At 42.5% G+C, this 72089-nt stretch overlaps 1 long non-coding RNA gene and 1 other non-coding gene across 3 annotated transcripts; one reads left to right on the top strand and one right to left on the bottom strand.

Moving 5' to 3' along the window:
* Positions 1–35214: 35214 nt before the first annotated feature.
* On the bottom strand, positions 35215–62478 carry LOC108592264 (uncharacterized). 2 transcript variants are annotated; one of them, XR_004745085.3, is made up of 4 exons: positions 62349–62478; positions 37261–37322; positions 36190–36298; positions 35215–35561 (listed from the first exon to the last, which is right to left on the bottom strand). It is a non-coding gene; the product is annotated as an uncharacterized LOC108592264 (long non-coding RNA). The 2 variants fall into 2 exon arrangements; XR_013519070.1 differs by having other exon boundaries at positions 37261–37325; positions 62349–62474.
* On the top strand, positions 44275–69485 carry LOC100414767 (G protein-coupled receptor 1). Its single transcript, XR_001912338.4, has 3 exons — positions 44275–44542; positions 49870–49967; positions 69265–69485. It is a non-coding gene; the product is annotated as a G protein-coupled receptor 1 (transcript).
* Positions 69486–72089: the final 2604 nt, after the last annotated feature.

The raw sequence follows: 72089 nt of genomic DNA, 5'->3' as shown, positions 1-72089 counted from the left end.
GCTGTTTATTTTTTATACAACGAGAAAACTGTGGGCTATGAATTATGGAAGGATTTGACTGTTGTGGGTGTCAGCTTAGCAAACCATAGGTGGAGAGGGTAGTTCTATATCCTGTAATACAAAGCTGTCGGGAATTCTTGTAATTTTATGTTGTCTGGCATCCACTTCAAATATAAGTTGGGCTTTCTTGTACCAGCTTCATCACCCTGGACACCATTTGCAGTTCTCAACCCTCCACCTCCTCTCAGTTCCTCCAGGTAGATGATCCAACAACCTACTTTAAACACCGCGTCCTGGTGACCACTTCGCTAGGGCACAGCTAGGCTCAACCTACTAGACTCACCCACTGGCCCCCACACCCTGCATGGACTGCACAGATACGCCACAGCATGCGTGCCCCCACTGAACTGGTCCTGCTTACTCTAAACTCACCAGTTAGAACTCCCCACAGGGGATGGGCGTGGTGTCTTACACCTGTTATCCCAGCATTTTGGGAGGCCAAGGTGGGTGGATCGCCTGAGGTCAAGGAGTTTGAGACCAGCCTGGCCAACATGGTGAAATCCCATATCTACTAAAAATACAAAAAATTAGCCAGGCATGGTGGCGGGCACCTGTAATCCAGAGGCTGAGGCAGGAGAATCGCTTGAACTCGGGAGGCAGAGGTTGCAGTGAGCTGAGATCCTATCTCTGCACTCCAGCCTCGGCAACAAGAACGAAACCCTCAAAAAAAACTCTCCATGGGAAACTTCCTTGGGTGACACTCTGGACCCCTCTAAAGGCTTGAACCACAGTTCCCATGCACGCTCTCACATGCTCCCCACCCGCTGCCTGAGCAGGCATGTCCCAGGCGGCTCCCCACTTCCCGCTGGGTCTGCACTGCGTGCTGTTCTCTTCTCTCTGCGATCTGTCACTGACACACTGCTTTTCTTACTTCAGGATAAAGAATTATTCTGTGAAAAGCGTAATATAAACATCCCCTCCAGGGCAGCCCCTTCAGGACAGGCTAGACTTTATAGCTACTCTCTGTCTCTGGAGCAAATTAGAGGAAAGATCAAATTAGAGGAAAATAAAACCGGTGCAGCAAGCAGAGTGCATGGTCATGTCCACAAGGGACACAACAAATGCCTCTGACCTGCTTGTAGCTTGCTGTGGCTCTCCCCCGTGGCTAGCACCACAGTTCCCCTGCACACTTGCGCGTACTCCTCACCCGCTGCCTGAGCATGCACGTCCCAGATGGCTCCCTGCTTCCCCGGTGGCCCTGCACCATGTGCTGTTTTCTTCTCTCTGGGATCTGTCATTGATAACAGCTTGCTGGAGGGGTGTGGTGCTGCTGTGGGGCTGCATAAAGCCCTCCTCCGCCTGTTGCTCAGATGTCCACCCTAAAGTGTCACCACTGCCATTATCAATCTAAGTCCTCCCAAAGAGAGCCATGCGACCAGGCATCTCTGGTCTAACAAGAATAAACCACATAGAGGCTCCTGATTGACTAAAGTTAAAGACAAGACAGATTAAAGACCAGAGGGTCCTCCCTGCCTCCAGCCAACGGGAGATAATGGGCGTGAAACAATTGCAAGATTACTGTCTCCGCCTGGGTGAGGCTAAATGCTAAAGGGAACTAGGAAACTAACACCCAGAGCAAGGGAAGGAGGACTTCTCCCCTCCGGCCTCTGAGTGAGTGACTCCTACCTGGCCTACCAGTCCTAACCCCAATGGGAGAAATAATCTCACCACAGGAAACCAAAGGCACCACCAAAGGTGAAATACCGCCCAGGCCTGTGGTCACTAGATTGGTCCTTATCTTGTTTCTGTTGCTCTCTGTCAGATGGCTACCACCAGGAGCTTGTCAGGTGAACATCAAAAGACTGGGGCGGGGGCGGGATGGGGGGAATTGTAGTTGCCTATAAATAAAAGCCATTCTAAAGATTTTACTTTCAAAAGGGGTCGGGTGTGTGTGGTGGCTCATGCTTGTAGTCCCAGCCTCTCAGGCAGCTGAGGCAGGAGGATCACTTGAGCCTAGGAGTTCAAAGCTGCAGTGATCTATGATCGCACCAATGTTTTCCAGTCTGGCTGACAAAGCAAGACCTTGTCTCAAAAAAAAAAAGGCAAAAAGAAAGAAAGAGAGAGAGAAAGAAAGAAAGAGAGGGGGAAGGAAGAAAAGAAAAGAAAAGGAAACCACTCCGTTTTTTTGGTTTTGTTTTGTTTTGTTTGAGATGGAGTTTCACTGTTGTTACCCAGACTGGAGTGCAATGGCACGATCTCGGCTCACCGCAACCTCCGCCTCCTGGGTTCAAGCAATTCTCCTGCCTCAGCCTCCCGAGTAGCTGGGACTACAGGCGCGCACCACCATGCCCAGCTAATTATTGTATTTTTAGTAGAGACGCCGTTTCGCCTTGTTGACCAGGATGGTCTCGATCTCTTGACCTCGTGATCCACCCGCCTCAGCCTCCCAAAGTGCTGGGATTATAGGTGTGAGCCACCGCTCCCGGCCAAGGAAACCACTCCTTAATCTTTACTCTCACTGTCAGAATGAGGATCCCTTGAAGTCAGGAGTTCAAGACCAGCCTGACCAACACAGTGAAACCCCGTCTGTACTGAAAATACAAAAACTAACCAGGCATGCTGGTGTGCGCCTGTAATCCCAGCTCCTTGGGAGGCTAAGGCAGGAGAATCACTTGAACCTGGGAGGCAGAGGTTGCAGTCAGCTGAGATCACACCACAGCACTCCAGCCTGGGTGACGGATTGAGATTCTGTCTTGAAAAAAAAAAAAAGCATTGTGTGCACTCTGTAACATCTTTGGTTATGGTAGTCCAGTTTTCCTAATAACTGTTAATATGCTGCAGAAAATTGAAAATTTGAGCATGTAATTTATACATTACATTGTAAATTAACAGCTCTTAAGGAAAAATTGCCTCCAGCTTTTAAGCTGAAAAGTCACTGGAATCATTTTAGAAAAGATCATAAGAACAAGGCTTTTGGGCCGGGCACGGTGGCTCAAGCCTGTAATCCCAGCACTTTGGGAGGCCGAGGCGGGTGGATCACGAGGTCAAGAGATAAAGACCATCCTGGTCAACATGGTGAAACCCTGTCTCTACTAAAAATACAAAAAATTAGCTGGGCATGGTGGCGCGTGTCTGTAATCCCAGCTACTCAGGAGGCTGAGGCAGGAGAATTGCCTGAACCCATGAGGCGGAGGTTGTGGTGAGCCGAGATCGTGCCATTGAACTCCAGCCTGGGTAACAAGAGGGAAATTCCGTCTCAGAAAAAAAAAGAACAAGGCTTTTGAGATTTTCATTCTAATACATTAAGAATTGTATTCAAATGGAAATGTGTGTGTACTGATCCTCAACACAGCCCGATACCCCCCTACTACAAGAAAAAAGAAACCAAAATAACTAGTGCTGGCCAGATAATAGAGAAGTTGGGACCCTTGGGCACTGTTGGTAGGAATGTAAAATAATATAGTCATTATGGAAAACAATATGCAGGGTTCTTAAAAAAATGAGTCAGTCACAAAAGGACTCCTATGAAGGATCTAAAGGAGTCAAAATTGCCAAGTTTTGTGGGGCACACTTGTAATCCCAGCTATTTGAAAGGCTGAGATGGTAGAATTGATTCAGCCCAAGGAGGTGGAGCCTGCAATGAGCTGTGATCCCATCATTCATTCCAGCCTGGGCAACAGAGTGAGACCCAGTCTCTTAAATAAAAATTGGAAAAAAAAAAAAAATATATATATATATATATATATAAAAGCAGGCCAGGTGTGATGGCTCATGCCTGTAATCCCAGCACTTTGGGAGGCTGAGGTGGGAAGATCACGAGGTCAGGCGATCCAGACCATCCTGGGCAACACGGCGAAGCCCTGTCTCTACTAAAAATACAAACATTAGCCGGGTGTGGTAGCACGAGCCTGTAGTCCCAGCTACTCGGGAGGCTGAGGCAGGAGAATTCCTTGAACCCAGGAGGCGGAGGTGGCAGTGAGTTGAGATCACGCCATTGCACTCCAGCCTGGGCGACAGAGCGAGACTCATTCTCAAAAAAAAAAAAAACCACAAAACACAAAAAACAGCCAGGCACAGTGGCTCACGCCAATAATCTGAGCCTTGAGGCCAGGAGTTTGAGACCAGCCAGGACAACAAAGGGAAACTCTGTCTCTACAAAATATTTAAAAATTAATAGGGGGCCGGGTGCAGTGGCTCATGCCTGTAATCCCAGCACTTTGGGAGGTGAAGGCGGGTGGATCACGAGGTCAGGAGATCCAGACTATCCTGGCCAACATGGTGAAACCCCGCCTCTACTAAAAACACAAAAATTAGCCGGGTGTGGTGGTATGAGCACTGTAGTCCCATCTACTCAGGAGGCTGAGGCAGGAAAATCACTCGAACCTGAAAGGCAGAGGTTGCAGTGAGCTAAGATCTCGCCATTGCACTCCAGCCTGGGCAATAGAGCGAGACTCCTTTTCAAACAAACGGCCAGGTACAGTGGCTCATACCAGTAGTTCCAGCCATGAGAGAGGGTCCCTTGAGGCCAGAAGTTTGAGACTAGCCAGGGCAACATAGGGAAACTCTGTCTCTACAAGAGATTTAAAAATTAGCAGGGTGTGCTGGTGAGTGCCTGTAGTCTCAGCTACTTGGGAAGCTGATGTAGGAGGATCGCTTGAGCCCGGGAGTGAGCTGTGATCTCAACATTGCACTCGCACTCCAGCCTGGGTAACAGCATAAGACCCTGTCTGAAAAAAGAAAAGAAAGAGGGAGAGAGAGAGGAAGGGAGGAAGAGAGGGAGGGAGAGAGGAAGGAGGAAGGAATGGAGGAGGGAGGAAGCGAGGGATGGAGGGAAAGAAGGAAGAAGGAAGGAAGGAAGGTAGGTTGGTTTAAGAAGAGAAAGACTAAATAATGTAGTGAAAAATCACAGAGACAGTAGAAAGAGGTTACCAAAGGCCAAGAAAGAGGGAAGGAGAATCAGTGTTTACTGGTTATAGAGTTTTCGATTTGCAAGAAGAAAAAGTTCTGGGGATTTGTTGCACAATAATGTGAATACACTTAACATTACTGAACTGCACGCTTAAAATGGTAAATATGATAAATTTAATATTATGTGTTTCTTGCTACAAGTTTTTTTTTAATTTTTTTTTTTTACTTTTGGATGTGCTTTTACACAAGCTACAAGTTTAAACATTTCTGTTTTCAGGAAAAGAGGAGGGAGAACAAGGGGCAGACTAGTTTCTAGGGCATTCACAGTGGGCTCCAAGCTACAGTTCACTACATTAGAGAAGCAGCAGTTTGCTGAGAGAGCACCAGGCCCTAAAATTCGTGATTTACTAAGAGACACTCAGAATCTCCAAAACCAGTCTTTACACAATTGGGGATGCACCCTATAGTGCAGAATCTGCTAAAACAATGCAAACTATCCAATCCCAAATTTGCGCCATTTGCTTACCTTGCTTTGCCCATTCCTTCCTGGGAAATCCACAATAAAGGGTCTGCCAGTGTTTTCCCTCTCTCTACCCCTTGCTCATTCCGCGTTGTCACTTCCCTGTGTGGCCCTGTGTGGAGTGATCCCCGCTCCCGTGTCTTGGGGACTGTGAGTTTAATTAAAAAATGAATTGTTCGGCTGGGCGCGGTGGCTCAAGCCTGTAATCCCAGCACTTTGGGAGGCCGAGGAGGGTGGATCACAAGGTCAAGAGATCGAGACCATCCTGGTCAACATGGTGAAACCCCGTCTCTACTAAAAATACAAAAAATTAGCTGGGCATGGTGGCGCGTGCCTGTAATCCCAGCTACTCAGGAGGCTGAGGCAGGAGAATTGCCTGAACCCAGGAGGAGGAGGTTGTGGTGAGCCGAGATCGCGCCATTGCACTCCAGCCCGGGTAACAAGAGCGAAACTCCGTCTCAAAAAAAAAAAAATGACTTGTTCATTGGCGATCATTTGCGTGTCTGTGGTTTTACTATACCTGCTCAAAACAAGTCCGGGGCATATTTTTAGGACAACTGGAGAAGCAAGCAGGATATGTGGACAGCAGATAAAGATGATGAGTCCATAGAGTGCTCTGGGCTTAATAGCTGGTGCCGGTACACAGCTGCCACTGCCCGAGAGGGCACCTCCAGTTTTGCCAGCTTGCTGCTTGGTGGCTACTGCTTGTGTTGTTTTTTAAAATAATTTTTTTTTTGTTCTTAAGAGACAGGATCTCGTTATGCTGCTCAGGCTGGAGTGCAGTGGCTATTCAAAGGCGCAGTCCCACTACTGATCAGCACCGGAGTTTTGACCTGCTCTGTTTCCGACCTGGGCCGGTTCACCCCTCCTTAGGCAACCTGGTGGTCCCCGCTCCCCGGAGGTCTCCGCTCCCCGGAGGTCACCGTATCGATGCTGAACTTAGTGCAGACAACCAATCCGCATAGCGCACTACAGCCCAGAACTCCTGGGCTCAAGCGATCCTCCCGCCTCAGCCTCCGGAGTAGCTGGGACTACAGGCACGCACCACCGCGCTCAGCGCTCGTGTTGTTTTGTTGAACAATGCCTTGATTTTTAGCCTAAAGCTGGGAAGCTGGAAAAGCTGAGTCCCCAGGCAGCTCCATGGAAAGTGCGACATATGGCAGCACGGGTGGCTCCTAGCCATGGGGAGTGCTGCCGGCGGTATCGCGTGCACTAGCGTGCCGCAGCGTGCCACGAAGTGTTCCCAGACGAAAAGACGAGGGGGGATGTGTCCCATAAAGAATTCCAAGACAAAAAAAAAAAAAAAAACTGGGACCTGCATTCACTCAAAGATTCCCAAGATGAAAAGACTGGGATATACTGTACCCCCCAAAGAATTGTGAGACGAGAAGACTGGGGTGTATGGCACTGCAGATGAATCCAAGACAAAAAGAGTAGGGCATACAGTACCTCCAAAGAATTCCAAGAAAAAGATTGGGGCAACTGGAAGTAACCAAGATGTCTCTCAATAGGCAAATAATGTTTAAAACTGCAACACATTGAAAAAAAACTGGGGCATATGGTTCCCCAAATAATTCCAAGATGAACTGGGAGTGTGGTACCCCAAAGCATTCTAAAATGAAAAGAATGTGGTGCATGGTACTGCAAAGAATCTAAGACAGTAACACTGAGGTATACAGTTCCCCCAAAGACCCCAAAATGAAAAGATTGGGGCATCCATCTCCGAAAACAATTCCAAGACAGATGACTGGGACTTGTCACTGAAATAATTCCAAGATGAAAAGACTGGGGTGTATGACACCGCAAACGATTATGACACAAAAAGATTAGGGAGCACAGCACTGCAAAGGATCCCAGGATGGAAAGACTGGGGCATGCGATCTCTCAAAAGATTCCAAGATTAAAAGACTGGAGCATATAGCCCTGCAAATGATTCCAAGACGAAAAGACTACAGACTGCAGCCCTGCAAGTGATTCCAAGATGAAAACACTGGGTTACACGGTCCCCCAAAGAATTCCAAGATGAAAGGACTAGGGCATATGACAGCACAAATGATTCCAAGACAAAAACTATGGAATAAATCACTGCAAACGATTCCAAGTTAAAATGACTGGGGTATATGGTTCCCTGAAAAATTTCAAGATGAAGACTGGGAAGTCCCGTCCCCCAAATAATTCCAAGAAAAAAACTAGAAAATACAGCACTGCAAATGATTCCAAAATGAAAAGGCTGGGGTGGATGACTCTGCAAATGATTCTAAGACAAAAAGACTGGGGTATACAGTCTCCAAAAAGATTCCAACACGAAAAGATGGGTGTACAATACCACAAAATTCTAAGACAAAAAGACTGGCGCATACAGAGTCCCAAAGACTCCTAGATTAAAAGACTGGGGTGATATTTCCTGCAAAGAGTTCCAAGATTAAAAGATTGGGGCATATGGCACTGCAAATGATTCCAAGACAAAGAGATTGGGATATACAATCTCGCAAAAGATTCCTAGATTTAAAAAAAATAACAAAAACAAAAACTGATGAATACAGTCCCCCAAAGAATTCCAAAAGAAAAAGACTAGGGCATAAGCTGCCCCCAAAGATTCCATGACAAAAAGTCTCAGGCATAAGGCACCCTCAAAAGATTCCAAGATGAAAAGACTGGAGCATAGTGTCTCACAAAAGATCCACGATGAAAACACTGGGGTGTACTGTCCATCAGAGAATTCCAAGATGAAAAGATGAGCGCATACAACACTGCAAATGACTCCAAGACGAAAGACTGGGGCATATGACACCCCAAAAAAGTCCACGGTGAAATGACTAGGGCGTAGGGCATTACAAGTGATTCCAAGACATAAAAAATGAGACATACAGTCTCCCAAAACATTCCAAGATGTTAAAACTGGTGAATACAGAACCCCCAAAGAATTCCACAACAAAAAGACTGGGACATACAGTCTCCCAAAAGATTCCAAGATGAAAACCTCGTGCATATGGTCCCCCAAAGAATTCTAAGATGAAAAAACCCAGCTTAAAGTATCCCAAAGGTTTCCAAAACGAAAAGATTGGGGTGTACAGCACTGCAAACGGTGCCAAGACAAAAAGCCTAGGGCATACTGTTCCCCTAGAGGATTACAAAATGAAAAGATTGGGTGTACAGTTCCCCAGAAAATGTCAAGACGAAACGATCAGGAAGTACGCACTGCAAACAGTTACAAGATGAAAATACCGGGGCAGACGGTCTCCCAAATGATTCCAAGACAAAAAGACTGGGTCTTATGGCCCCGAAGAATCCCAAGATGAAAAAACTAGGGCATCTGGCAATACTAAAGATTCCAGGACAGGCCGGGCACAGTGGCTCACGCCTGTAATTCCAGCACTTTGGGAGGCCAAGGTGGGCAGATCGCGAGGTCAGGAGGAGATCGAGACAGTCCTGGCCAACATGGTGAAACCCCGGTTCCACTAAAAATACAAAAATTAGCTGGGCATGGTGGCGTGTGTCCCAGATACTCGAGAGGCTGAGGTAGGAGAATCGCTTGAACCAGAATCAGAGGTTGCAGTGAAACGAAATTGCGCTACTGCACTTCAGCCTGGCGACAGAGCGAAAGTTTGTTTAAAAGCAAACAAACAAAAACATTCCAAGACAAAAAGACTGGGGGGTACGGTACAGCAAATGATTCCAAGATGAGGAGTGAGGCATAGGGTATTACAAAGAGTCAAACGCGAGCAGAGCGCAGCACCACGTACCGCAAACAGCAGACTGCCCAATCACCAACACCAACAGTTCCCAGATGCTTACACTGCCGCCTACCGTCTCCCATAGTCATCCGGGCCCAGGCTGTGCTCCGTGGCATTTCAAGGGGCCGCGTGGGAGGATAGCTGTAGCCCGAGTTTGAGACCAGCATGGGCAACAGAGCGAGACCCTGTCTCTACAAAAAAAGAAAAAGAAAGAAAATTAGCAAGGGATATTGGTGCGTGCCTTTAATCCTAGCAACACAAGAGGATGAGGCAGGAGGATCACTTGAGCCCAAGAGTTCCAGGTTACAGTGAGCTATGATCGCACCACTGCACTCAGCCTGGGTGACCCTGTTTCAAAAGAAGAAAAGAAAAGCCCACCAGGGAGGGTGGCCCATGCCTATAATCGCAGCACTTTGGGAGGCTGAGGCAGGAAGATTACTTGAGCTCAGGAGTTTGAGACTCACCTGGGAAACAGGGCAAGAATTCATCTCTACAAAAAGTCAAACTCTACAAAATCTCTACAAAATCAGCTGGGCATGGTGGTGTACGCCTGTAGTCCTAGCTACTGAGGAGGCTAAGGTGCAGGGATTGCTTGAGCCAGGAGGTCGAAACTTCAGTGAGCAGTGATTCCACCAATGCACTCCAGTCTGGGTGACAGAGAGAGACCCTATTTCAAAAAAAAAAAAAAAAAAAAAAACCACCTAGAGACAGCATAGAAGCTCTGTGCACTTTCCCATGTACTTTGTCCTATGCATCACTTCCATCTGGCTATCTCTGACTCCTAGCCTTTGTAATAAACTGGAAATATATGGAGTAAACTATTTTCCTGAGTTCTCCAAGCTGATCTAGCAAATTAACGCATGTGAGAGGCACTCATGGGAACCCCGGACACATATGGAGCTGGCCATAAGAACAGGCTACAACCCGGCCTGGAAAATGGGGGCAATCTTGACTGAGTCCTTGACCTGTGGTGTCTGTACCATCTCCAGATACAGTCAGAATTAAGTTGATTCATAGGACACTACTTGATGTCCATAGAGAATTGGAAAATTGCTTGCTGTGGGAAAACCTCTGAATCTTGTGGCAGAAGTATTGAGAATACCTTGAAAGTATACAAAAAAAACTCTGTGGCCGGGTGCAATGGCTCACACCTGTAATCCCAGTATTTTGTGAGGCTGAGGCAGGCAGATCACTTGAGGCCAGGAGTTTGAGACTAGCCTGGCCCACATGGCAAAACCCCATCTCTACTACAAATACAAACATTAGCCAGGCATGATGGCACACACCTAAAATCACAGCTACTTGGGAGATTGAGGCAGGAGAATCACCTGAAACCGGGAGGCAGAGTTTGCAGTGAGCCAAGATTGCACCACTGCACTCCAGCCCGAGCCACAGAGCAAGGCTCTGCCTCAAAAAAAAAAAAAAAAAAGAAAAGAAAAAAGTTTGTTTGTCCCATCATATACACAGTATGTGGCATATAGTAATCTTTTACTATAATCTCCTTTTCTATCTCTGGTCCCCTCTAATTCCCTATCTTCCCCCTATTTCTAGTGTCCCTCTAGTTTCTATTTTATTACTTGTAGGTAAGGCTTCTCAATTTTTTCTCAGTCTGACATAAATACCAAATAAAATACACTGATCACAGGCACTATATAAATTTTTAGCACAATATATTCTCAGTTCTTTATTTGTAATCTGGGGAAGAAACCTATGAATAAACCATTCTAGGTTTGCTATACAAAGGAAACAAGATAATGCATGTAAATGCCTAGCATAGCATCTGGCTCACAGTAAAAGCTCAGTAAGTGTGCAATATCACTGTTATAACCTTACATGATTAATCCTTTTGTAAGAATGTATGATGAAATATTTCACACAACACGACTTTGTTAAAACTTAATAATTTCTAAGCTTCTAGTAATTTAGTGATCAATGGCTCCAATCAGAGAGTTGATTTGATATTATTTTGGATTTACATTGAGACTACTGTGAGCAACAAAATAATGGCTTCCTGCTGTTACAGTAAAGCTACATTGTGCTCATATTCCATCCTTGACAAGTGGGACGTGCTGATTCTGTGATAATTTTCTACTAAATTACTTTATTTATTTTGCAGCAAATGATTTATGGAGATGAGTTTGTTTCCTGTGATGAATATCAGTACAACATAACCAGGTTACTTGCTATTATCTCACTGACCTGCTATCATCCAATTGACTAAAGAATTGATTAACTGTATATCTCAGCAACAAAGAAACCCAGCTTTTTCAAAGCAATTCTGTTTAAACACTATATTAAGCTTGATGAATACATTATTTACTGATTGCTTGAGAAAAACATAAAAGGAAGATATGTGCACCCTGTAGGAAATTACCGAAGAGCACCCAATCAATATGAGCAGATCCACTTGCAACACCTAGAAGACAGTCCTTTTTAAAAAAATCAAGTTTTATTTATTTAAGGCTGAAACAAATGAGAGTGAATATTCCTGTATACATTTGAATAAAAGGTAAAATGGCTGAACACTTGCTACAATCATGTTTTTCCTCTCTGCATTTTTAATACATTTCTGAGGAAATCTCAAAATGCCGCTTTTACACAATGTTGGGGATATTATAATCCCTCCTACAAGATCAGCTGTTTTCAGTGTATGCTGAAATTCAGCCCTTCCCATCCAACCTCCAAAAGTCCCAGAGGGAGACCCACCAAGAAACACTATATTTATATATGAAGTATCACTCCAGAGCAAGGAGTCCCCCCCAGACAAGAAAGGAAGAACTATTTTGTTTCACTCTCTTCTAAAATCTTCCCAACTTCTTTAGTGCATATAAAGAACTGAAATTCAGTATACATTTATATGTGTGTCAATAGTGATACAATCATTCCAGAGGTAGATGATTTTACTTTGTATAACGTTAATGAAATGAAAGTCCCATTTAGGCAGAATGACAGAAAGACCATGTTTAATGTTATCAATATAATTGAGTGATAGAATAAATAATTTATATCAACATGACATTTTCCATATGGTAACCAAAAATTGATTTGACTAAGCTTTTATATCCTGAACGTGCTGGCGGCTTTGGAATTAAAGAGAAAATCGCCAGCTCTTCTGAATTGTAAGTGGTACTTTTAGATATTAATTCCTTAGATGAACTCTTCCCTGCCTCCACAAACCTATATCCCAGCCTAAATCAGCGCCCCTGCTCTAAGCTCCTCACTTAGAGCAACTGTTATTATGTATGTGGAAGCTTATTTCATGGATGTCTGTCTCCCTCAGCAGCCTGCGGTTTTGCTTACCTTCAGACTCCCAGAGCCTAGCATAGTGCCTGACAAACAGCAGGGCTCAAGAGTATTTATTGAAGGAAAGACTATTCAGTAGGTTTTGATGAAGGATTCATGCACGTGGGCATCTTGGCAATAACTGTTTTGTCTGAGAAGGCAAACATGAACTGGAGAAGAGAATTTAAGTTCTTAATTATCATCAAATCCATTACTTCCTGGTGATTACTGTACCCCAAAGAATTCCACAACAAAAAGACTGGGGCATATACGGTCCCCCAAAGAATTCCAAGATGAAAAGACCCAGTGTACAATATCCCAAAGGTTTCCAAGATGAAAAGATTGGGGTGTACAGCACTGCAAACAGTGCCAAGACAAAAAGCCTAGCGCATACTGTCTCCTAAAGGATTGCAAAATTAAAAGATTGGGTGTACAGTTCCCCAGAAAATGTCAAGACGAAACGATCAGGGAGTACGCACTGCAAACAGTTGCAAGATGAAAATACCAGGGCAGATGGTCTCCCAAATGACTCCAAGACAAAAAGACTAGGTCATATGGCCCCCGAAGAATCCCAAGATGAAAAAACTAGGGCATCTGGCAATACTAAAGATTCCAATACAAAAAGACGGATGCGTACGGTACAGCAAATGATTCCTAGATAGGAGTGAGGCATAGAGTAGTAGAGAGTCAAACGTGAGCAGAGTGCAGAACAAGGAACAGCATACAGTAGAGTGCCGAATCACCAACACCAACAGTTCCGAGATGCTTACACTGCCGCCTACTGTCTCCCATGGTCATCCGGGCCCCAGGCTGTGCTCCCTGGCTCTTGCCTGGAATCCCAGCACTTAAACGGGCCGAGTGGGAGGATCTCTCGGGCCCAAGATTCTGAGACCAGCATGGGCAAAAAAGCAAGACCCTGTCTCTACAAAAAAACAAAAAAAGAAAATTAGCAAGGTATATTGGTGCGTGCCTGTAATCCTAGCCACTCAAGAGGATGAGGCAGGAGGATAACTTGAGCCCAAGAGTTCGAGGTTACAGTGAGGTATGATCACACCACTGCACTCTAGTCTGAGTGACCCTGTTTCAAAAGAAGAAACAAGAAAGGAAGAAAAAGAATAGAAAAGCCCGCCAGGCGTGGTGGCCCATGCCTGTAATCCCAGCACTTTGGGAGGCTGAGGCAGGAAGATCATATGAGCTCAGGAGTTTGAGACTCACCTGGGAAACAGGGCAAAAATTCATCTCTACAAAAAGTCCAAAATCAACTGGGCGTGGTGGTGTGTGCCTGTAGTCCCAGCTACTTAAGATGCTAAGGTAGGGGAAATACTTGAGACAGGGAGGTCAAAACTTCAGTAAGCAGTGATTCCATTAATGCACTCCAGCCTGGGTGACAGAGAGAGACCCTATTAAAAAAAAAAAAAAAATCCACCTAGAGACAGCATAGAAGCTCTGTGCACTTTCCCAGAATTAAGTTGATTCATAGGACACTTCTTGATGTCAATTGCTTGCTGTGGGGAAAACTCTGAATCTTCTGGCAGAAGTATTGAGAATACCTTGAAAGTATACAAAAAAAACTCTGTGGCCGGGTGCAATGGCTCACACCTGTAATCCCAGCACTTTGTGAGGCTGAGGCAGGCAGATCACTTGAGGCCAGGAGTTTGAGACTAGCCTGGCCCACATGGCAAAACCCCATCTCTACTACAAATACAAACATTAGCCAGGCATGATGGCACACACCTAAAATCACAGCTACTTGGGAGGTTGAGGCATGAGAATCACCTGAACCAGGGAGGCAGAGTTTGCAGTGAGCCAAGATTGCACCACTGCACTCCAGCCCGAGCCACAGAGCAAGGCTCTGCCTCAAAAAAAAAGAAAAGAAAAAAGTTTGTTTGTCCCATCATATACACAGTATGTGGCATATAGTAATCTTTTACTATAATCTCCTTTTCTATCTCTGGTCCCCTCTAATTCCCTATCTTCCCCCTATTTCTAGCGTCCCTCTAGTTTCTATTTTCTTACTTGTAGGTAAGGCTTCTCAATTTTTTCTCAGCCTGACATAAATACCAAATAAAATACACTAATCAAAGGCACCACATAAATTTTTAGGACAATCAATTCTCAGTTCTTTACTTGTAATCTGGGGAAGAAACCTATGAATAAACCATTCTAGGTTTGCTATACAAAAGACACAAGATAATGCATGTAAATGCCTAGCATAGCGTCTGGCTCACAGTAAAAGCTCAGTAAGTGTGCAATATCACTGTTATAACCTTACATGATTAATCCTTTTGTAAGAATGTATGATGAAATATTTCACACAACACGACTTTGTTAAAACTTAATAATTTCCAAGCTTCTAGTAATTTAGTGATCAATGGCTCCAATCAGAGAGTTGATTTGATATTATTTTGGATTTACATTGAGACTACTGTGAGCAACAAAATAATGGCTTCCTGCTGTTACAGTAAAGCTACATTGTGCTCATATTCCATCCTTGACAAGTGGGACGTGCTGATTCTGTGATAATTTTCTACTAAATTACTTTATTTATTTTGCAGCAAATGATTTATGGAGATGAGTTTGTTTCCTGTGATGAATATCAGTACAACATAACCAGGTTACTTGCTATTATCTCACTGACCTGCTATCATCCAACTGGCCAAAGAACTGATTAACTGTATATCTCAGCAACAAAGAAACCCAACTTTTTCAAAGCAATTATGTTTGAACACTATCCTAGGTTTGATGAATACATTATTTACTGATTGCTTGAGAAAAACATAAAAAGATGTGCACTCTGTAGGAAATTACTGAAAAGCACCCAATCAATATGAGCAGACCCACTTGCAACACCTAGAAGACAGTCCTTTTTAAAAAACCAAGCTTTATTTATTTAAGGCTGAAACAAATGAGAGTGAATATTCCTGTATACATTTGAATAAAAGGTAAAATGGCTGAACACTTGCTACAATCATGTTTTTCCTCTCTGCATTTTTAATACATTTCTGAGGAAATCTCAAAATGCCGCTTTTACACAATGTTGGGGATATTATAATCCCTCCTACAAGACCAGCTGTTTTCAGTGTATGCTGAAATTCAGCCCTTCCCATCCAACCTCCAAAAGTCCCAGAGGGAGACCCACCAAGAAACACTATATTTATATATGAAGTATCACTCCAGAGCAAGGAGTCCCCCCAAGACAAGAAAGGAAGAACTATTTTGTTTCACTCTCTTCTAAAATCTTCCCAACTTCTTTAGTGCATATAAAGAACTGAAATTCAGTATACATTTATATGTGTGTCAATAGTGATACAATCATTCCAGAGGTAGATGATTTTACTTTGTATAACGTTAATGAAATGAAAGTCCCATTTAGGCAGAATGACAGAAAGACCATGTTTCACGTTATCAATATAATTGGGTGATAAAAAATAATTTATATCAACATGACATTTTCCATATGGTAACCAAAAATTGATTTGACTAAGATTTTATCCCTGAACTTGCTGGTGGTTTTAGAATTACAGAGAAAATCACCAGCTCTTCTGAACGGTAAGTGGTACTTTTAGATATTGCTTCCCTAAATGAACTCTTCCCTGCCTCCACAAACCTATATCCCAGCCTAAATCAGCGCCCCTGCTCTAAGCTCCTCACTTAGAGCAACTGTTATTATGTATGTGGAAGCTTATTTCATGGATGTCTGTCTCCCTCAGCAGCCTGCGGTTTTGCTTACCTTCAGACTCCCAGAGCCTAGCATAGTGCCTGACAAACAGCAGGGCTCAAGAGTATTTATTGAAGGAAAGACTATTCAGTAGGTTTTGATGAAGGATTCATGCACGTGGGCATCTTGGCAATAACTGTTTTGTCTGAGAAGGCAAACATGAACTGGAGAAGAGATTTTAAGTTCTTAATTATCATCAGATCCATTAGTTCTTATTTTAGTTCCTCCTTTTTTATCAAAGGTTTTAAAAGAACACTGAGTACCTAGGAAAGCCACCCCCGCTCATGAGAAGTGTGTTCAATCTGTTCAGCCACTTCATTAGACTTGGACTTTGATAACAGGTCCCATTTCCCAGAAAAGATGATGAGATGTTTCTCTAAATTAGTATGAGGAGCAAACAAGTTCATAAAAACCATTGTTACTATCATGAATTGCTTATTATTAAAACAAGTTGACCTAACTCCACTCAAAGGAAGCAAGTACCAACCACATCTAATTATGTAAGTAGCATTTAACACATACAGTAATACTTAGCATTTCCTGAGTACAATGCTAAGCAACTTCACATGCATTGTCACATTGAACTCTCACAAGAATCCTGGGAGGTACTGTTATTATTTTCACGAGGCTAAGAGAGCTTTGGCACTTAGTAAAAGCGGTGAAGACCAGACTAAACATCTGGGTCTGTCTGACCTTGGGGCCTTCCTTCTTAACCCCTGTACACACGGTCTCTCTGAGTAATGATCTGTTAAGGTGTTCATCTCCCTTACTAAACTAAAACATCAAAGGCAAGAAATATCTTTTACTCATTCTTGTATCTTAGCAAGGAGCAGAGTGCTGGAAACATAATAGGTGCTCAATAAAGAAGGAAGTGCTTTCTCAGTCATCAAATGATGCTATGCTTAGTATGGTTTTAAAGTTATGTACACTTAACTATATTATGTATAGATATAAAATACAAAATAAGACAAATTGTATGTAATAAGTCAAATAATACATATATAAATATATATAGTTGTTTTTGACTTTTTTTTTGAGACGGGTCTCAGTCCATCATCCAGACTGAGTGCTGTAGCACAATCACAGCTCACTGTAGCCTACATCTCCTGGACTCAAGTGATCCTCCCACTTAAGCCTCCCAAGTAGCTAGGATTACAGGCACGAACCACCACATCTGGATAGGTTCTGATTTTTTGGAGAGACAATGTCTTGCTATATTGTCCAGGCTGGTCTCGAACTTCTTGATGCAAGCAATCCTCCTACCTTGGCCTCCCAAAGTGCTAAGCTTACAGGCATGCGCCATTGCACCTGGTGCATTTTTATTAATTTTTTTTTTGAGAGAGAGGAGTCTTGCTCTGCCGCCCAGGCTGGAATGCAATGACGACATCGCGGCTCACTGAAGCCTCTGCCTCTTGTGTTCAAGGGATTCTCCTGCCTCAGCCTCCTGAGTAGCTGGGATTACAAGTACACGCCACCACGCCTGGATAATTTTTGTATTTTCAGTAGAGATGAGGTTTTACCATGTTGGTCCGGCTGGTCTCGAGTTCCTGACCTCATGACATGCTCACTTAGGCCTCCCAAAGTGCTGGGATTATAAGCATGAGCCACTGTGCCCAGCCTTTTATTAAATTATTAATCCATATCTTATGTCAAAGCATAAGACATTGCAGTTTGTTAGGTCAAAAATGGTCAAGATCAAATACCAGCACTTTTACATGGCACAAGCTAATTTTTTTTTTTTTTTTTGAGACAGAGTCTTGCTCTGTTGCCCAAGCTGGAGTGCAGTGGCAAGATCTCGGCTCACTGCAACCTCCACCTCCCAGGTTCAAGCAATTCTCCTGCCTCAGCCTTCTGAGTAGTTGGGACTACAGGTATGCACCACCACGCCCGGTTAATTTTTGTATTTTTAGTAGAGACCAGGTTTCACCATGTTGGTCAGGCTGGTCTCAAACTCCTGACCTCATGATCCACCTGCCTCAGCCTCCCAAAGTGCTGGGATTACAGGTGAGAGTCACCACACCCAGCCAAACCAGCTAATTTTTTTTTAAAAGCTCCATCAACTATCAGTAATATAATTAAGTAAAATTCTCCAGTGCCAGATTTTTCCACTCAATTAGAGTTTGTTTTTTTGTTTTGTTTTGTTTTTTTGAGACAGAGTTTCGCTCTCGTTACCCAGGCTGGAGTGCAATGGCACGATCTCGGCTCACTGCAACCTCCGCCTCCTGGGTTCAAGCAATTCTCCCACCTCAGCCTCCTGAGTAGCTGGGATTACAGGCACGCGCCACCATGCCCAGCTAATTTTTTGTATTTTTAGTAGAGACGGGGTTTCACCATGTTGACCAGGATGGTCTTGATCTCTTGACCTCGTGATCCACCCACCTTGGCCTCCAAAAGTGCTGAGATTACAGGCTTGAGCCACCGCGCCCGGCCCTAGAGTTTTATCATTATAAGCTATTAAAGAGAAAATTTCATAAAACATTAAGGATGTCATACCTATAAGCACTTTCTTCTAGGTTTAATAATCTAAGTTTGATCCAACTTTGTATTTTATTATTTTTCATGCCAGTACGGAAAATTTGGTCCTAATGAAAATTCAAGCAGGCACATATATATTACACATGGCTTGGATTCACCATCTTTTTCAGCTGCCAGATTGCCTATCTCCTTTCAAACTCCTTGTCTATGAAGTCTTCTCTTTTTCAGATTAACTCCACCTTTATCCTATGCCTGATCCACCCCCAGTGTTCCTCAAGCACTTTCGTAATAATCATATTTCACGTTTATAGTGATCACTTTTTGTTGAATATTGGTCTCTATTGTATCTAATTATGTAAAGCATTCAAAATAGAGGAACTATACCCAACTCATTCAGTTATTATGCTAAGGTGATTGGCTGAGTTGGAAGATTAACTTTTTTTCTTTTTTTGTATAAAAAGAAACATACAATTAGCACTTCAGAGAGTGACCTTGGATGACATTTTAAGCACAGGTGAGCTCCGCTTTGCTTCTGCATAATGCTTGAGGGAGGACTACTTTCTCCTTACTGAATTCCTTATGTGCTAAACTTTATAAAACGGATTACATTTTTGGGCCAGGCATAGTGGCTCATACCTGTAATTCCAGTGCTTTGGGAGGCCGAAGCAGGATGATGGCTTTGGGCCAGGTGCTTGAGACCAGCCTGGGCAACATAGTGAGACCCTATCTCTATAAAAACATAGCTGGGCATGGCAGCATGTGCCTGTAATCCAAGCTACTCAAGAGGTTGAGGTTGGAGACTTGCTTGAACCTGGGAGGTGGAGGATACAATGAGCCAAGATGGCGCCACTGTACTCCAGCCTGGGCTGCAGAGTGAGATCCTGTCTCAAAAAAAAAAAAAAAAAAAATGTACTGGGCAGAAATGGTTGTTCTCAGAGAAGATAGCCCAAAGTAAAAGAGGGAGAAAATGGCTAAAGCTATGTTTTAATTAGCCAGTTTGGTAATTAAGGAAATATAAGCCACCTCTAGCGAGTCCATGAAATGGATCTAGTCTTCTGCTCCACTGGGAATAGGAGCCAGAAGCATCCACATGAAATGCATACGTTATCTCATTTAATACTTACTGTAACCTAATAAAGTCTCAGTATTGCCACCTCCACTTTATAGAGTTAATTTTTTAAAAAAAAAACAAGGCTCAAAAAGGATTAACAACTTTCTAGACTCACAAAAAAAAAATAGTTCTGTTAATAAGAGGTTGTTATGTCAGCAACATGGCAGTATAAAAAGTCCTGAATTGGGACAGGCACAGTCACTCACTCCTCTAATCCCTGCACTTTGGAAGGCCAAAGCAGGCAGATCATCTGAGGCTGCAAGTTGAAGACCAGCCTGACCAACATAGAGAAACCCCATCCCTCCAAAAAAACAAAATTAGCCAGGCATGGTGGTACACGCCTGTAATCCCAGCTACTTGGGAGGCTGAAGCAGGAGAATCACTTGAACCTGGGAGGTGGAGGTTGTGGTGAGCCAAGATGGCAGCACTGCACTCCAGCCTGGGCAACAAGAGCAAAACTCCATCTCAAAAAAAAAAAAGCCCAGAATTATCCTTCCCTCCTCCCCTCAACACACTGATTCAGCAAAATTCATTGACAAATTCCCTTTGTGAAAAATCAGAAATTATGTGAAAGTCTCCTGCACACCCAGAGAATGTTACATCAGACTCACCAAACCCAATAAGGAGACAGGACACTCTCTCACTGGAGACCCTGCCCTCAACCCCGTGCCATATGACCATGAAAAGATCCCCTTGCTCCCAAGCTTCCATCAGAGGAGGGGAGAGGTTGGTCTTTGTGTCCAGCACCCCAACCCTTGTGAGTGGACTTCCCAAAGGCCTAGCTTCTATCTTGCCAGTCCTGGAAGTCTCATGATCGGTTGCAGTTTGGATACCCAGGGGAGAGTGCAAGTGGAGTCTCTGACTGATAAGCGCCATTGGTCCTTCCCCTTGTGCAACACAGAGCTTGTGGATGAGAAAGTCCAGTTCTCAGTGTCTCTCAGGGGAGAGAGAATTGGCCCAGCATCCCAGCTTCTCTCAAGTTGCCCAAAAAACCATCACCTGTCTCACCAATCTTGAAGGTTTCATGCATCTGGCACAGTTTAGCCACCCAGGGGAGAATGGAAGGACTGTTGGGCTGATAAACACCATTGATCCTTTCCTCGGCATCCATTTCAACCAACAGCAACACATCACACCTTCGCCTCCAGTTCACATGAAACATTCTCCAGAATAGATCACATCTCAGGTTACAACAAATTTAAGAAATTCAAAGTATCATACCAAGTATCTTTTCTAAACACAAAGGAATGAAACTAGAAATCAATAACAAAGGAAAATGTAAAATGTCACAAATAGGTGGAGATTAAACAACACGCTCCTAAACAACTAATGAATCAAAAATGATATCAGTAAATATCTTGAGGCAAATGAAAATGAGAGGCTGGGTGGAGTGGCTCACTCCTGTAATCCCAACACTTTGGAAGGCTGAGGTGGGAGGATTGCTTGAGCCCAGGAGTTTGAGACCAGCCTGGGCAACATTGTGAGACCTTGTCTCTACAAAAATAAAAATAAAAAATTAGCCAAGCATAGTGCCACACACCTGTAGTCCCAGCTACTTGAGAGGCTTAGGTGGAAGGATTGCTTCAGCCCTGGAGGTTGAGGCTGCAGTGAGCCATGATTGCATCACTGCACTCCAGCCTGGATGACAGAGGGAGAACCTGTCTCCAAAAAAAAAAAAAAAACAAGACAAGGAGGATACAACATACAAAAATATATGGAATGCAGCCAGAGCAGTACGAAGAGGAAAGAGGGAGGTTTATAGTAATAAAGGCAGATACTAAAAAGAAGAAAGATCACAAATAACCTAACTTCACACCTCAAGGAACTAGAAAAAAGAACAAGCTAAGCCCAAAGTTAGTATTACTTTTAAATGGCAAAAACCACAATTACTTTTGTATCAACCTAATAGAAGGAAGAAAACAATACGGATTAAAGCTGAAATAAATGAAATGGAGAATAGAAAAACAATTTTAAAAATCAATAAAACTGGCCGGGCGTGGTGGCTCACGCCAGTAATCCCAGCACTTTGGGAGGCCAAGGCAGGTGGATCATGAGGTCAAGAGATCGAGACCATCCTGGTCAACAAAGTGAAACACCGTCTCTACTAAAAACACAAAAATTAGCTGGGCATGGTGGTGCGTGCCTGTAGTCCCAGCTACTCGGGGGGCTGAGGCAGGAGAATTACTTGAACCCAGGAGGCGGAGGTTGCGGTGAGTCAAGATCGTGCCATTGCACTCCAGTCTGGGTAACAAGAGCGAAACTCCACCTCAAAAAGAAAAAAAAAAAAAAATCAATAAAACTAAGTTGGCTTTTTGAAAAGATAAAAATTAACAAACCCCTAGGTAGACCAAGAGAAAAAGAAGACTCAGATAAATAAAAATCAGAAACAAAAGAGGATACACTAATCTGCTGCCCCAAAAATAAGAGATTATGAGACTACTATGAAGAATCATATGCTAACAAATTGAATAATCTAGGACAAATGAGTAAATTCCTGGAAACATACCCTACTAAGGCTGAATCATGAAGAAACAGAAAACATGAACAGACCAATAACAAACAAGGAGGCTGAATCAGTTATCAAAACCTCCTCAAAAAAGAAAAGCCCACAAGCAGATGACTTCATGGGTCAATTCAAAAAAACATTTAAAACACTTAATGTCATCCGTCTCAAATGCTCCAAAAAAATTGAAGAAAACAGTTTCAAACTTATTATATGAGGCCAACACCAGACAGACACTGTACAGAAAAAAAACAAAAAACAAACAAACAAAAAAAACCCTGCAGGCCAATATCCCTGATGAACATGGTGCAAAAATTCTCAACAAAATATTAGCAAACCAATTTTAACAACACATTAAAAGGATCATATACCATGACTAAGTGACATTTCTCCCTAGGATGCAAGGATGACTCAAGGATAGTACCCAAATCAATTAATATGAACACCACATTACAGAATGAAGGATAAAAATTGCATAATAATCTCAATAGATGTACTAAAGGATTTGACAAAATTCAACATATTTTCATCGTAAAAACTCTCAACAAACTAGGTTTATCAGGAATTTACCTCAACATAATATAGTTATATATGACAAGCCCACAGATAATATCATTCTCAGTGATGAGGAAGGATGCCCACTCTTACCACTTCTATTTAAGATAGTACTGGAAGTCCCAGTGAGAAAGAGACAGAGAAGGGAGGGGAGAAACAGAGAGAGGGGGGAAAGAGAGAGAGAAAAAGAAGGAAGGAAGGAAGGACAGAAAGGGAGAGGAAAGAAAGAAAGCCAACAACTGTTATGGCAGCTTCCCCATTCAGAAAAGAAAAGAAAAGAAGGAAGGAAGGAAGGAGAGAGGAAAGGAAAGGGTGGTTATTCAAATCCAAAAAAATAAGTAATATCTTTTTACAGATGACATAATTTTCTATGTAGAAAAACTCTAAAGAGTCCACTAAAAAACTGTAGGAACTAATAAGTGAACTCAGTAGTTTCAGAATACAAAATCAACCAACATACAAAAGTCAGATGCTTTTCTATACACTAACGACAAACTATCCCAAAAGGAAAATATTCCCATTTACAATAGCATAAAAAGAATGAAATTTTTAGAAACAAACTTAACCAAGTGAAAAGACTTGTTACACTGAAAACTACAAAACATTGGTGAAATAAAGACACAAATAAATAAAAAGACATCATATATTGGTGGATTGGAAGTCTTCATAGTGTTAAATATCTGTACTATTCAAAGTGATCTACAAATTCACTACTATCTCCATCAAAATTCTGGTGGCATTTATATTACAGAAATATATAGAAAAAAAGTCAAAATTTAACATGGAACCATAAAAACCCCTGAATAACCAGAACAATTCTGAGAAAGAAGTATAAAGCTGGAGGCATCACATTTTTTCATTTCAAAATATATGACAAAGCAACAATAATTAAAACTGTAAGAGTACTGGCATTATACCCAGAACATGCTTAGCATGTTCAATGGGTATAAAATTTCAGTAATGTCTCTATGAAAGATTACAGAGTTAGCTAGGCACAGTGGTTCACACCTCTAGTCCCAGCTCCAGTTGGAGCCTGGAGTTCAAGGGTGCAGTGAGCTGTGATTGCTCCATTGAACTCCAGCCTGAGTAAAACAGCAAGACTCTGTCTCAAAACAATAATTTTTAAAAAAATGATCACAGAGGTTTGTGGTTTCTCTGGGGCAGCATTAGCAGCATTCAGGCACTAGCTCCTCTGTCAAGGCACAGGGCAGGCTACAGCAGGTACAGCTCCATTCCGAAGCTGGTCATTGTGGAGACAGGTTTCTACTTATGGTGGCTTCCTGACTAGATCAGTGATGGTATGACTTCAGGGCCAACAACTGTTATGGCAGCTTCCCCATTCAGCAAATGCCTTCCTGATAAGAGAATATGCAGCAGCTTCCTTGGTGTTCTGATTCTGCAGTGTGGCTTTGAGAATCATTTCTGAATACTCAGCTGAGAATCTGTTTCTTTAGCCCTTCATATTTCTACTTTTTGGCTGGGCATGGTGGCTCACGCCTATATTCCCAGCACTCTGGGAGGCTGAGGCAGATGGATCACTTGAGGTCAGGAGTTCAAGACCAGCCTTGTCAACACGGTAAAATCCTGTCTCTACTAAAAATACAAAAATTAGCTGGGCATGGTGGTGGGCACCTATAATCCCAGATATTCCAGAAGCAGAGGCAGGAGAACAGCTTGAACGCAGGAGGCAGAGGTTACAGTGAGCCCTGACCGTGCCACTATACTCCAGGCTGGGTGACAAGAATGAGACTCCATCTCAAAAAAAAAAAATCTACTTTTCTACGGCTTGAGTAGATTCTGTTCTCTAAAAGTGAACCCCAATGAATACAGCAACCTAAGTCCTGTAACAGAGAATTATGAGGGTAAAGAAGGAATTCCAGGGAGGTCACATAAAATTTTTCTAATCCTCACAGCAACATAGGATGTAGGACTCTCATTTTAGAGAAGAGAAAATAAAACACAGGAGATAAAGTTCCTGAGTCAGTGTCATATAATTATAAACTATCAGAATTGGGACTCAAACCCATATCCATCTGAGTATAAAACTCATTTCCATATACACAAAAGCATGTATGTCAGCACGGCAATATGATCCTCAGGCTCATTATGGAGGAGGTGGTGGTGGTTTCTGTTGTCATTAATGTACAAATGCACTCGTGAACAGCAACAGGACAGAGATTAAATGTTGGTAGATTTATGTGACCCAGGATATTTCTCTCTCTCTCTCTTTTTTTTTTTTTTTTTTGAGAGAATTTTGCTCTTGTTGCCTAGGCTGGAGTGCGACGGCACGATCTCGGCTCACTGCAATCTCCACCTCCTGGGTTCAAGTGATTCTCCTGCCTCAGCCTCCTGAGTAGCTGGGATACAGGCATGCACCACCACGCCTGGCTAATTTTGTATTTTTAGTAGAGACACGGTTTCGCCATGTTGGTCAGGCTGGTCTCGAATTTGTGATCTCGGGTGATCTTCCTGCCTCAGCCTCCCAAAGTGCTGGGATTACAGGTATGAGCCGCCGTGCCTGACCAGGTACCGGTTATTTTTCTTTTAAGTATACCAGTGTCTTTTAATCTTTGGTTCTGTGAGGCTCACAAAACCAACTACTGAGAATCTGGTGAAACTACAAATCATTTCTCCAGAAAAAGTTCACCGTCAATTTTAAGGAGTTTATGTACCCAGGTAAATAACACATTTAATAAATGTTACTGAACTCCACTGAGTCCTAGGGTTCTAATAATTTTGTTTCCAGACAGAATCTCACTCTGTTGCCCAGAATGGAGGGCAGTGTCATGATCACGGTTCATTGCAGCCTCGATCTCCTGACTCAAGCAATACTCCCGCCTCAGCCTCCCAAGTAGCTAGGACCAGAGGTGTATGCACCACAACACTGGGCTAATTTTATTATTCTTATTTTTTGTAGAGATGGGGTTTTGCTCTATTGCCCAGGCTGGTCTTGAACTCCTAGGCTCAAATGAGCCACCCACCTTAGCCTCCCAAAGTGCTGGGATTACAGGTTTGAGCCACCATACTGATCATTTGCATGATCTTAAATCAGCTCTCTATGAATTTCATTCTTCCAAACAATTGGTTCACACAATCTTCCTAGTGACTTTTCTTAACAGATTCATCTGCTCAAATCATTCCCAGTTCTGGGCTTTCTTCAAGGTGTCAGAAGCCCTTACCACTGTGTCATTCTCACAGGGTTCCACCCAAGTTCAAATATGACAGAACCTCTAGCCTCACACATTTATCTGCCATCACGTGTTTGCTTTATGGGAAAACATCACTTTGTGCCTGGTTTGTCCATGAACATTACTGTACATTCACTCAGTTAAATTAAACAACTTAAGCCAGGAGCAGTGGCTAATGCCTGTAATCCCAGCACTTTGGGGAGCCAAGGTGGGCAAATCACGAGGTCAGGAGTTCAAGACCAGCCTGACCAACATGGTGAAACCTCGTCTCTACTAAAGATGCAAAAATTACTGGGCGTGGTTGCAGATGCCTATAATCACAGCTACTCGGAGGTTAGGGCAGGAGAATCGCTTAAACATGGGAGGAGGAGGTTGCAGTGAGCTGAGATCGAGCCATTGCACTCCAGCCTGGGCAACAGAGTAAGATTTCGTCTCCAAAAAAAAAAAAAAAAAAATTAAGTAACTTAATGTAATGCATATTTCCAGGCTTGTAGGTTAAAAATAGTCAAAACAGACATCACCTAAAAGCGTAGGCTCGATTTCATTCTCATCTATACTATAGGAAATCCAACCATCCATCAAATTCCTCCTAAATGGTGCCACGTAGCTCTATTGGGTGCCTCTAATGTATCCTCGAAGCCACTTTCCATGTACCTCACTCACTCTGGTGCCAGAGCCTCTAAAGCGACCATAACGTTACAAGACCTGACATCCTCGCTGCTTTTATTCCATAAGCCCCTGTGTCCACCACCTGCTCCAACTGCATCGAAAAAGAAACATATCCTGCCACTGGATGGAAATAAAACTGCATGAAAGCAAGCTTTAATGACTGCAAGAGTGCAGTCATTTCTGTCTTGCAAGAGGCCACAGTCCATACACAATTCATATCAAGGGGCAGAGAAATTTATTTGCTGCCTCCATCTATTACAAACAAACATTGGTGGAGGCAAGAGGAAAAGGAAGACTGATATTTCAAAGACGCAGCTCCTCTGTGTTGTTCAACTGTGTGATACAGAGAGTAGATGGTACATTGTTTTCACAGAGATATTCATGGGAGATGTCAGCTATAAGACCAAAGACCTGAAGAGCTAAGAGAGGGCAGATAATTTAAACCAGTGGCAATTGAAATACAGAGAGTAGGTGTCTTGCTTTAGGTTTTATAAAAAGCCGTGTAGGCAGGTTGCCCGGGAGGCGTTGCCAGGAAACAGAAGTGAGGGGGTGGGTAAAGTGAGAGACAGGAAAAAGAGAGAAGCCATGAAGGATTTTTGTTTTTCTGTTTTTTTAAATTAAATGTCATCTTGTTAATTGACAAATAATAATTGTATACATTCATGGGGTATATAGTGATGTTGCAATACATATGTATAATGATCAGATCAGGGGAATTAGCATACTCACCATCTCAAACATTTATCATTTATTTGTGTTGGGAACATTCAATATCTTCCTTCTCAATATTGAAATAACATAATACATTATTGTTAATTACAGCCACCCTACAGTGGTATATGTTAATGAGAACACTGCTGGTGCTGGGACTCTCTGCAGAGCTCTGTAGAACATGCTACACAGGCCAGGTGCAGTGGCTCAGCCTGTAATCCCAGCACTTTGGGAGGCCAAGGTGGGCAGATCACCTGAGGTCAGGAGTTCGACACCAGCCTGGCCAATATGGTGAAACCCCATCTCTACTAAAAATACAAAAATTAGCCAGGTGTGGTGGTGAGTGCCTGTAATTCCAGCATGACCAATAAGCTGAAACCCTGTCTCTACTAAAAATATAAAATTAGCCGGGCATGGTATTGCATGCCTATAATCCCAGCTACTTGGGAGGCTAAGGCAGGAGAGTCTCTTGAACCTGGGAGACGGAGGTTGCACTGAGCCGAGATCACGCCACTTTACTCCAGCCTGGGTGACAGAGCAAGACTCTGTCTTGGAAAAAAAAAAAGAAAGAAAAAACCAGGAGAAATAATACTGGGAAAGTGCCTGAACTCCAAATCTGGGTAACTGCAGAAGAGAAAAGCCAAGCAGGCTGAGGGGAGATGAAGAGGCCAATGGGAGCAGGAACCAGAGGATGGCCACGGGAAACTCTCAGGGTGAAGATCAGGGTGCTCTCAGATGAGGCTTCACAGTAAGATGTCCTGGTCCCCTTTGTGTCTTAGCAAGGTTACCAGTAGAGCAACTCTTTCCATTCTCATTTGACGTTTATTGCCGCTCCTTCTCCTCCTTCCTCCAGGATGCAGGAGTGCAGCCCGGCAAGCTGGCACAGAGGGCAACGGAAATGGTAGACATCCTCCACAACACACTCACAACGCTTCCCTCTCCTGTCCACAATACTTGGCTTTTTACTGTCTTTGAACCAACCTGTGAACTTTCTTCCCTTTAAGTGGTTCTTTTCCACGAGGCTCTTAATTCAAAAGCCCAACCCCCTGGGACACATCGGCCTTCCAGATCATGCCCAAGCAAGTCCGAGCCCTGAGAGGAACTGGACTTAGGCTATCCAGCAGGGATCCCTGCTGTGAACCTGCTGCAAATGAAGAAGGGATCAACCCCAGGGCAGTTGGCTAATTGCTGCCTCACAGAAATATATCACTGTGTCAGCACTTCCAAAGAGCACTCTTAAGGACAGACCCGCGGTGAACTAGAAAGAGCTGTTTTTCTGTCCACTGGAAAATATTTCTAAGACAAAGCCTGGTCCACCAAAGCATTAGCTAGGATTTTAGGCCATGGGCAAATTAATGACATTCCTGCCCAGTGGGGTTCCACTGAGGGATACCAGGGAGAGCTACTAAGCAGGTAACTGCAGTGCCTGAATAAATGCACCAGGATTCATACAGGCAACAAATCCCAGATCCTGCCTGAAGATGGGGAAGGAGTTCCAAATATCCCATCACGCTTGGTTCTCAGAGTTTCCAGGTCCAGACGGGGTCTAAGTTTCCAACCATTTTACTTTTCTTACTAGTGTTCTTGGAATACTTAGCAAGTCCTCTATAGACTTCCTAAAGTTTGAAGTGTCTCAACCTGCCGCAGCCCCAGCCCAGCCCCCCCGCTTCTTGCTCTGATTTTAGGGCCCATAGACTGGGCCACTCTCTGTCAGTGCAACACATTTTGGCAGGGAAGGAAGGGCCAGGTAGTATAATGCTGCCAAAAGGAAGATCTATTTTTCACTTCCATTCTTGTGAAAAGATCAGGGAAAAAAAAAAAAAAAAAAAAAAACCTCTGAAAACACAGAAACCTTCTCTGTGGTCCTACCTGAGAAAACAGATGTAGGTACCATTACTATGAGACCCAGATGGAGAACACACTCTTGGTGGCATTAAATTCTCCCTTGGCGGATGGGCATGGTGGCTCACGCCAGTAATCCCAGCATGTTGGAAGTCTAAGGCAGGTGGATCACAAGGTCAGGAGTTCAAGACCAGCCTGACCAATGTGGTGAAAACCATCTCTACTGAAAATACAAAAACTAGCCAGGCGTAGAATCGCTTAAACCTGGGAGGCAGAAGTCGTGGTGAGCCAAGACTGTGCAATAGTCTTGCTCTGTGCCTAGGCAATAGAGCAAGACTCCGTTTCAAAAAAAAAAAAAAACAGTAATTTCTCACTGACTGCACTTGTCTATCCCCTTTCCTCTAACTAATCCCCAAATCATTTGGTCCAGCTTGCTCCTTGACCACCCATCTGTCTGTTGCTGCTCTTGTAAAGTCACCAAAGACTCACCTGCTGCTTAAACCAAGGAATACTTTTCCCATTCTACCCTCCTGGTCATCTCTGAAACATTTCCACCTGATGGCCATACCCTTCCTTAAATCTTTTTGTTTAGTATTTTAGGACACTGGCGTATTTTAAAGACCCAGATATCGACCAGGCACAGTGGCTCACACTGTAATCCCAGCACTTTGGGAGGCTGAGGCGGGCAGATCACCTGTGGTTGGGAATTCAAGATCAGCCTGATCAACATGGAGAAACCCCATCTGTAATAAAAATACACAATTAGCCAGGTGTGGTGGTGCATGCCTGTAATCCCAGCTACTTGGGAGGCTGAGGCAGGAGAATCGCTTGAACCTGGGAGGCAGAGGTTGCGGTGAGCCGAGATGGCACCATTGCACTCCAGCCTGGGCAACAAGAGTGAAACTCTGTCTCAAAAAGAAAGTAAGAAAAATAAAAAAGACCCAGATATCATATGATTAAACCCATAAGCACTTCAGTATGCATTGCTAACTAACAAACTTTTCTAAGCATAATCATCTTTCCATTATCACACCTGACAAAATTAACAAGGAATCCTTTACTTACTTCATCTAATAATCAGTGTGTGTTAAAATTTCCCTGATTGTCTCAAAGGCAGTCAGGCTTCAAACAAGGTAGGTCTACAGATTTTATCCAGTTATAAAGGCCCTTAAGGCCGGGCATGGTGGCTCACACCTGTAAATCCCAGCACTTTGGGAGGCTGAGGCGGGCAGATCACCTGAGGTCAGAAGATGGAGACCAGTCTGACCAATATGATGAAATCTCATCTTTACTAAAAATACAAAAATTAGCTGGGCATAGTGGCATGCACTAGTAATCCCAGATACTCAGGAGGCTGAGACAGGAGAATCGCCTGAACCTGGGAGGCAGAGGTTGCAGTGATCTGAGAACGCGCTATTACACTCCAGCCTGGGCAACAGGAGCAAAACTCCATCTGAAAAATAAATAAATAAATAAAGCCCCTTAAATCACTTTTATTTTATGAGTCCCTCATCTCTCCTTTGATTCTCATACAATAAATTTGTTGGAGAATCATATATCCTTTAGAACGTTACACATTTTAGATGTGGCTGTTTGCTTTCTCATAATGTCATTTAACTCTTCCTCCATCCCCAACATTTCCTGCAAAATGGTAGTTAGATTTAGAGATTTGATTCTATTTGGCTCAATTTACTTTAGGCAGGAATACTTCATAGGTGATGCTGTACACTTTCTATTTTATCACATTAAGAGGCATAGAATGTCTGGCTGGCCCACATTTAGTGATGTTAAGATTGATCAGTTGGGTTCAGGCAGCCTAATTCTTCATTTGTAAAGTTCCTCCATCAACCTTTAATCTACTTATTTTAGCATCCACTGAAGATCATTGCCTAGATCCATATGTCTTTAGGAGTTGCAAAAGGGTGATTTTCTAATCCTATCATTTTTTCCCCCTACAATTATAAGCTGGTATTTTTACATAGATAAAAACTCCTTTATTAATTATTTGGCTATACTGGGCATAGTGTACACAAGAAATACAGGAATATGCTTAATTTTGTCCTTATTTACAGGGTAATGACCATAAATGAGTTATAATGTCCTAACAACCTCCAAATAGTGACCAATTAGCTTTTCCTTCAGTGTCATTATGAACTCATAGATTTTTAATATATTTGATGAGCTGCAGTCATTATTTATCTTGATTTCTGCCCAAAATGTCTCTTCTAAGACCAGAGAAAGGCCATTTAAGATGGTTCTTTTAGGTCTCAGTATGGTAGCTCATGCCTGTAATCCCAGCACTTTGGGAGGCCAAGGCAGGAGGATCACCTGAGGTCAGGCATTCAAGACCAGCCTGGTTAACATGGTGAAACCCTGTCTCTACCAAAAATACAAAAATTAGCAAGGCATGGTGGCTCATGCCTGTAGTCCCAGCTACTCAGGAGACCAAAGCAGGAGAATCACTTGTACCCAGGAGGTGGAGATTGTCGTGAGCCAAGATCGTGCCATTGCACTCCAGCCTGGGTGACAGAGTGAGACTCCATCTCAAAGGAAAAAAAAAAAAAAAGATGGCTCTTTTATCCTTTTGACTTAATTTATAACTTGTTTGTTTTCCAGCTCATATAGGTACCAATCTTACATAGGTAGTATATATTTCCTATCATTTTTCCAAAGAGCTCGACAGCTTTGTAAAGAAAATGGATAGAGACTATAATCCAGTCTCAACTGGAGCTTGTCACTACCTGCTTTTTATTACTTCCAGATGTTTTGGAAAACAGAGCTAAAATGTACTTTTTTTTTTTTTTTTTTTTGAGACAGAGTTTCGCTCTTGTTACCCAGGCTGGAGTGCAATGGCGCGATCTTGGCTCATCGCAACCTCCGCCTCCTGGGTTCAGGCAATTCTCCTGCCTCAGCCTGCTGAGCAGCTGGGATTACAGGCACGCGCCACCATGCCCAGCTAATTTTTTCTATTTTAAGTAGAGACGGGGTTTCACTATGTTGACCAGGATGGTCTTGATCTCTTGATCTCGTGATCCACCCGCCTCGGCCTCCCAAAGTGCTGGGATTACAGGCGTGAGCCACCGCGCCTGGCCTCATTTTTTTTTTGAGACAGAGTCTTGCTCTGTTGCCCAGGCTAGAGTGCAATGGCACAGTCTTGGCTCACTGCAACCTACACCTCCCAGGTTCAAGCAATTCTCATGTCTTGGCCTCCTCAGTAACTGGAATTACAGGCACCCAGAGACAGGGTTTCACCATGTTGGCCAGGCTGGTCTCGAACTCTTGACCTCATGATCCCCTCACCTCGGCCTCCCAAAGTGCTGGATTACAGGTGTGAGCCATTGTGCCCGGCCTGCTAAAATGTACATTTTTAAGAGAAAAATATAATTTTGAGTTCATTCTTATATTTTCAATTCAAATTTAAAATGTTTTAACTTTCTTGATTTTTAAATATTTTTATATTTTTTCTTTTTTAATAATTGTTTTAAATTATTTCATTCATATTAATTTATACATTTCTTTTGTTTGATTAACCCATGAATATAAACTTCCTTCATTTTTGTACATTATTTCTTTGCTCTTGTACTGATTACTGAATATCTTCATTCTGAATGATATTTATATGTTTTAATTTCACTTTACTTTTCAATATAGCAATATTAGTTTTAAATAATGCCAATATTTCTACTATCAATAAATACCGACTGCAGTTTCAAGTTTCTTTGTACTTCTTTTGTTCTTAAATTATATCTCATAAGGATGTGCAGGAAAAATACTGTATTTTAAAGTCACTTGAAGGAATTTTTTTTTCCTGTATGAATATGCTACCAACTCGACACACAGTTAGGTTCATTAGTTTCAGATTGTTTTCCATTTTTAAAGACTGCTCTCATTTGATTCAGTTTTATTCTTTTAATTAAATATAACAAATATAATTACAAAAACAGAATTATATATCAAGATACATGTTTTTTGGTTTTTGTAGGACAGGTTCTTACTCTGTCACCCAGGCTGGAGCATAGTGGCATAGTCATAGCTTACTACAGGCTCAAACTCCTGGGCTCAAGTGATCCTCCCACCTCAGCTTCCCAAGTAGCTGGGATTACAGGCATGAGCCATGATGCCCAGCTCAAGGCGCTTTTTAGAAACCTTTTGCTGCAAAGGGAAGGGCTTGTTGATAGGGATAGCTTTCATTCCTATCTTTTTCACCTTTTATACTATCCCATTTACAGATAATCATTTTAATGTAAGTGTGGGAAGTAGAAAAGTCCCTCTTCAAAGTTTCCTTTCTTACTAAAAAAATTAATAATAAATGTTAGAAATAATAGTCTCTTTTAAAGACTAACTTTCTTCAAAGCCTTCTTGCTTTTAAATAGCTTTTTTGTTAAGCCCTATCCTATGTAGCTGTTAAACATGCTCACAGGCACGTAGTACATTCTATGTCCTTGTGCTTTAACCAACATATCTGGGCTAGACGTGCTCACAAGCATGTCCCAACTCGCAGCCTATGCCTCTTCCTTATTTAGACTTCCTTTTTGTTCTCCGTTGCTTTCACCTATTCAAAAAAGTTTTAAGTTATTAGCCAGTCAAGTTCAGTTTTAGATTGTGAAGTCTAGCCCAAGCTAAAGAAGATCAGACACAGCAGTACAGACCACCCCAAATGCGTAAAGGATAAATGTGTCTGCTTTTCCTTTGTTTGTTGTACTCTCGTGGCAAGATAGCTGACAAGAGCACCCTTTCTGCAGAAAGTAAAAATTGCCTTGTCAAAATATCTTTTGTCTCAATGTTGATTTTTCTTTGTAGCACCAAGAAGCCATTTCCAACAATAAGTATACACAGAAGTGTGTGTGAGCACACATGTATACACACACATATTCACATATAGACACATACGCACACACCTTGTCTTAATAAAACATTAGCATACTATAACACAGTTCTAGACTGTCATTTTTTTTTTTTTGCCAAAATGTATCATGGTGATCACTCTTAAGTACACAAAGATTGTCTTTATTTCTCTGTCACCTGCAAAAGACTCCATTGCATATGGTATATCCATATATACCATAATCTCTTTGATTTATGTGTGCCTCTTATATACAGCGTAGAGTTGAATTAGCTTGTTTTTCACTATCACAAAAAATATTTTTTTTTTTTTGAGGCAGTCTTGTTCTGTCACCCAGGCTGGAGTACAGTGGTGCGATCTCAGCTCACTACAACCTCCATTTTTTTTTTTTTTTTTGAGACAATGGTGAAAACATCTGTAAGGACCTTCCCCGCAACCTGTGTTGGTCATTGTGACAAATGACTAATAATTAACTTTGAAACTTTCATATGGACATCATTCCCAGAATGAAACCTGAGTGAGGTCACTATTCACATGCCAAGGATTTTTTTTTAATTGCCCGTCTGTTTTAGCATTACGCTATTTTTAGTTAAGCTGTAAAAGAGTGAAAAAATGGAAGAGACAGCTCCTAGACACTGTGTATTTATCTAATCTTAAATTTATTCTCACTAGACGTAGGAGAAAGGCATCTCTGAAAATTGTTGGCAATGTCCTGAGAGTCTTGGTGTCACAAACATCTTATTGTGAAGCCACGGTGTCCTAGATGATGTGTAAAACACACAAAAGGTGCGATTACTGCTTTCCCAGAATTTTGCACTGCTTATCCAAACTATGACCTAATTTACATGGAAGGAAACATTTTGTACAACAATCATTTATAGCTATATTATATAGCTATATTATATAGTATAGATGGTAACCACCTTCTGAAATTATAAATCTTTTTGGTGACCTATAATCCCAACACTTTGGGAGGCCAAGGTGGGCAGATCACTTGAGGTCAAGAGATCAAGACCATCCTGGTCAACATGGTGAAACCCCATCTCTACTAAAAATACAAAAAATTAGCTGGGCATAGTGACACATGTCTGTAATCCCAGATACTCAGGAGGCTGAGGCAGGAGAATTGCCTGAACCCAGGAGGTGGAGGTTGCGGTGAGCCAAGATTGTGCCATTGCACTCCAGCCTGGGTAACAAGAGCGAAACTCTGTCTCAAAAAAAAAAAAAACTTCACACAGGCCGGGTGCAGTGGCTTATTCCTGTAATCCCAGCACTTTGGGAAGCTGAGGTGGGTGGATCACTGGATGCCAGGCGTTCGAGACCAGCCTGGCCAACATGGTGGAACTGTCTCTACTGAAACACAAAAAACTAGCTGGGCTTGGTGGTGCATACCTATAATTCCAGCTATTCAGAAGGCCAAGGCAGGAGAATCACTTGAATCTGGGAGGCAGAGGTTGTAGTAAGTTGAGATCACGTCACTGCACTCCAGCCTACACAACTCTCTCAAAAAATAAATTAAATTAAATTAAAACTTCACACAGAGCCACTGAGCCAATTCTCCTCCATGTTGTGACACTGGCTTTATCACCGGCAAATAGGAGTAGAGAATCTGGAAAGAATAAGCCAACCTCCGGAAACTGCACCCCGACAGGGTTAGAGAATTTGGGAACTAACAAAAAAGTTCTTGAGTTTGTCTTGCAGGACAGCAAATAAGGGAACAGTTTGTCACAATCCTTTCCCTTTCCAACAAAATTGGTTGACAGACTGAAACTGGCTGGAACCAATATGGCTGACTAGAGTCAGCTCAGAATAGACCTGCTTCCCCAGTGAGTGACCTTTGGACATCACAGCCCAAATTTCCACCACATGTTACATACGAGCTCCACCTGAACTTGCACATGCAACCTGTGAAGAATGAAGAGGCAACAAACATGGTGTGATGTATGTGAGTCACAAACAGCCCATGGCCAACTAACACTCTAACCACCAGACACAGCTGCCTTTTCCTGCATCTACGTCTAGCAAGCACTGAACAGTGATCTAATCCCTTCGGATACCGGGTAGAGGGTTTGGTCATATGACTTCTCTCATATCCCAGAAATGTAACATCCAGAGATTACAGATTGTTACCTGGCACTGTCTTCAAGTAGAAGGCCACTCCTTTTGTAATTCCAGTCTCATTGCCTTTCCTTAAGGCCTCGTCTCAATTATTTTTGAGAAATCCTCCTGAATAATGAATCTGTCAGACAAAAAAAGGTTTGGAAAATAACAATACAGATTGCCACGGATGACCTATAAAAATGATTGTCCCTGCTTTTTACTCCAAGGATAAACAGGATTTTTTTCTAGCTTGCTTCCCTTTGTGGTAGCCCTATAATATTAGCCACTATGAACCAAGTAACCACTATGAGTAAGGGACTGTGCTAAGCAGGTTAACTTATGTGCTTTCTTTCCATTCCATCGTTACAAAAATTGTGAGGGAGAGTTTGCAGTCAGTTGTTTTTCATTTATTTGTTTCAAACACAAAGTTACCCAGATCACCTCATACAACGTGACATTATTGTAATGATACCTTGAATGATAAAACTGTCGTTATTTGTCAAGGAATTTAACACGGTGTGATGTATGTGAGTCACAGCTTGGTTTGGCAACATATCATAGCAAACTCAAAGTAATGGTGACCTAAACACATAAGAGCTCGTATGTCTCCAGAGACAAAAATTCTGGAAATAAAAGGTTGCTAGCATTACTTCAGTGCCTCAAGAATTTCCAAACAGAGACAGTAATGGTAACTTCTGCCCTACACTTGCCTTTCCCTTGTATTTCCAAAAGAGTTGCTGAAGCTACAGCCATCTTGTCGACCTTCCAAGTCATACCCAGAAATCTGAGCGAGCTTTCCTTGAAGCCCCAGCCAGTGTTTTCTACTGAAATCTTAGTGACCATGTTCAGTTTCAGTGGAAGCTGGGAAGTGTAGTGTTTTGTCTGAGTACACTGCCGTCCTAAGTTAAACTGTGGTTCTGATGATAAATAGGAGGGAATGGATTTTTAGGTGCTAATTGTGGTCCCTGTCACAAGGTGAAGAGGTTGTACAGCACCTTACCAACAGAAAACAGTCTGGGCATGGTGGCTCACACCTGTAATCCTAGCACTTTAGGAGGCCAAGGCAGGAGGGTCATTTAAACCCAGGAGTTCAAAACCAACCTGGGCAACATAGTTGAGGTTGTTGATCAGCAGCACTTGTTTTCTGAGCACCCGTCATGACCCTGCTGATCAAAATAGAATATGGTTAAAACAGGATGCAGTAAATAAACTGGCCAAAACCAGCTACAACCAAGACAATGACAAAAGGGACTTCTAGTTGCCCTCACTGCCAATTATAATACATTAGCATGCTAAGACACTCCTACCAGCACCATGAGTTTACAAATGTCATGGTAACACCCAGGAGTTACCTTATATGGCTTAAAAGGGGAGGAACTCTCGGTTCTGAAACCTCTCTACCCCTTTTCTAGAAACTTTGTGAATGGCTATAAATCTAGCTGGACAGCAATTTGTATATGCTACTCTCTGCCTGTGGGATAGCCCTGCTCTGCCTATGGAGCAGCCATTTTCCCATACTCTATTGCTGTAATAAACTTCCTTTGCTTCCACTGTATTCTGTTGGCTTATTCTTGAATTCTCTCCTGTGTGAAATCAATAACCCTCCTGAACTGACCCTAATTTGGGGATTTATCTACATTATAGTGAGACCCCAACTCTACAGGAAAAAAAAATTAGCTGGGCACATGCCTAGAGTCCTAGTTACTTTGGAGGCTGAGATGGGAGGATAACTTGAGTCCAGGAGGTCAAGGCTACAGATGATGGCCACTGCACTCCAGCCTGGCCAACAGAGTGAGCCCTCGTCTCAAAAGAAAAAAGTATAAGGCTGGGCATGGTGGCTCACACCTGTAATCCCAGCACTTTGGGAGGCTGAGGCAGGTGGATCACGGGAGGTCAGGAATTCAAGACCAGCCTGGCCAACATGGCAAAACCCTGTCTCTACTAAAAATACAAAACAAAATTAGCCAGGCATGGTAGCGTGCACCTGTAATCCCAGCTACTCGAGAGGCTGAGGCAGGAGAATCACTTGAACCGGGGAAATGGAGGTTGCAGTGAGCCAAGATCACGCCACTGCACTCCAACCTGGGTGATAGAAATAAAGCACAAAAATAAAAATAAAGCAAGTATAACCAGAAAGAAGTATCTTGGGCAATTCATATCAAGTAATAATAATAACACAAACATTTATTGAAACTATTCATTATGTGCTTTCCATATACCATCTCAGTGAAACCTCACAACACTATGATATAGGTAATATCATTATCTCCATTCTCCAGATTAAAAAAACAGGGCTTGAATAATTTCAGAAACATGCTTAAGGTCATCCAGCCAGGCAGTGCAAGAGCAACAGGGATTAAAAAACTGGTCCTTCTAATGGCCCAGATTTTGCCATGGGTATATGATGATTTCCCCTCTCCCTCTGAAACAAGGGACTAATCACAAAATTGAAAGTTGAAGAGTCTCACTCTAGAGAGGAAAGACCACTCCTGGAAAATTCGTGGTCGGTGCCTTTCTCAGGGCTGGGCCCTTTATCTCCAAGTGCAACAGCACTTAATCAGTCTGACTCTGCTTTTCTCCCAGCGAGTAATTTCTTCAGTGCCATTTCCATTTTCTGTTCTGGCCAAGAGTGCCCTGCTCTTTGCATTTATCACCCTTATGTGCATTGGTGCCGTAATAATTTTGGTTTTTTTTCCAGACAAATTTCCAAAGCTGACATTAACTGCAACTTTTTGATAGCCACAATGACAGGAGAGGAAATAAAATATCAAGCATGCTCTTTTTATTATGCTTTAAAGCGCTATAAATTTGTATTCATCGCAGAGGGCTTGTGGACTCTAGCTGAAGCTATAAGCTTGCAACTCTGTTGCTATCTGACTCTAGACGATGCAAGAGAGGCTTTCATTTTTTCTATTTCAATATGCTTTATAATTCAGCAGAATTTCTCCTCACGTTCTTCCTGGATTTCATAAAAATGTAAATGGAAAATATTAAGTAGCTTAATAGCAAAGCAACACCAAGTAGCATGCTTGGCATAACATTTTTAAAATATAGTCTCATTATATTAAATAAGTCTCATTATTGTAATTATACTGCTAAAAGTACAGGGAATAACATATCACGTCATTATTTAATTTTATGGAAAAAGCTCTCTAAACTGTTTGTTGACAGATAATACCAGATTCTCTTTTTATTTTGCCTAAATTACAGCCTGTGCTAAGGTTTTGTCTTTTACTTTACTATTTCTTAATATGTACTTATCCTTGAGGATCCAACTTGATAATACTTTATTTCAGCATAAGATAAACTAGTAATTGCTTGGAAGACAGGTTCGACAGCACTGAAACTTTTGTGTTCTAGGGTGGCAATAAATTTAGTTGTCACTTTTTAAAAATGCCTTAAAGAACTCTGTAGAGTATGATATTATGCCGTCATTAAAAGCATGTTTGTGAATAATATGTAACAACATGAAAAAATGCTCATGATCTAAGTAAAATGCGTAGGTCATAAAAACTCCATGTATGACCTAATCTTGCATAGATTTTTCTTTTTCTTTTTCTTGAGACAGAGTCTTGCTCTGTTGCCCAGGCAATGGCACCATCTTGGCTCACAGCAACCTCCATCTCCCAGGTTCAAGCGATTCTCCTGCCTCAGAGTAGCCAGGATTACAGGCACACACCACCACACTCAGCTAATTTTTGTATTTTTAGTACAGACGGAGCTTCACTGTGTTGACCAGGTTGGTCTCAAACTCCTGACTTCATGATCTGTCCGCCTCGGCCTCCCAAAGTTCTGGGATTACAAGCATGAGCCACCGCGCCTGGCCAGATATATTTTAAATATAAACAATATGCCAAAATGTCAAGACTGGTTTCTCTAAATGAGGGGGTGGTGGTTAGAATTATTTTTGTCATTTTCAAAAGGGGGTCTCCTTGTGTTGCCCAGGCTGGTCTTGAACTCCTGGTCTCAAGTGATTCTCCCACCTCAGCCTCCCAAAGTGCTGGAATTATAGGTATGAGCCACAATGCCCTGGCCACAACTTACTTAATTGAAAAAAATTTTTTGGTTTTGGGGGTTTTTTAGGTTTTCTTTTCTTTTTTTCTTTTCTCTCTTTCTCTCTCTCTCTCTTTTTTTTTTTTTTTTTTTTTTGAGACAAGGTATTGCTCTGTTACCCAGGCTGGAGTATAGAGCAAAGTGACATAAACATAACTCATTGCATCCTCAACCTTACGAACTCAAGCACTCCTCCCACCTCATCCTCTCGAGAAGCTGGGAATTTGTATTTTTTGTAGAGGTGGGGTTTCGCCATGTTGCCCAGGCTGGTCTTTAACTCCTGGACTCAAATGATCTGCTAGCCTCAGCCTCCCAAAGTGCTAAGATTACAGGTGTGTGCCACCGCACCCGATCAAAGTTATTTTTCTTAAAGTCCCTTTGAATGGGTGAGTGGAAGGTGCTACAGGGTGACCCTGACTATAGCGTGGTAAAGCCTAAACAAGCCGCTACCATCTCATTCTATGGACACTTCAAAGATACCAAGCATCTCTCCAAAGCCTGTGGTAAAGATGACGGTCTGGGCCCTTTTTTATTCTCCTTCTTCCCTGGACCTCTGCCACTCCAGGCAGATCAGGCTATCCTATCAGGACCTGCTTGGACCCTTCTTTCTATTTACATTCCACTGTGAGATTGACTCCCTTCTTCAGGATGGCTGAAAGGATCAGTTGAACTCCCCTTTTGAAAATTCAGAGAAGTAGGCCAGGCACAGTGGCTCATGCCTATAATCCCAGCACTTTGGGAGGCTGAGGCAGGAGGATCACTTGAGGCCAAGAATTTGAGACCAGCCTGAGCAATATAGCAAGACTCCATCTCTACAAAAACAAAACACTTAAAATTAGTGAGGTGTGGTATCATGTGCCCGTAGTCGTAGCTACTCAGGAGGCTGAGATGGGAGGATCACTTGAATTCAGGAGCTATAATCACACCACTGTACTCCAGCTTGGGCAATAGAGTGAGAACCTGTCTCTAAAAAAAAAATTAAAATAAAAATAAATAAATAAATAAAGGAAGTAGTTGTTTAATGGGTATAAAGTTTTAGATTTTCAAGGTAAAAACATTCTAGGGGTCTGTTTCATGACAATATAAAAGCAAATTACTGAATCGTACACATAAAATGGTTACAGTCTCCTAAAAATAAAAGAAATTAGCTGGGCATGGTGGCACGCACCTGTAGTCCCAACTACTCGGGAGGCTGAGATAGGAGAATCGCTTGAACCCAGGAGGCGGAGGTTGTAGTGAGTCGAGATTGTGGCATTGCACTCCAGCCTGGCGACAGAGACTCTGAGTAATATATATTCACAGTACAAAAACAGAAGAAATGGACAATGATTTCTTCAGTTTTTATATCTAACTAACAATTCGACCATAGATCTCTTGGTTATATGACATAATGTTTTACACACATAATTGTCCAGCAATTAATAACTAAATTTTAATAAAACTGAAATGTCTGCAGAAGATCCAATTTTGGCAACTACTAAATCACATCATTGCCATAATGCCTTTATTTCTTGATTCAGTCTGTAGTTCTAAAACAGAACATTTTTAAAAGTTTTTAATTTATTTCATCCCTCTTTTTTTATTTTTTGTTTTTGTTTTTGAGACAAGGTCTTGCTCTGTCACCCAGGTTCTGGATTACACTGGCACAATCACACCTCATTGCAGTCTCGAAGTCCCTGAAGTCCCTGGCTCAAGTGATCCTCCTATTTCGGCCTCCCAAGTAGCTGGGGCAACAGGTGAAAGCCACCATGCCCAGCTTTTTTTTTTTTTTTTTTTTTGTAGAGACAGGGTCTCACCATGTTGCCCAGGCTGGTCTCAAACTATTGGGTTCAAGTGATCCTCCTGCCTCAGCTCCCAAATTGTTGAGATTACAGGAGTGAGCTACTGAGCCTAGCTGTATTGTTTTAGATTTTACTTTATACTGGCACTAACTTTCTACCTTGAGAAAATAGATCATTTTTAAAAATAATTTTTAGGCCTAGCGCAGTGGCTCACACCTGTAATCCTAGCACTTTGGGAGGCCAAGGGAGGCGAATAACCTGAGGTCAAGAGTTAGAGACCAGCTTGGCCAACATGGCAAAACCCCGTTTCTACTAAAAATACAAAACTTAGCCCAGCATGCTGGCGCATGCCTATAATTCCAGCTCCTGGGGAGGCTGAGGCAGGAGAATCGCCTGAACCCAGGAGGCGGAGGTTGCAGTGAGCTGAGATCACCCACTGCACTCTACCATGGGCAACAGAGGGAGACTCCATCCCCCCCAAAAAATTTTTTTAATGTAAAAAATACCCAAATTCAACAAAAAAATTTATCTGTGGTCTAAAATTTACAAGCACTGTTTAAAATTTATAAAAACTAAAAATGTCATGCCAGGCGCGGTGGCTCATGCCGTGACCCCAGCACTTTGGGAGGCCGAGGCAGGCAGATCACAAGGTCAGGAGTTCGAGACCATCCTGGCTAACACAGTGAAACCCCGGCTTTACTAAAAATACAAATTATTAACTGGGCATGGTGGCACACGCCTGAAGTCCTAGCTACTGAGAAGGCTGAGGCAGAAGAATCGCTTGAACCCTCGAGGCAGAGGTTGCAGCCAGCCCCAATCGCATCACTGCACTCCAGCCTGGGCAACAAAGCAAGACTCTGTCTCAAAAAACAAACAAACAAACAAACAAAACCTAAAAATTCCAAGACAGAATATGGAATAAAGAAGTTGAAATGACTTAAGTTCTGCTTCTTTGTTTTTGCCCTGATTATGCTATTATTATGTATTTTAAACCTATTGTTTGAATGCAGGCACATGTGGCCTCATAGTGGGAAAATACAATCTGTGCCAATGTTTTGGAACAATTATCAACTGAATCTCAAAAGAAAACATATCTAAATCAATACATGGCATCGGGCCAGCTTTATAATTGTCATCTTCAATGTAAACTACATTGTCTATTAAAGCGAAATAACGAAGATTAAAATAATAATACTTAGCTTTTATGTAAAATATATTGTCTATTTAAGAGTAGATAATCATACACATGAAAAGACAGCTCATCATAATCACAGTAATTGTTTACAACTGAAACCAACAAGGTCTCTTGAGGGGAGGAGCATTTCGTGATTGACCTGAGAATTGCTGGCACATGGTTACAACAAAAAGCAGGAGGGCTTATTTGGTTTTATTATCGTTCTTAAATTCTCTACAGACAGAAGGCCCCTTATTGCCTACACCTAGGTGGACTGCTCCCTGCTACGCCTCCTCTCCTCATGCCTCCATTCCACAGTTGAGCTCGGCAAGGTTGGTTTTGTTAATTTCACAGTGCTTTATACTGCATTCAGGTTTTACAATGGAAACATTGGGTATTCATTTTTTTCAATGAACAAATCACAAGTTCCTTATGCAATAAAAATAAGCACCCAGTGACTTATTATTCTGCATATTCAATTTTCCAAAATGGAAGAAACTCAATAGGAAAAAAATTAGAAAGATTTAAAAAAATTGAAAGTGCACATTGCTAGAGGATCCAGACGGTGTCCGTGAGTGAGGAGGACAGAGGAGGAGGGTGCGGAGCTGGAACCTCGATGCCGAGCCAAAAGTAGGCAGGTGGTGCTGGGAGTAAGCCTCTGTGCAGACACCTCGAACAGTATCCTTGTTGGGACATAGACCCACTGTTCCCAGGTCTGCTAATATTTTCATGAGAAGCCGATAATCTAGATGGCTAAGATTCCTGACTTTAAATGTGGAAAATTAATTCAAACTCTGGAAAACACTGCTTCACAAACAAAATACATCCACAGCTGCAGTAAGCCTTCAGGCTACCAATTTCCCAATGAAAAATGCAAAAGCAGCAGCTGAACAAGTTTAAAGAGGTTGAGAAAATATGCTGTCTTCTCTGATCCTTTTCCTTTCCTAATAAGTAGCATTTTGGAAAAATTCAGATACACTTACATCATAGCCACAATTATCTGCAGTTTAATGAGAAAAGTAGCATAATTAGAGTAGGTAGTTGGAAGTGACCTGAATGCCCACAGCAGTCCTTTCTCTTGAATCAGGGCCAGCAATGGTGTCACCCAGACGCTGTTGACTAACTAACGTACAACAGATTTACTTAACCACTGGCAAACCACATTTCCTTTTCCAGGGCAATAACTTAAAAGATTATTTATCTCCCTTTGTTGCAAAGAGAGGAAATACTTCTTCCTGGACTCAGGGCAGCTGTGACCCGTCCTCCCAGAGAAATCATTAAACCACAAGGATTCAGACAGAGCCGAGAGCCCTGAAAACTTTGGCCACGCGCTTCCTTCCCCTCAGCAGCCACAGGCACCAGCAACTCCAGAGAGGTGAGTGTTGCTTTGCCCCAAAAGCTTTACACCCGCCAGCATGCCGTGTGTCTGAGCCAGTAGATTGTACTTAAGCAAACCTAAAAATGCTTTGTATCTGGATCTCTTTTGAATTCGAATTTGGCATATTAAAAGTGAAAGTTTACTCAAATTAGATATAAAACAGAAGCTGTTCCCCACATTTCCACAGGTAATTAGAACTGCGGGAATCTTAGTGGAAAAGTTGGAGAGCTAAGTCCTCCGCAGACTCTCCCACTAAGTATCCTCAAGACTCACTCTCTACATGGAGCAAAACAGAATTAGAAGCAAGAATCTGCACAATGCTTTGTCCTCATTCAGAAGTCTTTAAGTATTCTCTGTCTTAAGTGGATGAAAACTTCCCTGTATGGCTGGGTTGCCATGGCTGCTTGCTGTGACCCCCAGGGCTACTGAATCTGCCACTGTGAGACCATTTCAGTCTCTGCAAAAAGCTTTTTGTGTCTCTAGCCTCACAGTTCAACCAAGTAAGGGCCCCCCAAGTATAATCTCCAACCTGCCTACCCTGAAGAACCAGGCATTTACACAAGATAATCATCACCCTGACAGGAGGAAAAAATGTAAATGTCTTTCTGTTATTCATAAATCAGCTTCTTTGCAGGAAAATGTCCTTTTGTATATCTCTTTTCCAGTGCTTCTGTTCTGGACTGATTTTTTTGTTTGTTTTTTCAAACAACAACAAAAAGACTAGAAATGGTCGTTGACGAGAATTAATACAACTTGATTATATAATATTTTCCCAAATGTCTATTTCTGAAATTTCTATCATCGGCGTTTTTAGACATTTGGGGGAATATGCTATTTTAACATCACACAAGAAAGAATAATGCTAACCTTGATGATATCAAAAGGTGAAAGGCCAAGTTGGTGACCCCAATTTTTCTGGTGAGGTTGATGGGAGGGAGGGGATGACCCACTTAAAATCATCCAACCCTTTCTTACAATTAAAGCTTCATTAAGTTAATATAAATCTTTTTTACAATGTAATCTCTTCAAAAAACAGTTTTCTAACAGTGATATTTCAAGCATTAGTGGAGAAATGCTATTTGTATGAAACGGGAGATCCTATTCCCCAAAATAATGTGATAGCGGCATTGTGTATCCTCCATCTCTGAACCCAGGTGGCCCTACAGATAGATCTGCTTGCACACATTCTCCAGCCAAGAAACCCTTTGAGAGCAGGCATGGTGCCTCACACCTGTAATCCCAGCATTTTAGGAAGTTGAGGCAGGAGGATTACTTGAGCCCAGTATTTCCAGACCAGCCTGGGCAACACAGTGAGACCCTGTCTCTATTTTTTTTTGAGACAGAGTCTCACTCTGTCCTCCAAGCTGGAATGCAGTGGCACAATCTTGGCTCACTGCAACCTATGCCTCCTGGGTTCAAGCAATTCTCCTGCCTCAGCCTCCTGAGTAACTGGGGACTGCAGGCACACGCCACCACTCCCAGCTAATTTTTGTATTTTTAGTAAAGACAGGGTTTCACCATTTTGGTCAGGCTGGTCTCGAACACCTGACCTTAGATGATTCACCCACCTCGGCCTTCCAAAGTGCTGGGACTATAGGCGTGAGCCACTTCGCCTGGCCCCATCTCTATTTTTAAAAATAAAAATAATATATATGAAAAGAAACCCATTGAAATACTAGCCATAACAGCCTTCAGAAAATCTGCAAATGATTTTTTAGAAAGTGGCAAAACTGGCTGGGTGCAGTGGCTCATGCCTGTAATCCCAGCACTTTGGGAGGCCGAGGCTGGCAGGTCACAAGGTCAGGAGTCTGAGACCAGCCTGGCCAACATGACGAAACAGCATCTCTACTAAAAATACAAAAAAATTAGCCAGGAGTGATAGCAGGTGCCTGTAATCACAGTTATTCAGGAGGCTGGGGCAGGAGAATTGTTCGAACCCGGGAGGCAGAGGATGCGGTAAGCAGAGATCGTGCCACTGCACTCCAGCTTGGGCAACAAGAGCAAAACTCCATCTCAAAAAAAAAAAAAAAAAAAAAAAAGAAAGAGACAAAACTGTCCTGAAATCCTACCTGGTAGAAGTTTTGCTATTCCTTCCTCTCATTCACTCAATTCTGTAAATATCTCTTCCAATAAGAAAATTGATAGCCCAATGGTTAAGTCTCTTAAGAGAATAATCTTTGAAATCAGAACATCTGGAACCAAACCCCAAGTCTGCCACTTACGCGAAAGGCTCTCTTAACAGATCTCCAATTATCTAACCCACCAGCTTAACCAATGCACCAAACAGCCTGGCTGGTATCTACTATACCCTTAATGCTCAGAGGTAGCGGGTAGCTTATCTCTAATACACTTGGGCACTTCAGCTACTTTTGCACAACAGATCAACTGCAAGTCATGCCTTAGGGTATCAAGGGGAAGCTCTTCAAACATATATCAAACTATAAGGCTTATTTGCAGAGATATTTCTTCCTTTTATTTATTATTTCTTAGACTAATTTCAAAGTGAAGCAAATATATGTTTTAATACTGTTTTAGGTGGTAACTACAACATAAAAATGCATACACTTTCCTGGGTTTCAGCGTGTACTGTGCTTAAACTATGCTTGGCACATAGGATAATCCTTGATCAATGTCATTTCTCTTGTTGCCCTTTATGTTCTTTGCTACTCATTGCCTCCTGCTCTACAGCCAAAAATAAACTCATGTAAAGTAACTCCCTGAAATTCTCTTCAGGAATAGCTTTTACAGGTGAAATTGTGATTTTGTGTGATGACAGAACATAGTACAGAACTATAGTAAACACTAATACTGCTAATGTAAAGGAATGGAAATTAACAGCGCTAGTAACTACCCCCCTCACTGACCACGTCTATTCATCTGGTCTCACGAAAGACTGAAAAATATGCCAAGACTGAATCAAGGGATTGTGGGTAGGTGTGGGAGAGTATTCATTCTTACAGAGCAGAGGGATATCTGTACTTGGTAAAAGTGCACCTCCCCGCCCCCGACCCCCACCATGAGAATTCCTGCTTTGGATTTCCTAGACTTAGACTTAGTCTTTAGCAGTGGACAAAAACAAAATCGTGTGCTTCTCTGGCAGCTGACCTTTCACGGCCTAACAATGTTCAATTTCAAATATCACATGGTTAAGCTGAAGTTAGACCAGACAAAAATAAAGATAGCTAGCTGTCAGAGAGAAGCCTGCCACATCAAGGCATGTCTACCTTCATGTTCCACTCTTGTCATCCTTTGAATTTATGAATTCTGAGTCCTGCCTCAGATACACAGATGGGCTCACATCTGCCAGGCCCACAGATGGTGACCAGAGATTAAAATCAAACATTTAGGCTCAGTGAGGTGGCTCATGCCTGTAATCCCAGAACTTTGGGAGGCCGAGGTGGGAGGATCACAAAGTCAGGAGTTCGAGATCAGCCTGGCCAGCATGGCAAAACCCTGTCTCTACTCAAAATACAAAAAGTAGCCAGGCGTGGTGGCAGGTGCCTGTAATCCTAGCTATTCAAGAGGCTGAGGCAGGAGAATCACTTGAACCTGGGAAGCAGAGGTTGCAGTGAGCCAAGATCACGTCACTGCACTCCAGCCTAGGCAACAGAGCAGGACTCTGTCTAAAAAAAAAATCAAACCTTTAATTCCCTCAGTACCAAGAAAATTCTCTTTCAAACTATCTATGTAAGTAAATTAAAAGTTAAAATTCATGCCAAGTGCAGTGGCTCACGCCTATAATCCCAGCACTTTGGAGACTGAGGCAGGTAGATCAATAGGTCAGCAGTTCGAGACCAGCCTGGCCAAGAGATCAACCAATACGGTGAAACCCCGTCTCTACTAAAAATACAAAAATTAGCTGGATGTGGTGGTGGGCGCCTATAATCCCAGCTACTCAGGAGGCTGAGGCAGGAGAATTGCTTGAACCTGGGAGGCAGAGATTGCAGTGAGCCGAAGATCATACCATTGCACTCTAGCCTGGGTGACAGAGTGAGACTCCAACTCAAAAATGAAAAAAAAAAAAGTTAAAATTCACACTTTTTTTTTTTTTTGAGATGGAGTTTTGCTCGTTACCCAGGCTGGAGTGCAATGGTGCGATCTCGGCTCACCGCAACCTCCACCTCCTGGGTTCAGGCAATTCTCCTGCCTCAGCCTCCTGAGTAGCTGGGATTACAGGCATGCGCCACTATGCCCAGGTAATTTTTTGTATTTTTAGTAGAGACAGGGCTTCACTATGTTCACCAGGATGGTCTCAATCTCTTGACCTCGTGATCCACCCGCCTCGGCCTCCCAAAGTGCTGGGATTACAGGCTTGAGCCACCACGCCCGGCCTTAAAATTCACACTTAATATGTGATTCCATCTCTTCACTGTCAGGACATACTGAAGCCCAAAAAGTAAAATCTCCTAATGAGCCTTATACCGTGCATTTGAAGAACATTCCATCTCCGCTCATTTTTTTTTTCTTTTTGAGATGGAGTTTCACAGCGGCGCAACCTCCACCTTCCGGTATCAAGTGATTCTCCTGCCTCAGCCTCCCGTGTAGCTGGGATTACAGACATGTGTCACCACGCCTGGCAATTTTTGTGTTTTTAGTAGAGGCGGGGTTTCATCATGTTGGTCAGGCTGGTCTCCAACTCCCGACCTCAAGTGATCCACCCACCTTGGCCTCCCAAAGTGCTGGGATTACAGGCTGAGCCACTGTGCCCGGCCCGTCTCTGCTAATTTAACTTGACTCTTCTTAAGCGAAAGCCTACCCAGACAAAGAAGGGTTGAGTGCCCCCCCATTCATCACTGATTTTCAGCCTGCAGCAGAACAGCTAGTAGCAATTATTTCCGTTCAAAAATCAAACTCGTTACACAAACACAGGCTAGGAGAGAGAATTAATTTGTACAGATGTTCATTGCTTACTTTCTTCATGGATTGCATGATGAGTTTTTTTTCCCCCAAGAGGGAGTCTTGCTCTGTCACCCAGGCTGGAGTATAGTAGCACAATCTCAGCTCACTGCAACCTGTACCTCCCAGGTTCAAATGATTCTCCTGCCCCAGCCTCCTGAGTACCTGGGACTACAGGCGTGCACCACCATGCTCGGCTAATTTTTGTATTTTTAGTAAAGATGGGGGGGTTTCACTATGTCGTCCAGGCTGATCTTGAACTCCTGACCTTGTGATCCGCCTGCCTCAGCCTCCCAAAGTGTTGAGATTACAGGTATGAGCCACCCCGCCCGGCCTGTAAGATTAATTTTTTGTGGAGGGTGGTGGGGGAAGGAAAGAACCACATTCAAAACCCAACATCATTCTTGTCTACACTGTCATTTCAAAAGCCAGATACCAGTGGAAGGAGGAACGAAGCGGTTTAGAACACCATTCTCCATTTCATTCTGGTGGGACAATAGCTTCTCTCATCCCAGAAAATTAACTGGTAAGTGCTTTCCTGTTTGTTTTCCTCAAGCTGATACATTTAGATCTGACCTGATGAGGTTTCTGAGGACGATTTATTTACAAAACAGCATTTTGACTAACTACTAGCTGGCAAAAAAGGAAAAGGACTCCTGATCATTTACAAAATGCTCTGTCTGCAGATTCATATTTTCGGTCTTGGCAAAAGTGTTTAGGGATGATCCTACAGGGTTCACTGCAGCTGCTGATGAATCCTAAAACCCTGCAAGAGAGAAAATGTGCATGTTGCTGGGGTGGGTGGACAAAGAAGGACTTTCAGTAATTTTCTTACCTTTTTACCTACATAATCACAGCTCATAAATCTGGCTTTTAAGGAGTTGTGATCTAGAAATAGTCAAACATCATTTGTGGAAGGCTCACTGTTGAGAAACTAGTAGAAAAAAAAATGGTACTCTGAGATGAAAACTGATATTGCCCTCTTTAGATTACAAGGTGGGAAAAAGTTCTCAATTGAGCTGTAATGCAGTTCCCCCACACGGGCTCCCCCTTTTTACGATGAAAGGCTTGTGGTTTGCTGTGCTCTCCCCTTTCTTTGTTGCTGTTGCCTTTTTGAAATCTCACTCTCAATTTCTTTTTAGAATAATTGATATCCAGGCTCTCCCAACAAGGGACAGATGGCTAAATGCAGGGAAGACTGGGAGAGAAGGGTTCAGCTATTTAATTGTTCCTTTTCTAGTCAGAAACTGTGAGCACCAATTGCTTTTATCTTTTCCTCCAAAAGAAAGCTAATGAAAACCAAATAACGTTTGATAACAGAACTTTCACTGGCAATAATGATGTTAAATTGACTTTTTCACTTAAGGCAGACTCATTTACTCAAGAATCCACAAACCTGTTGTTACATCAATCTGATGGTATTTTTGTTTTATTTTTTTAAAAAAAGGCCAAGGGAACTTTCTCTGGGTCTCAAGTTACAAGTAATTATTCTTAGTGAATAATTCTCATCATGTTTGTACATCTTCCAGATGCTAGATTATTATGTTTTTCATGGCCTATTTTATTATTTTATCTAAGTCATTTAGCTTATAAAAGGTCATACATTTCTGTTACTTTACCACTAATTGTCATGTCCCTGAGATAAATATTTAATAACAGATCATGTTAACCAGAATTATAATCATGTAAGAAGTAAATGAAGTAGAAAGGATTGAATGTGCAAAATTGATAATAGATGTGTTACTCTGATGGTGAGGTTACAGATGTGTCAGGGAGAAAAATCTTCTCCTGTTCCCTCTTAGATTTGTTACCAGGGGCCAGCAAATGAAATTGGCAGAAGAAAGATTATTAAGAGAAAACAAAATTTAATTGTACGTACACCGATGTGGGTGTTTCCAAGTAAATGTGACTCAGAGGTTGCAGTGAGCTATGATTATGCCACTACATTCCAGCCTGGGCAACCAGAACCTATCTCAAAAAAAAAAAGAAAAGTGACTCAGATGGGCAGTTAGAATTTGGGGCTTACATGCCGTCTTTTTTTTTTCTTTTTATGTGAGTGGTTTTTTGTTTTTTGTTTTGTTTTATATATGCCATCTGAATAGGAGAAATGGAAGAGAAGAAGGGCACTTATGAGAAAACAAATGACTTTTTAGAAACATAAATGGGTACTTAGGAGAATAGACCAGTGATATGAGAGTTTTAGTGACAATATCTGTTCGGGTGTGGTAGAAGACGTCTCATCTCTGGTGGTAAGAGTCAGTCTTCCCTGATTGCTTCCAGGGAGGGGATCTATGGCACGTAAGTTCTCTTGAGTTCTTTTGGAAGGCTCTGCTTTTAGGCAGATAACAGATTTCAGAACTTAAATTCCTTCTGCTCAAAATAATTTTTATGCTGCACTGGTGTGTTCTACACTGCTTCAGGCAATATATCCATTCCATTTTCCCAAACTTGCTCTAATCGTACATATGTTTATAATGTTAAAACTCTATAATATTGCCAGGTGCAGTGGTGTGTACCTGTAGTCCTAGCAACTCAGGAGGCTGAGGCAGGAGGATCTCTTGAACCCAAGAGATGGTGTCTAGCCTGGGAATATAGCGAGACCCTATCTCTAGGGGGAAAAAAAATGGGGGGAAAATAACTATCTACTTTTTTTCCAGGTCTGAATTACCACACAAACCACAAAGTTAAACCTTTAAATCTGGTGGCAATATACAATCCTGATTCACCTGGTTTCCTTGGTGGTATTAACTTGAGTATGGCTACGTTTAATGAAAATAATAGAAACTATGCCGCAATAAAAACTGACAGTATAAAATTAAAAGGTAGAAAAGGCATAACTAGTTGAATCAAGATTAGTAACATAGCACTGTCTTGAACTTGGACAATTTCCAAATATGCCTCTAACTGCACAATATCTACAATATCTTATTTATTTATTTATTTTTTTTTGAGAGACGGCATCTTGCTCTGTTGCCCAGGCTGGAGTGCAATGGTGCAATCTCGGCTCACCGTAACCTCCTCCTCCCAGGTTCCAGCAATTCTCCTGCCTCAGCCTTCTGAGTAGCTGAGATTATAGGTGTGTGCCATCACACCCAGCTAATTTTTGTATTTTTTAGTAGAGATGGGGTTTCACCATGTTGGTCAAGCTGGTCTCAAACTCCTGACCTTGTGATCTGCCCACCTCGGTCTCGCAAAGTACTGGGATTCCAGGCGACTGCACAATATCTTTACACTTGTTATTTTGATTTTGCCAAGTCATCCCTGAGCTCCGCCTCTAACTTGTGTCATGGCATGAGACAGAGCAAACTCTTTCGATCTTGGCTTCCTTTCCTTTACAATAAATCAAATGGATAAGATTCCTTCTAAAACTCTCCAATTTCTTTTTGGATTTTTTTTTTAACCCCTTCTTATTAAGTCACTACTCAGTGTGATCTATATGATGGATCATCTAACATATACAATGGGTACTTAATATTTAGTGGGAAAAAATCTTCTATTCAGACTCTGTTTTCACATTTTTCAATATGAACTTGATCTTATTATGTTCTGATTAGTTTGTTGAAACTCAAATAAGTGGAAAAATGTTCTTCATTGTTAAAGAAAGTGGTATCAACAGGAATAAAATATAACATGAATCAGGCAGAAATTTTTTGCTAGAAATTATGCAATCCTCCCTTCAATAGAGTGGAGAAGGGCAGGGGTTAGGAATGGGACCCGGCTTTGCCTTCAGAAAAGTTTATCTCTGGGCGAAGCCAATTGACCTAGGGGAGAGCCAATTACCCAAACTTGGTCTTAATGCGTTTTATTCAGCAAACAGACTCAACTAGCTTAGGTATGTTACGGCTTTTTGAATGTTGTCGTATTTTTGTTTTACTCTCAGTTTTCACCTTCGTTGTCAGGGAGAGGAAGATGGAAATCGAAAAATTGGGTTACTTATTTGGAAGTCTAATATTTTGCCGTTGGAGAGGTGCTTAGCATTCACTAAGAAAATCCACCTGTATTTGTCATTGTCAGTCAAGCAAATATTGACTGAAACCTCAGTTAGTGTGATGAGAAAAGACATGGGATTTTAGTGGAAAGTTCTTAACCTCAGAAAGCTTTGACTTGTACTGCCTGGGACACAGAATTAAGTTCATAAACTAAGAAGTTTTAAAATTCTGTAGTGCCTAGAGAATATGGAGTCCAGAAAAGGGATTGGATTTGAACTTAAGTATACAGGCTCACAGTTCATGGGGAAGGTGAGAAGGTGTGAGGGTTTTGCTGTGCCATCATAGGTCCAAGTGAGATGAGAAGATCTAGACTTTGACCAGCCGCTGGGGCACACCTACCAGAAGTCCTTCCTGGCCTAAGTAGAGGAAGAATTTACTGGGAGGGAGGAGCCTGGCGCAGCCTTTGACCTCTGAGAGGAGACGAAGTGTGAGAGCGGCACGCAAATAAAAATGGAAAAGTGGCTCACGTGTGTAATCCCAGCACTCCGGGAGGCCGAGGTGGGTGGATCACCTGAAGTCAGGAGTTCGGGATCAGCCTGGCCGACATGGCAAAACCCCATCTCTACTAAAAATACAAATATTAGCTGACTGTGGTGGCGCCCACCTGTAACCCCAGTACTCGGGAGGCTGAGGCAGGAGAATTCCTTGAACTTGGGAGGCAGAGGTTGCAGTGAGCCTAGATATCACCATGGCACTCCAGTCTGGTGACAGAGTGAGATTCCATCTAAAAAAAAAAAAAAGACAAAAACTATTTGCTATTCACAATAGCAAAGAAATGGAATCAACCTAAGTGCCTATCAATAATAGACTGGATAAAGAAAATGTGGTGCATATACACCATGGAATACTATGCAGCCATGAAAAGGAATCAGATCATGTCTTTTGCAGTGACATGGATGGAGCTAGAAGCCATTATCCTCAGCAGACTAACACAGGAACAGAAAACCAAACATGAGGCCGGGCATGGTGGCTTAGGCTTGTAATCCCAGCACTTTGGGAGGCTGAGGCAGGTGATCACCTGAGGTTGGGAGTTCAAGACTGGCCTGGCCAACATGGTGAAACCCCATCTCTACTAAAAATACAAATATTAGCTGACTGTGGTGGCGCCCACCTGTAACCCCAGTACTCGGGAGGCTGAGGCAGGAGAATTCCTTGAACTTGGGAGGCAGAGGTTGCAGTGAGCTGAGTACACTCAGCTCTGGAGTGCTACTGCACTCCAGTTTGTGTAACAGAGTGAGACTTTGTCTCCGAAGAAAGAAATAAAGAAAGAAAAGAAAACCATTCACAGGAACATGGCATGTTCTCACTTAAAAGTGGGAATTGAATGATTCGAACACATGGACACATGGGGTAACAACACACACTGGAGCATGTGGGAGGGTTGGGGGAGAGAGAGCATCAGAAAGAATAGCTAATGGATGCTGGGTTTAATACCTAAGTGATGGGTTGATTTGTGCAACAAACCACCCTAACACACATTTACCTACGTAACAAACCTGTACATCCTGAACCTGTATCCTGGAACTTAAAATCAAAGTTGAAAAAAGAGGCTCATTCTTGTAATCCCAGAACTTCAGGAGGCCAAGGTGGGCAGATCACAAGGTCAGGAGGTGGAGACCATCTTGGCTAACAGAATGAAACTCCATCCCTACTAAAAATGCGCAAAACAAAAAAAAATTAGCTGGGTATGGTGGCACAGGCCTGTAGTCCCAACTATTTGGGAGGCTGAACTAGGAGAATCACTTGAACCTGGGGGGCAGAGGTTGCAGTGAGCTGAGATCATACCACTGCATTCCAGCCTGGGTGACAGAATGAGTTTCCATCTCAAAAAAAAAAAGAAGTTGAAAAAAACAAATAACCAAAAAAAGTGCTATTTGGTGGGGCGGGCAGGGGGAGACAGAGTCTCACTCTATTACCCAGGCTGAAGGGCAGTGGTGTGATCTCAGCTCACTGTAGCCTCCACCTCTGGGTTCAAGTGATTCTCTTGCTTCAGCCATCAGAGTAGCTGGGATTACAGGCATATGTTACCATCCCTGGCTAATTTTTGTATTTTTCATAGAGACAGAGTTTCACCATGTTGTCCAGGCTAGTCTCCAACTCCTGGCCTTAAGTGATCCGTCCACCTCGGCCTCCCAAAGTGTTAGGATTACAGGTGTGAGCCACTGGGCCTGGCTGTGACCTTGACAATTTTTGATCTAACAAAATAGCAGTTTCTTATGCTTTAACATAAAAAATGAATCAATAATTTAATAAAAATAGGAGACTGGGCCCCATGGCCCACACCTGTAGCCCAAGCACTTTCAAGAGGCCAACATGGGAGAATTGCTTGAGCCCAAAAGTTCGAGACCAGCCTGGGCACCATAGTGAGTCCACATTTCTATCAAAATTTTAAAAATTAGCCAGGCATGGTAGTACATGCCTATACTTCCAGCTACTTGGGAAGCTGAAGCAGGAGGATTGCTGGAGCCTGGAAGGTGGAGGCTGCAGGGAAATGTGACCATGCCACTATATTCTAGCCTCCATTACAGAGTGAGACCCTGTCTGAAAAAAAAAAGTTACATACATTTATATATGTAAATATTTCTCATTTATATAAACATTTGTGTATTTCTACACATTAAAACCATAGTAAGCATGATTTGTTAGTTTTTGAGACACAGCTCTCTCTGTTGCCCAGGCTGGAGTATAGTAGCACTATCACAGTTCACTGCAACCTCAACCTCCTAGGCCCAAATGATCCTACCACCTCTGAGTAGCTAGGACTACAGGCATATACTACCATGCCTGGCTTCTTTTTCGATTTTGTAGAGATGGAGGTCTCATTATGTTTCCCAGCTGGTTTCAAACTCCTGGACTCAAGCAATCCTCCCACCTCTGCCTCCCAAACTGCTGGGATTATACCCAGCCTAAACATAATAGTTTTGATGATTGAAAAACACTTCCTTCTTCATTCACTTGACATTCATTGAGCACCTATTGAGCACTCTGCTCCTCGCTGAGATACAAGGATGAGTAAAAAATATTCCTTGTCCTTGATGTTCTTAGTTTACTAAGGGAGATGAACACCTTAACAGATCATTACTCAGAGAGACTGTGTGTACAGGCGTTAAGAAGGAAGGCCCCGAGGTCAGACAGACCCAGATGTTTAGTCTGGTCTTCACCACTTTTACTAAGTGCCAAAAATCTCTTAGCCTCGTGGAAATAATAAGAGTACCTCCCAGGATTCTTATGAGAGTTCAGTGTGACAATGCATGTGAAGTTGCTTAGCATTGTACTGTGCTTAAAAAGTACTCAGGAAATGCTGAGTAGTGCTGTATGTATTAAATGCTACTTACATAATTAGATGTGGTTGGTACTTGCTTCCTTTGAGTGGAGTTAGGTCAACTTGTTTTAATTATAAGCAACAGGCCAGGCAGGGTATCTCATGCCTGTAATCCCAGCACTTTGGGAGGCTGAGGCAGGTGGATCACCTGAGGTCAGGTGTTTGAGAGCAGCCTGGCCAACATGGTAAAACCTTTTCTCTAAAAATACAAAATTGTCGGATGCAGTGGCTCACGCCTGTGGTCCCAACACTTTGGAAGGCCAAGGCAGATGGATCACCTGAGGTCAGGAGTTCAAGACCAGCCTGGCCAACATGGTGAAACCCATCTCTACTGAAAATACAAAAAAAATAGCCAGGCATGGTGGTAGGTGCTGGTAATCCCAGCTACTCAGGAGACTGAGGCAGGAGATTCACTTGAATCCAGGAGGCACAGGTTGCAGTGAGCCAAGATGCACTCTAGCCTGGGCGATAGAGCAAGACTCCATCTCTTAAAAAATAAAATTAGTTAATTAATTAAATAAAAATACAAGCCGGGCGCGGTGGCTCACGCCTATAATCCCAGCACTTTGGGAGGCTGAGGCGGGTGGATCACGAGGTCAACAGATCTAGACCATCCTGGTCAGCATGGTGAAACCCCGTCTCTACTAAAAATACAAAAATAAGCTGGGCATGGTGGTGCACACCTGTAGTCCCAGCTACTCGGGAGGTTGAGGCAGGAGAATTGCTTGAACCCAGGAGGCAGAGGTTGCAGTGAGCCGAGATTGTGCCATTGCACTCCAGTCTGGGTAACAACAGCGAAACTCCGTCTCAAAAAAAAAATAAAACATAAAATACAAATACAAATACAAAATTAGCCAGGTGGGGTGATGTACACTTGTCCCAGCTACTCTGGAGGCTGGGGCAGGAGAATCTCTTGAACCCTGGTGGCAGAGAATGCAGTGAGCCGAGGTTGCGCCACTGCTCCAGCCTGGGCCACAGAGCAAGAGACTCTATCTCAAAACAACAACAAAAAAATTATAAGCAATACGTGACAGTGAGAATGGTTTATAGTGTACTTGTTAGTTCCTCGTACCAGTTTGGAGAAAAATCTCATCGTGTTTTCCTGGAAATGGGACCTGTTGTCAATCAAAAGTGCTGGGCTAAGGAAGTGGCTGAACAGATTGAACACACCAGGAGTGGGGCTAGCTTTCCTAGGTACTCAACATTCTTTTAATGCCTTTGATTTAAAAAAAAAAAGAGAGAGAGAAATGAAACAGGAACTAATAGGTTTGATAATAAATAAGAATTTAAATTCTCTTCTCCAGTTCACATTTTCCTTCTCAGACAAAATAGTTATTGCCAAGATGCCCATGTACATGAATGCCTTCCACAAAGCCTACTGAATAGTCTTTCCTTCAAGGAACACTATTGAGCCCTACTGTCTGCCAGGCACTGTGCTAGGCTCTGGGAGTATAAAGGAAAGCAAAACTGCAGGCTGCTGGGGGAGACAGACATCCATGAAATAAGCTTCCACATTCATAGTAACATGTAAGTGAGGAGCTTAGAGCAAAGGCCCTGATTTAGGCAAGGGCATAGGTTTGTGGAGGCAGGGAAGAGTTCATTTAGGGAAGCAATGTCTAAAAGTACCACTTACACTTTAGAAGAGCTGGTGATTTTCTCTTTAGTTCCAAAACCACCAGCAAGTTCAGGAGATAAAAGCTTTGTCAAATAAATTTTTGCTTACTATATGGAACATGCCATGTTAATATGAATTATTTATTCTGTCACCCAATTGTATTGATAACATTAAATATGGCCTTTCCATTTGTCACTGTGCCCCAATGGGACTCTCATTTTATTAACTGTATTCACAATAAAATCATCCACCTTTGGAATGATTTTATTACTATTAACACACACATATAAATGCACACTTAATTAATATTCTTTACATGCAACAAACAAGAAGCTGGGAAAAATTTAAATGGTAAAATGAAATGGTTTTTTTCTTATCTGGGAGGGACTCTTTGTTCTGGAATGATATTTCATATATAAATGTGGTATTTCTCCATGATCTTTTTGGATTTTTGGCAGTTGAATGGGGTAAGGTGTATTTCAGCAGACACTGAAAACTGCTTGTCTTGTAGGAAGGATGATAACATACCTAACACTGTGTAAAAGTGGCATTTTCACCTCACACCTATAATCCCACCACTTTGGGAGGCCAAGGCAGGAAGATCACTTGAGCCCAGGAGTTCAGGATCACCGTCTTGAACATAGTAAGAACCCCATCTCTACCCCAAATTAAAAAAAAAAATTAGCTGGGTTTGGTGTGCACACCTGTAGTCCCAACCACTGGGGAGGCAGAGGTGGGAGGACCACTTGAGCCCAGGAGTTTGAGGCTGCAGTGAGCTATGATCTTGCTATTGCACTCTAGCCAGGAGACAGAGTGTTTCCAAAAAAGAAAAAAAAAAAAGTCATATTTTGAGACTTCCTCAGAAATGTTAGATTTCCCAAAATGCAGGAAGTTTAAAAAAAAGTTTAGCTTTTTAACTTGTTACTTGAACACTTACAAGAATATTCACACATCTTTCAGCCTTAAATAAAGATAGATTTTTTTTTAAATAAAGAGCCATTTTCTAGATATGGTAAATAGAATCTGCTCAGAATCACTGGATGCTCTTTAGTAATTTCCCACATCATGACCACTTGTTTTTACTTTTTTCTCAAGCAATCAGTAAATGATATATTCATCAAACTTAAGAGAGTAAACAAATCAAATATATCTCTTGCTAAGACAAACCACTGATTGCTTCTTTAGCCAGTTGGATTATAGCAGGTCAGTGAGATCATAGCAAGTAGCTTGGTTATGTTATACTGATATTCATCACAAGAAATGAACTCATCTACACAAATCTTTTGCCGCAAAATAAATAAACTCCTTTGGTGGAACATTATCACAGGATCAGAATGTGCCACTTTGTCAGAGATGGAATGAACACAGTGTAGCTTTACTGTAACAGCAGGAAACTATTATTTTGTTGCTCACAGCAGTCTTTCAGCTGATATTTTCTCTTTGGATGAAACCCAGATCCAAAATGCCATCAAAAGTAAACACAACCCAGGCATGGTGGCTCACGCCTATAATCTCTGCTACTTAGGAGGTTGAGGCAGGAGAATTGCTTGAACCCAGGAGATGGAGGTTGCAGTGAGCCGAGATCACACCATTGCACTCCAGCCTGGGCAACAGAGCAAGACTCCATCTTAAAAAAAAAAAAAGGAACTACAAATAATATTATCAAATGAGCTCTCTGATTAGAGCCATCGATCATTAAATTATCTAGAACTCTGAGAATTTGCTACGTATCAACAAACTCATGTAAGGCATGTGAAATATTTCATAATACACTCTGAAGGGATCAATCAAGTAGAGTCATAACAATGATATTGCATATTTATTGAGCTCTTACTATGATCTGGACACTGTGCTATGCCCTAACATATACTATCTTGGTCTTTCATACAACAAACCTAGAACTGTTTACTCATGGTTTCTTCTCCAGTTCCCTAGATCACTGATGAAAGAACAGGAACTGATTGTACCAAAACATTTATTTATATGACAAGCTTGATCAATGTATTTGATTTACTATCTATGCTGGGCTGAGAAAAACATGCAGAGCAGTACCTATAATAAAAAAGCAGGAACTAAGAGCCCCAGCTACTTGGGAGGCTGAGGCCAGATTACTTCAGCCCAGGAGTTGAGGCTGCAATTAAGTATGATCGGGCCACTATATTCCAGCCTGGGTGACAGAGCAAGATCCTGTCTCTAGAAAAAAGGAAAAGAAAAGAACATAGGAACTAGAAGGACACTAGAAATAGAAGGAATATAGGAAATTGGAAGGGACTTGAGATAGAAAAGAAAATTAGAGTAATAGGTTATATATACTGAGTATATGATGGGATAAACATTTTTCTATACTCAAAATATTCTCAATACTTCTACCACCAGGTTAGAGAGTTTTTCCCACACCAAGCAATTCTCTAATTCTTTTCTTTCTTTTTCTTTTTCTTTTTGATTCAGAGTCTCTCTTTGTCACCCATGCTGGAGTGCAGTGGTGCAATCTCTGCTCACTGGATCTTCGACTTCCTAGGGTCAAGCCATTCTTCCACCTTAGCTCCTGAAGCAGCTGAGACTACAGGTGTGCACCACCATGACTGGCTGATTTTTCTGTAGAGACAAGGTCCCACCATGTTGCCCAGGCTGGTCTCAAATTCCTGGCTTCAAGTGATCCTCCCAGCCCAGCCTCCCAAAGTGCTGGGATTACAAGCCTGAGCCACTCTGACCAGCTTTTTCTTTTTCTTTTTTTTTTTTTTAAGAGACTGTGAGGTCTGGTCTGGTCTGCCTAGTCTGGAATACAGTGGTAGGATCATAACTCACTACAGTCTCAAACTCCTAGACTGAAGTGATCCTTCTTCCTCAGCCTCCCAAGTAGCTGAGACTGCAGGTATGCATGATCGCATCCAGCTAACTTAAAAAAATTTTTTAGAGGCCAGGTTTGGTGGCTCATGCCTGTAATCCTAGCACTTTGGGAGGCCAAGGTGGGCAGATTGCTTGAGCCCAAAAGTTCAAGATCAGCCTGGGTGACATGGTGAAACCGCATCTGTGCAAAAATGCAAAAACTGAGGTGGGAGGATCACCTGAGCCTGGGGAGGTGGAGGCTGCAGTGAGCCAGGATCACACCACTACACTCAAGCCTGACACCCCATCTCAAAAAAGAAAAAAAAAATAGCCAGACAGGTGGCTCATGCCTGGAATTCCATTTACTCAGGAGGCTGAGATGGGAGGATCTCTTGAGACCAGGAGGCAGAGGTTGCAGTCAGCCGAGATCCTACCATTGCACTCCAGCCTAGGTAATAGAGCAACATTCAGTCTCAAAAAAAAAAAAAAAAAAAAAAAAAAAAGTTATTTAGAGACTGGGTCTTGTTATGTCGCCCAAATAGGTCTCCAAATTCTGGCCTCACGCAATCCTCTGCCTGGCTGGTATTCCAGGCATAAACCACCTTGCCAGGCTTGAACATAAACTTGTGTCCTAAAAATTAACTCAGTTCGGCCAGGTACAGTGGCTGACGCCGGTAATCCCAGCACTTTGGGAGGCCGATGCGGGTGGATCACGCGGTCAGGAAATGGAAACCGTCCCTGCCAACATGGTGAAACCCTGTCTCTACTAAAAACAGAAAAATTAGCTGGGCGTGGTGGCGCGCGCCCTTAGTCCCAGCTACTCGGGGGAATGACGCAGGAGAATCACTTGAATACGGGAGGCGGAGGTTGCAGTGAGCCGCGCCACCGCACTCCAGCCTGGGCGACAAGAGCGAAACTTCGTTAAAACAAAACAAAAAAAATTAGTTCTGGCCTTTTCTGCCTGGAGATAGCACAGACCCGCGTAAATCAAGGGCGTCTTTACACAAGACCGCTCCCATTTCAGAAGCCAATTACAAGTCCAGGTTGTTACCCATTCTTCTAAAATACAATATAAATCAGGTTTCCCACGACCGCCCCTCACATTCATTAGTTTGCTAGATCAGGGGGGAGAACTCGGGAAAATGGTGTACTTACAAGATTACTACAAAGGCCAGAACTCAAGAAGAGCCAGATGGGAGCGAGGCACGGGACAAGGTCTGTGGAAGGGGCGCGGAGCTTCCATGACCTCTGGGCGCGCACCATTTGCAGGACCTCCGCATGTTCACCAAACCGGAAGCTCTGGTTTTTACGGTGGCTCATTACTTAGTCATGATTGATTAAACCACTGGCCATTGGAAATTAATGCAATCTCCAGCCCCCAATCATCCCCTGGAGGTGGAGGTTGGGGAGTGGGCTGTGGACACGATTTGTAACGAGTGCAAGGTACAGATATTGGGCTTTTTTTTTTTTTTTTTCTTGAGATGGAGTCTTGCTCTGTCACCCAGGCTGGAGTGCAGTAGCGCGATCTCAGCTCACTGCAACCTCTGCCTCCCGGGTGCTGGTTCAAGTGATTCTCCTTCCTCAGCCTCCTGAGTAGCTGGGACTACAGGCATGCGCCACCACGCCTGGCTAATTTTTTTTTTTTGGTGGTTTTATTAGAGACAAGGTTTCACCATGTTGGTCAGTCTAGTCTCAAACTCCCGACCTCAGTGATCCGCCCACTTCGCCTCCCAAAGTGCTGGGATTACAGGCGGGAGCTCAAATGGAGCTAGGTTCAAGTTTGTGGCTACAAAGGGGCACAAAACATGGTATCTAGGAGGGAGGAGGTCGATTTGGTAGGAGGAAAGAACTAGGGTAGAAGGTGAGTTTGGGAGGTGTTTGTTACAGAAGAGGAAACGTGCTGGAATGGGCGCAGTGGGTGAAGGGGTGACGGGCCTTGAGGGGCAGTAGCATCTGAGGTCCATAGTGCCATGTGGACTCAGACACTGAGAGGAGCAGAGTTTTCCTCTTCTGTGGTAAGGTAAGCTGGCCGCCTGACCTGGGTGGATTGAAACCCCGCCCCCCCGCAACCGCTGCCGCCACCACCCACCTCCCCATCCCCAGCCCTAGGAGGCGGGCGCCCTGGGCGAATACCTATGGAAGCCATCCAGCTTTAGCAAGGCTAGTGCGGAATGTGGTGGCGTGCCTGCAGTCTCAGCTACTCAGGAGGCTGAGCAGGAGAATCGCTTGACCCCAGTAGGTTGAAAGTGAACCATTATTGCGCCATTGCACGCCAGTCTGGGCAACTGAGTGAGGCCCATCTTTTAAAAACAAAGGGAAAAAACACACACGCACAACCAAGGCTGTGATCCCATGATCTTTAGCCAATCTGACTCCACCCCTTTTCAAACAGCTTAAAGATTGAAAAAAAAAAAAAAAAACATACCCGTCCTCTATACCCTCCATGTCACCCCATCCCTCCAAAAAACTTGGTGGAACCTAACAGAACCTTAGAGTGTCGGCATCGACTGAACTTTAGACATCAGTAAATCCAATCCCGTATAATGTCTGATTTCCTGCTTAACCCCCCCACTTTATGGTTGCATCATTAAACATCTCCAAGCATGAGAAATGTACCATCCTCTGACATAGCTTTATAGTAGAATGAAAGCTCCATACGTTCTGTGTCCTGCTCTTTCTCCAGGGCCTAGAATACATAGTAGGTACTGAATAAATAATTCATTTAATCAATTTATTAAATGTTTAACAACTATAATCTTTAGGAAATTCTGCCTTACATTGAGCTAACATTAGTGTACCTCAATTTTTTGAGGCCAGTTTAAACAGTTCCCTCTTTCAAATGTCAGCCCTTGGACATTTGAAAAAATGTGGGGCCGGGCGCGGTGGCTCACGCCCGTAATCCCAGCACTTTGGGAGGCGGAGGCAGGTGGATCACGAGGTCAAGAGATCAAGACCATCCTGGTCAACATGGTGAGACCCCGTCTCTACTAAAAATACAAAGGCAGGAGAATTGCCTGAACCCAGGAGGCGGAGGTTGCGGTGAGCCAAGATCGCGCCATTGCACTCCAGCCTGGGTAACAAGAGCGAAACTCCATCTCAAAAAAAAGAAAAAGAAAAAAAAAGGAAAAATGTGACCCTGCTCTTTCTTTTCCCAGAAAAAGAGCTTCCACCAGTTTGTTCAGTGCTCCTCACATGATATAGTTTCTGTCCATCCGGTTGTCTCCTCTGGTCATATTCCTGTTTATCATTGTTTCTCTTAAACTGTAATTCCTAGAAAAGAACAAAGTACCCCTAGGTGCTGTCTGATGAGTTCAAATAGAATTGGATAAACACTCCTCCAATTCTGTCAAGACAGCCAAAGGGCAAATACTTTTTTTTTTAGCTACCACATCCCGTTGTTGACTCACATTGAGCTCAAGGTCAAGGAGAAGGGTTGTGTTTGAGCAGAAATTTAGGATGTTTAAATGACAGAACAGGTCATCACAGGACACTAACTTTGATGCCTTTGGTGAATGGTACTTGTCCAAAGGATATGTATATGAAAAGTGGTTGATTGGGACCCCACTGGGGAATACTATATTTGCTTCCTTTTCATTGTGAAAAGGCACTAAATAAACCATTAGTCAATATTACATATCTCTTTAATGTAAAATTATGAAATCCATTTTAAGGAAATAATTCAGGGTCTGCAATTACTGTCTAGACACATTATCTGCTAGGAAAACCTGTTGGAGATTATTTGCTTTGCATTGCAATGACGTAAAGTTCAATGCAGATGTTGCTTAAAGTGAATGCTGCCCAGGCAGGGTGGCTCACGCCTATAATCCCAGCACTTTGGGAGGATCACTTGAGGTCAGAAGTCTGAGATCAGACTGGCCAACATGGTGAAACCTCATCTCCACAAAAAATACAAAAATTAGCCAGGAGTGATGGCAGGTGCCTTTAATCCCAGTTACTCAGGAGGCTAAGGTAGGAGGATACCTTGAGTCCAGGAGTTTGAGGTTGCAGATAGCTATGATCATGCCCCTACACTCCAACATTGGAGACAGAAACCCTGCCTCTAAAAAAATAATGATAATAATAACAATAGTAATAGAATGAAAGAAAGAAAGAAAAGGGGAAAAAAATGCTTTGTCTGACTTTGCCTTATTAGAGAAAATCTGTGATGAGAACAAAAGATACAGGAAATTATTCTAAAAGTAGAATTTTTTTAACAAAATTTTCTTGTATCAAGTGGTTGTTTACTATGTTCCTTCCAAGTTCCTTGTCGGAAATGAACTGCCTATTAGGTATGATGGTGCATGCCTATAATCCCAGCTACTCCAGAGGCTTAAAGGGAAAATCTGTTGGGCCAGGAGTTCTAGTCCAGCCTGGGCAACATAGCAAGATCCCATCTCTATAGAAATAAAATAGAAAGATAAAAAGAAAAAATGCTTGTGTTATGTTTCCGTGAAGATATATTGTATTACTGGTATACATGTCAAGATATTTTGTAACTTTTCTTGAACTTGAATACCTGGAGATCTACTTGGCTTTTGAATTATCTAAAGTATTGAGACCATAGACAGTGCAGATATGTACCTACGTCTGTCCTTTCTATGACCCACCATTCTTAATGGCCTTTAGAAGATCACTTTCATTTCCCTCAAGTACAAGATCTTTGCTTCTGGGACAAGGTGGTTAATATCAACTATGAAAGAAAGATTAAGTAAATTAAAATGACTTACTATACAGCTATTAGTATATACTCTTTGTGTCCAGAAGCAATTTACAAAATTGTCAAGAGGTATCTGAAGTGATTCTTACCCTTTCATTTCTACCACTGGTTAGAGAATGGGTATGTGGAAAAGATGTCATAGGGCCGGGCATGGTGGCTCACACCTATAATCCCAGCACTTTGGGAGGCCAAGGCAGGAGGATCACGAGGTCAGGAGTTTGAGACTGGCCTGACCAACATGGAGAAACCCCGTCTCTACTAAAAATACAAAAAATTAGCTGGGTGTGGTGTCACATGCCTGTAATCCCGGCTACTTGGGAGGCTGAGGCAGGAGAATCACTTGAACCCAGGAGCAGAAGGTTGTAGTGAGCCGAGATTGAGATGACATCAAAAAAAAAAAAAAAGGAGGCTAAGAAAAGACCTCTCAAAATATGTTTTATATTTTAAGGTCATGTATTTTACCATTGAATCAGTATCTTTAACCTCTCTCCTTTTCTTCTTTCCCTCCCTGCACTCTTTCTCATGCATATGCTCACACTCACACACTTTGTCTTCTCTCTCTCTCTCTCTCTCTCTCTCTCTCTCTCTCTCTAAATGAGACAGAATCTTGTGCTGTCACCCAGGCTGGAATGCAGTGGTAGGATCTCTACTTACTGCAACCTCCATCTCCTAGGCTCAAGCAATTCTTGTGCCTCATTGTGCCTCAGCCTCCCAAGTAGCTGGGATTACAGGCATGCACCACCATGCCTGGATAATTGTTTGTATTTTTAGTGGAGGCAGGGTTTCACCATGTTGGCCAGGCTGGTCTCAAACTTTTGGCCTCAAGTAATCTGCCCACCAGGGCCTCCCAAAGTGCTGGGATTACAAGTGTGAGCCATTGCACCTAGCCTCTCTCTCTCTCTTTCTCAAGGAAAAAAGGCGAAAAGAAAAGGGAGTTTGGGCTATATGCACAAATGTTCTCTGTCTCTGCTTTCTAGTTATGCCAACTTAAATATGAAGAACTAGTTGGGAAGTGGAAGTTCTGTTTCTTCTAAAATTCTACAGCTGTTTTGGGCATTGCTGATGTTTATAAACTTCTCTCACAGATGTTACATTTTATGAACTGTGACTCATTAGGGTGGTTCTAGCATCTTTAGATGGACAGAAAGCCCCAAAGGCAGAATGATTACATAAGTCTTCTTCACTCGAAATCTGAAATATTTGAATAGAATATTTCCTGGGGGAAAAAAAGTATTAAGACTGCCATACTCAAACGAATCAGAAACACCAATGATTTCAGTTGGTTCTTTTCTGTGGGAGGAATGAAGGAGGTACAATATTCTTGTTTGGGAAGGTTTTGTTTTCATTTGCAGAATGTTTTTAATTTGTATAGGCTTTTTGGTTTGGACCTTGATCTACATTTTTGTTCCAATGTGTAAAAACCATTTACTGGAAGACATTGTTTGAATATCCACTCTGCAAGGGACTGGATTTGGTGCTAAATTGAGGCATGGAGAATAATAAAAGAGCTAGAATATGCGGTGCTGCCATCTTTGAGCTTCTCAGTTAGGAAACACCAGGGGAGAATCATAAAGGTTTAGAATTAGATGTCACCTGTGCTTTCCACATGAGACATCTGGGGTCCCAATTGGGCCACTGACTATCCAAAGTCACACAGCTAGTGATAGTCAGAGCTACGTTTTAGAACCATCTCTCCTAAGTTCCAATGCTCTTTCAACACATAGGACTACATAATTTCCATGACTTAAACAGGATCAAGCCTGATGGCAGGTCAGAACTAGGATAAAGCAACTGAGGTAATTTTTTTTTTTTGAGATGGAGTCTTGGTCTGTTACCCAGGATGGAGTACAGTGGCGTGATCTCGGCTCACTGCAACATCCACCTCCCGGGTTCAGACAGTTCTCCTGCCTCAGCCTCCTGAGTAGCTGGGACTACAGGCATGTGCCACCATGCCCAGCTAATTTTTTGTATTTTTAGTAGAGACAGGGTTTCACTGTGTTAGCCAGGATGGTCTCCATCTACTGACCTTGTGATCTGCCCTCCTCAGTCTCCCAAAGTGTTGAGATTACAGGCGTGAGTCACCGAACTTGGCCCAAAATTTAACAGGGCACCAAAAGCCTCAGTAATTAAAATTAATGGAAAAAATCCATGATTAACAAAATATCAAAATTTTAAACAAAGACAAGGTCCTACTTTTCTCTTCCATGATCCAGCTTCACCTGTCTGACCCTAATCTCAGCCCTCCATCAGATAATCTGAACTTTTGGGTGGATCAAGGGGAAAAACAATATGGGAAATATCCCTTTGGCTGGAATCCCTGGATGTGCAGAGTGAGCTGTCCAGATGTTCGGAGACAGATCACAAACCTTTGTGCACAATTGTGTATTGAGAGAATAAAAAAGTGATGGCAGTTTTGAGGGTAAAACTATAAAAAGACAAAAAGAAAGACTGGGTTGAGCACAGTGGCTCACACCTGTAATCCCAGCACTTTGGGAGGCTGAGGTGGGAGGACCACTTGAGCCCAAGAGTTCTAGGCCAGCCTGGGCAACATAGCAAGATCCCATCTCTACAAATATTTTTTTAAATTGCAATGAAATTTTGCCGGGCACAGTGCCTCACACCTGTAATCCCAACACTTTGGGAGACTAAGGCAGGTGGATCACAAGGTCAGGAGTTCAAGACCATCCCAGCCAACATGGTGAAACCCCATCTCTACTAAAAATACAAAAAATTAGCTGGCATGGTGGCACATGCCTGTAGTCCCAGCTACTCAGGAGGCTGAGGCAGGAGAATCGCTTGATCCCAGGAGGCAAAGGTTGCAATGAGCCAAGATCACTTCACTACACTCTAGCCTGGTGACAGAGTGAGACTCTGTGTCAAAATATATATATATATACACACATACATATAGACATATACACACACATATATCTATACATATATAATATACATACATATGTGTGTGTGTGTGTGTGTGTGTATTATATATACATTTGCATTTGTCTGGCTGTGGTAGCTCATGCCTATAATCCCAACACACTTTGGGAGGCTGGGAGGCTGAGGTGGGTGTATCACCTGAGGTCAGGAGTTCAAGACCAGCCTGGCAAACATGGTGAGACCCATTTCTACTAAAAATACAAAAAATAGCCTAGTCTGGTGGTGTGCACCTATAATCCCAGTTAGTAGGGAGGCTGAGGCAGGAGAATTGCTTGAACCCAGGAGGCAGAGGTTGCAGTGACCCAAGATCTTGCTGCTGTACTCCAGCCAGGGCGATGGAGCAAGACTCTGTCTAAAAAACAAACAAAAACAAGAATATGTATTTGCCTGAGTGTCTTCTCTTCATTTATTCCTCAGAATGCAGCTGCCAGAGGCTGAATAAGAGTTGGCAATTTGGTCTGGCAATTTGGTTCTCATAAAGTCATCTTGCAGTGACTTTAACAGCAGAGTCAGAACCAGCCCGAGGAACAGAACAGACCCTGGCAAGTGTGGACCTCTGACACATTACTAAAATATAGGTAGGATAAAAACTGAAATTAAACTGTTCTTATAAACTGGCTGTTCCACTGGTCCTGGAGGCGGAGGTGAGAAGAGGGGAGTGGTGAGGGAGAGTCTAAGAAAGAACTGAAGTCGCTTTCTTTTCCATGCATCATCAGCATTCTGGGCTTCCTCCTATCAAGTCACCCTCCTCTGCAGGGAAGAATGGTTTATTTTGTGTTTTGTTTTCTTTTTTCATCAGCCAAAGGTGCAGCTCTAGAAAAGGAACATAGAGTTATTCTCTAAATTCAGCATCACTCTCTCCTAGTTTAAGCACTATTTATTTATTTATATTTTATTTACTTATTTATTTACTTATTTTTTGAGATGCAGTCTTTTTCTGTCACCCAGGCTGAAGTGCAGAAGCATGATCTTGGCTCACTGCAACCTCCACCTCCAGGGTTCCAGCGATTCTCCTGCCTCAGCCTCCAAGTAGCTGGGCTTACAGGCATGCACCACCACACCCGGCTAATTTTTGTGTTTTTAGTAGAGACAGGGTTTCACTATGTTTTCCAAGCTCATCTCAAACTCTTGAGCTCAAGTGATCCACCCACCTCAGCCTCCTGAAGTTCTGGGATTACAGCTGTGAGCCACCGTGACTGGCCTGGTTTAAGCACTCCTGAAGAAGGATTCTTGTGCCTCAAATGCCTGGTGGTTAAGAACATAAGCATTTACCAATTTGGATAAGAATGCTAACCATGCCACTGAATAATTTTTGTTTTTGTTTTGTTTTGTTTTTTTGAGATGGAGTTTTGTTCTTGTTGCCCAGGCTGGAGTGCAGTGGCATGATCTCAGCTCACTGCAACCTCTGCCTCCTGGATTCAAGCAATTCCCTGCCTCAGCCTCCTGAGTAGCTGGGATTACGAACATGTGCCACCATGCCCAGCTAATTTTGTGTTTTTAGTAGAGACGGGATTTCTCCATGTTGGTCAGTCTGGTCTTGAACTCCTGACCTCAGGTGATCCACCTGCCTCGGCCTCCCAAAGTGCAAGCCACTGCTCCTGGCCTCTAAAGAGTTTTTGTAAATTCTTTAATTTTTTTTATCTTCAGCTTCCTAATCTGTAAATAGAGAATAAGAGCTCAAAAATGAGATCCATTATCATAGTCTTACCCTTGAAGGATGATGTGAAAAGCCCCCTTAGTGCATGAGTCAAGTGCCTTCTGGAGTGTCCCCAGCCAGCAGCATCCAGGCTGTGATCAAACGCCCTTACTGCCCACCCAAAGCAATCCACTCTGCTTGCTTGCTTTGTTGGTTGGTAGGCTTGTAACTTTCTTGATATTAAACAGATGTAAGTTCTTGTTTCTCCTAAGCCAAAATTTTCTTGATTATTATGCCAACATTTTTTCCCTAGCATCTTCAAGTATCTGAAGATAGTCATCAAACTCCTTAAGTCTTCCTTTCTCACTGGTTCCTTAAGAATTCCAATAAATACGTGATTTCAAGTCCCCTCCATCACCCTCCTGGGTTCTTTCTTCTGCACCACTTTTGTTTTCCAATGGTCTTCCCGATGTCTGTTTTGCAGAACTCAACAAACTGTTTCAAATATAGATTGACCATGAGAAAACAGAGTGTTGCCATTGCTAGCTTTGTTTTCATTACCATAAAATAATTTAAAATGTCTATGATGGCCCAGTGTGGTGTCTCATGCCTGTAATCCCAACACTTTGGGAGCCTGAGGCAGGTGGATCACTTGAGGCCAGGGGTTTAAGATCAGCCTGGCCAGCATGGCGAAACCCTTTCTCTACTAAAAATACAATAATTAGCTGGGCATGGCTACTCCAGAGTCTGAGGCATGAGAATTGCTTGGGCCTAGGAGGTGGAGGTTGCAGTGAGCCATATCATGCCATTGCACTCCAGCCTCGGTGACAGAGTGAAACACTGCCTCCAAACAAAACAAAACTAAAGACCACAACGAATGTCTTAAACCATCACAATAATGAATCTGGCACCCAGATTGTTTAGTTGTGATCATTGAGCAAATCTTTTCACCTGTGCTTTATCTTTCAGGTTTACATTTTATCTTCCACTCTTCTGTATCTCCTCCTAGGAGAAAAAAGAGGCAAAAATAATTTCAAGCATAATCTATATGAATGAGAGGAAGTTCTAGAATTGTCCTCTTCCCCCTCCTTTTGCTGCTGTGTTGAAACAGCATTACTGTTGCTACAGAAACAAATTTTTCTTCCCACTCGTTCACCAAGTTCACTTATTACCTCTTGGATGATAAACAGTATTGTTTTGTGAAGTGGCTGCAATCTCAATATATTCTGCCAGTTCCCTGATTAATGTTCCTTCCCCTTTAGGAAAAAGGCTTCTCTTTTTCTTAAGAGAGAAAGTATCTGGATGTAAATTAAGATAAGAATATGTTTGCCACCAATTCAGTTCCCACACTAAACCGGATATTCTCCTTGGACTTCTGTAAATGTCATTGACAATGTGTGATTGAGAACCAAAGCATCTTCAAAACACCAGACATCTTCAAAGCAGACACAGGAGTACAGATTTCCACCATGTCCCCTGGCTTCCTGACCTGCAGAGATTTCAGGTCATGGTTAAATATTCTTGCCTCAGACACAGTCATTTTCAGCCTTAAAAATTTTTTTAAACCATGAATATTATCTATGTATAAGAAGTTTTATAATCTGGA

Source organism: Callithrix jacchus, chromosome 6 (genome assembly GCF_049354715.1).
Source record: "Callithrix jacchus isolate 240 chromosome 6, calJac240_pri, whole genome shotgun sequence".
In the NCBI taxonomy this organism is placed as follows: domain Eukaryota; kingdom Metazoa; phylum Chordata; class Mammalia; order Primates; family Cebidae; genus Callithrix; species Callithrix jacchus.
The sequence above is the reverse complement of the archived record's forward strand: the minus strand, read 5'-3'. Positions and strand labels throughout refer to the sequence as shown.